At 36.2% G+C, this 72,089-nt stretch overlaps 1 protein-coding gene across 1 annotated transcript; it reads right to left on the bottom strand.

Annotated features, from left to right (window-relative positions):
- Window positions 1–20,361: 20,361 nt before the first annotated feature.
- CHIC1 (cysteine rich hydrophobic domain 1) lies at window positions 20,362–56,020 on the bottom strand. The gene is made up of 6 exons (XM_060002109.1): window positions 55,734–56,020; window positions 44,927–44,981; window positions 39,020–39,175; window positions 22,417–22,473; window positions 22,102–22,161; window positions 20,362–20,777 (listed from the first exon to the last, which is right to left on the bottom strand). The coding sequence occupies exons 1-6, from the start codon at window positions 56,018–56,020 to the stop codon at window positions 20,727–20,729; spliced, it is 666 nt and encodes a 221-aa protein (XP_059858092.1). The 3' UTR covers window positions 20,362–20,726.
- Window positions 56,021–72,089: the final 16,069 nt, after the last annotated feature.

Genomic DNA, 72,089 nt, shown 5'->3' on the forward strand with positions numbered 1-72,089 from the left:
TGTCCATTCTCCACCCCTATATTGCCCTTCCCCCTCCACTGGTAATGACTAGTTTGTTCTCTATATCTGTGAGTCTGCTTCGTTTTTGTTATATTCACTAGTTTGTTGTAGTTTGTAGATTCCACATATAAATATTACACCATATTTTTCTTTCTCTGTGTGACATTTCACTTAGCATAATGCCCTCCAAGTCCATCCATGTTGCTGCAAAAAAAGAAAATTACAGGCCAATATCGCTGATGAACATAGATGCAAAAATCCTCAACAAAATATTAGCAAATTGGATCCAACAATACATTACAAGGATCATACACCATGACCAAGTGGGATTTATCTCAGGGACACAAGGATTTTTCAATACCTGTAAATCAATGTGATAAAACACATTAACATATTGAAGAATAAAAACTATGTGATCATTTCAACAGATGCAGAAAAAACTTTTGACAAAATTCAACATCCATTTATGATAAAAACTCCAAACAAAGTGGGTACAGAAGACACATAACTCAACATAATAAAGGCCAAATATGACAAACCCACAGCTAACATCATACTCAATGGTGAAAAGCTTAAAGCTTTTCTTCTATGATCAAGAACAAGACAAGGATGCCCACTCTTGCCACTTTTATTCAATATGATATTGGAAGTCCTATCCATAGCAATCAGAGAAGAAAATGAAGTAAAGGTATCCAAATTGGAAAAGAAGAAGCAAAACTTTCACTGTTTGCAGGTGACATGACACTATGCATAGAAAATCCTAAAGATGCCACCAGAAAACTAGTAGAGCTCATTAATAAATTCAGTAAAGTTGCAGGATACAAAATATACAAAAATCTGTTGCATTTCTATACACTAACAATGAACTATCAGAAAGATAAAGTAAAGAAACAGTCTCATTTACCATTGCATCAAAAAGAATAAAACACTTAGGGATAAATCTACCTAAGGAGGTAAAATACCTGAACTCAGAAAACTATAAGAGGCTGATGAAATAAATTGAATATGACACAAACAAATGGAAAGATATAATGTGTTCTTGAACTGGAAGAACTAATATTGTTAAAATGACCATACTACCCAAGGCAATCTATAGATTCAATGCAATCCCTATCAAAGTACCAATGGTATTTTGAATGAAAATACCTAGAATGAAAAAAATTTAAATTTGTATGGAAACAGAAAAGACCCCAAATAGCCAAAACTATCTTGAGAAAAAAGAACAGAGTAGAAGGAATCATGCTCCCTGTTTTCAGACTATACTACAAAGCTACAGCCATCAAAACAGTATGGTACAGGCACAAAAACAGACACATAGATCATTGGAACAGAATGGAAAGCCCAGAAATAAACCCATGCACTTATGGTCAATTAATCTACAGCAAAGAAAGCAAGAATATACAATGGAGAAAAGACAGTCTCTTCAATAAGTGGTGCTGGGAAAAATGGACAGCTAGATGTAAAAGAATGAAATTAGAACATTCTCTAACACTCTACACAAAAATAGAGTCAAAATGGATTAAAGACCTAAATGTAAGACTGATACTATAAAACTCCTAGAGAAAAACATAGGCAGAATGCTCTTTGACATAAATCGCAGCAGTATTTTTTATTTTTGGATCTGTCTCCCAAAGTAAAGGAAATAAAAGCAAAAATATACAAATGGGACCTAATTAAAGTTTAAAGATTCTGCACAGTAAAGGAAACCACAAACAAAATGAGGATGACCTACTGAATGGGAGAAAATATTTGTAAATGATATGAATGATAAAGGATTACTATCCAACATATATAAAGAGCTCATACAACTCAACATCATAAAAAACATGAAACCCTATTAAAAAATGAGCAGAAGACCCAAATAGACATTTTTCCAAAGAGGACATGCAGAAGGCCAACAGACACATGAAAGGATGCTCAACATCTATAATCATCAGGGAAATGCAGATCAAAACCACAGTGAGATATCACCTCACACCTATCAGAATGGCTATCATCAAAACACAAATAACAAATGTTGGTGAGGATGTGGAGAAAATGGAACTGTTGTACACTGTTTGTGGGAATGTAAATTGGTGCAGCCATTATGGAAAACAGTATGGAGGTTTCTCAAAAAACTAAAAATAGAACTACCATATGACCCAGCAATTCCACTCCTGGGTACATATCTGAAAAAAACAAAAACACTAATTCAAAAAGATACATACACTTCAATGTTCACAGCTGCATTATTTACAATTGGCAAGAGATGAAAGAAACCTAAGCATACACCAACAGATGAATGGATAAAGAAGATTGGTATATATGGAATGGAATACCACTCAGCCATAAAAAAGAATAAAATTTTGCCTCCTTTTGTGTTTTTCATGTCACAATTTATCTCTTTTTCTATTGTGTATTTATTGACAAATAATTATAGGTGTAGCTATTTTTAATACTTCATCCCTTAATCTTATTAGTAATATTTAAGTGGTTAACACACTTCTATATTACAGTATTAAGATATTCTGAATTTGACTATATACTTACATTTACCAGTGCATTTTATATTTTTTATATGTTTTCATGTTACTAATTAGCATACTTTAATTTGAGCTAGAAGAACCCTTTTCAGCATTTCTTATAAAAAAGTTCTAGTGGTCATGAACTCCCTTAGCTTTTGTTTATCTGGAAATATCTTTATCTCTTCTTCATTTCTGAAGGACAACTTTGCCAGTTAAAGAATTTTTTTAGACATTTTTTTTCTTTTAGCACTTTGAATATAGCATCCTATTTTCTCCTGGTTTGAGAAATCTGATGATAGCTTTATGGGGGTTCCTGTGTAAGTGATAAGCTTCTTTTCCTTTGATGATTTTAAGATTCTCCTTGTGTTTGATTTTTTTTTTTTTTTTTTTGCGGTATGCGGGCTTCTCACCATTGTGGCCTCTCCCGTTGCAGAGCACAGGCTCCGGATGCGCAGGCTCAGCGGCCATGGCTCACGGACCCAGCCGCTCTGCAGCGTGTGGGATCTTCCCAGACCAGGGCATGAACCCGTGTCCCCTGCATCGGCAGGCAGACTCTCAACCACTTTGCCACCAGGGAAGCCCCTTGTGTTTGATTTTTGACAGTTTTATCGCCAAGTGTCTTGGAGAAGATCTTCTTGAGTTGTGTTTGTTTGGGGACCTATTAGCTTCTCAAACTTGGGTGTCCAAATTTCTCCCCAAATTTGGGATGTTTTCAGCCATTATTTCTTTAAATAAGCTGTCTGTTCCTTTTCCTTCTCTTTTCCTTCTGGGACTCCAATAATTTGCTCATTGCTTATTTTCATTATAGTGCATGGTTTACATAGGCTTTCTTTACTTTTTTTTTTCATTTCTTTTTTTTTCTTCTCTGGCTGGGTTATTTGAACAGTCTGTCTGCTACTTCACAGATTTTTTTTCTTCTTGATCCGTTCTGATGTTGATGCTCTCTATTGCATTTTTCATTTTATTCACCATATTTGTCAGCTCCAGAATTTCTGTTTGGTTCTTTCTTTTTTAAATGATTTCTATCTCTTTGTTATATTTCTTATTTTGTTTGTGTGTTATTTTCCTGATTTTGTTGAATTGTCTGTGCTTTCTTGTAGCTCATTGAGTTTCCTTAAAACAGCTATTTTGAATTCTTTATGAGGTAAATTGACTAACTCTATGTCTTTGGGGTTGATTACTGGAAAACTATTGTGATCCTTTAGTGGTGTCATGTTTCCTTGATTTTATGTGTTCCTTGAAGTCTTGCATTGCTATCTTTGCATTTAAAGTAGAAGCCACCTCCTCCAGTCTTTACTAACTGACTTCAGGAGAGAAATACCTTCTGTCGTCTTATTAGAGATTCTAAGGCTTTCTCAGACCTTCTATGAATACAGCTGCTTTGTGCCTCTTGCTCCCTCTTGTGGAAGAATTCTTAAGCTTGTATGCTTTCTCTCAATCCTGCAATGTACCAGTCCAAGTTCTGGCAGCCTCCCTTTTGCTTTCCCAAGGGTGGTACTAAATGCCCAGATTGTGGTCTCTCCCTGGCCTGCAGATTTGGACAGGATTTCTGTACATGCTCACTAGCCAGCTGCGAAAATTCACTCTTGCTGCCACTGGGAGCACTCAGAGGGGGTCAATCATGAGGCGGAGGGTGATGTGGGTGAGGTATATAAAACACTGGGATAACCTTCAGCTACCTGGGGAGATCTACACAGAAGAAGTCTCAGGGGCTCATTTGAGGGCCTCCCAGTGTAGTCCATGATGTCATTATTAGGATTCTGTTCCTTTGATACTTTCCAAACACTGGCTGCTGTTCTCCCAGCTGCTCACTGCCCCTTAGTTGTCCAGCTCACAACTCAGGACTCTAGATGGAATGAGAGAGAAATGGGTCTCTTTGGCAGTGTTCTGCACAACTGGAGAAGTCACGCACTCACACACTCTCACTTTTCCCTGCAGGAGAAATCATGAGCCAAGGACTCTCTTGGCATTGAACACTGGTAAAGTCAATGTGTTCCTCACCGTCTCCAATGCATATAATCTCTGATTTTTTTCTCCAAAAGTGTGCTGGGACTTCTCCACTGGACTTCCACAAAGGCTCTCTCATTTGTGGGTGATTATCTAAGTGTGTTTGTTCTCCAGGGGCTCTCAGACAATGGCCTAGAGGGGCTGGAGTTGGTTCATGGTGCATTTCAGGGTCCACAGCTGGGACCAAGTACTGTATGTCTATTATCGGACATATGGGTGGGCAATATTCCTCCTGGGCCCTTAGGCATCAGGTGCTGGATCCCACAGCTCCCACAAAGGTACTTTTGTCCATAGATGGATGCCAAATTGCTGTTGCTGAGGGAGGTATACAAGTGAAGGACATGTTTTCTCCTTCCAGTTTTATTGAGATATAATTGACATAAAGCATTGTATAAGGAGTACAGCATAATGATTTGACTTATATATATCATGAAATGATTAACACAATAACTTTAGTAAATATCTATCATCTGATATAGTTGCAAAGTTAAATAAATTTAAAAATTTTTTCTTGTGATGAGAACTCTTAGGATTTACTCTCTTAACAACTTTCATATATAACACACAGCAGTGTTAATTGTATTTATCATGTTGTGTATTACATCTGTAGTACTTATTTATCTTATAACTGGAAGTTTGTACCTTTTGAATGCCTTTATCCAATTCCCCCTCCCTCCACCCCCTCCTTTGGTAACCACAAAGCTGATCTCTTTTTCTATGAGTTAGTTTGTTTTTGAAGTACAATTGACCTACAACACTGTGTTAGTTCCTGTTACACAACATAGTGATTTGGTATTTCTATACATTTCAAAGTGATCACTATGATAAGTCTAGTTATGATATGTCACCATACAAAGATATTACATAGTTATTGACTATATTCCCCACACTGTACATTTCATAGCTGTGAATCATTTATTTTGCAACTGGAAATTTGTACCTCTTAATTTCCCTTACCTATTTCTTTCTTCTCCCCACGCTCCTCCCCTCTGTCTACTACCTGTTTGTTCTCTGTATCTATGGCTCTGTTCCTGTTTTGTTATGTTTTCTTTTGTTTTGTTTAAAGTCCACAAGTGAGATCATACAGTATTTGTCTTCCTCTGTCTGACTTATTTCACTTAGCATAATACCCTCTAGGTCCATCCATGTCATTGCAAATAGCAAGGTTTCATTCTTTTTTATGACAAGTAATAATCCATTGCATATATATATACCACATCTTATTCAGCCATCTCCCTGTCATCACTCCCACTTCTTTCCCTTTAAATTACTTTGATGGACTTTCTCTGGTCCTAGGTTTTTTCTTCATGTCTCTCTTCAAAGTATGACAGTTCCAACTGCTTGGGTTCTTACTAGGCCAAGGAGTTCTTGGTTGTTTTAACATTACCAGCCACAGTGTAAATAAGGAGTAATGAAAGCATTAGTTTATGCCATATCTACACTAGACATCAAGGCAATTGAACTGACCCACTATGGGAATCAAACATTTAGTGCCCATTAGGATCTATGATATCGTCTAATTTAATTTTCACATTTGACTTACAGGAAATAGAAGGGAAAAAGGGGTTCTCTCCCAGACCACTCTGGACTACTAATAGAACTCAGGTCTTCTGTCTCCCAACCCAGTGCTCTTTTAATTATATATTGCTTATAAATATATTTCTTAAATTTATCAAATATATGCATGGCAAGAATCTGACTGCCATTTTGAAAAAGGAAAATCTAGTCTTTGGCATTGCTGTACCCAGGGGCTCTCATTGGGAGATTATCCTATATTCTGGGCTTCCCCCCCATAATTTATTAATATATCTTTACCCTGAGCTCAGTTCTTCAGAGCTCTGTCTGCTGCTTTCCCAGGTGACAGCAGGTGTGTTAATAGCTCACCCTCTATTCCTTGCTATATAATTGACCTTCTGGCAAGACTGCCCTAACCTAGAAGAATGATTAATAGTGTAAACTTTAGACATTGTGGCAGGTAAGCTAGAGGGATGTTTAGGGATGAGGCGCCCTGCAATCGTTCTCAAATCATACTATGTGTAGTGATGTCAAGGTTTTTCACATTCAGGGTCAGAACTTATAATATTAGGGGTAAAGCAAAAGGATCTTTGCAGTTGATAGAGACATGTCATTCGCCAACCTTATCAGCCTTTCTCTTTATGGCTGGAGGCATATGAGGAATGAAAAATGATAGACTATTTAGCAGATTTTGGGACACCTCATAGAGGTGTGGAGAAAAGGGAAACTTGGTACACTATTGTGGGAATATAAATTGGTGTAGCCAGTATGGAGCTTCCTTAAAAAACTAAAAATAGAACTATCATATGACCCAGCAATCCCACTCCAGGCCATATACCCAGAGAAAACCATAATTCAAAAAGACACATGCACCCCAGTGTTTATTGCAGCACTATTTACAGTAGTCAGGACACAGAAGCAACCTAAATGTCCATCAACAGAAGGATGGATAAAGAAGATGTGGTATATATATACAATGGGATATTACTCAGCCATAAAAAGGAACGGAATTGGGTCATTTGTAGAGATGTGGATGGACCTAGAGACTGTCATGCAGAGTGAAGTAAGTCAGAAAGAGAAAACCAAATATCGTATATTAATGCATATATGTGGAATTTAGAAAAATGGTACAGATGACCTTATTTGCAAAGCAGAAATAGAGACAAAGATGTAGAGAACAAATGTATGGATACCAAGGGGGAAAGGGGGGTGGGAGGAATTGGGGGATTGGGATTGACATATATACACTATTGATAGTATGTATAAAATAGATAACTAAGGGAGGTACCAGGAGAATTCCCATTCTCCTTTGCTAGCACAGATTTATTTGTTGACTGTTTCTAGTACTTTGAGCAAAAAAAATGTTGAGACAGAGATGAATAAAAGTCAAAGTTGAGACAGAGATAAAAGCAAACAGGAAGATAAATAAAATTAAAGATTTTATAATACAATGTTATAATTTATTACTCATTAAGCTCTTTTACTGATATTAAAAATATCATGGAAATTGGGGCTCAGACTGTAGGTAGGTTTCCCTTCAAATATGGATGTTAAGAGAATCTAGTTGAAAGGTTCATATATTTGAATTTTCCCCTTCAGCCAGAAGAAAATGGGTCACTGAAAATTTCTCCAACACCCAAGATTAACAGCCCTTGTTTGTAATTCATCACTCTTGCTGTCTGGCCCCCATTGTGTACATCCTATCTTAGTTCATTGAAAATTCACTAATCATTGAAAGCATTTCAAGGTTTCCTTTGATCTCCCTCTGCCTATCATTCTGATCATCATCTATGCCACTCTGAACATCTGCATTCCTGCCCACTTTTCATCTGTGAAACCCCTCGCCAAACCATAAGCATTTCCCAGACAAGAGAAATAAAGACTGGATTCCCAGCTATCTCAGAGTTCTGCTTGTTGATTGGCTTCACTCCTGCCCTCTGCCTCCTACCAAGTGACTCAGTTCTAATCCAAACTGCTTAAAACATTAAAAAAAATCACAACAAAAGGAGAATGCAAAGTTGATCTCAGGAATAATGTTTTTGCTATTTAATCTACTTTATTGTGCATATATATAAAATATAGAAATGTGTACATGTGTATACTCATAAGCAGTACATGATGTCAGAATAACATGGTGATTAAGAACATAGGCTTAAACAAAACAGTGTAGGAAGAATGCTTAATGCTGAACCTGGCACATATTAAATGCTTACTAAATACCCACTGAATAAATGAAAGAATGAAATAACGAAGTGTGCCACCTTAGAAGTTAGCTCCCAGAAGGTAGAGATCACATGCTGTGTAGACATGGCAGGGGCCATGCACATGACAGGTGTACAAAGAATGGCAAAAGAACCTGAGGAGAACCCCTAAGTAAAAAGAACTAAGACCCACTACCTTGGTGGAGTTTTGAAGGGTCAACATGTTTAATATAAGCAGTGTAGACAATCCTGATGAAAGAATTGGATTAACATACCGATCAGAAGGCATAGATTGTGAAATTACTCTTCACTAGAAACAAAAATATTGTGATTTGGTATCTTCCCAGCTCTTTCGCATAATTGTTAGTCCTAACAATTATCTTAGGTGTAATTATTCCTGTCACACCAAGGCTAAAAGAGTTAAACTACTTTCCCAAGATTGTCTACATGGAAATGGCAGGCAGGAAGCATAAGGTCAGGTCTACAATAAATATAATATAAATCCAATGCTTCTTTCTCTGAATCATGACAGCCTTCCTACAATTGGTAAAGTGTTAAGAGACAGCAATTTCAAGGGAGTGAGAACGCTATAGGAACACAGAATATGGCGAATAATTTGTGACTAAAGTCTCTTTCATAAAGTCAAATTTAAAAAGCTGTCAAGGGAAGCAGTAGGCAAACATGGCGGTCGAAGCCTGTGGTCGATGTTTGAGAGGGAATTAGGCAGCTTGCTTTCCCATCTGACTGCTGAAAGAAGGGAGTGGAGATAATTCTAGACTGTCACAAATTGTATTTGCTGATGCTTTTCATTGAGCTATCAGAGGTCTGTAAATCATAGAATTTGAGAGCTGGTGACTTCCTTCAAGGGATAAGGCCACTAGCACCTACTTTTATGGACAGCTCTGCAGGGCTGAGGATGGTGTTCCACGTGCCCTCGATTGGAGGAGAAAGGATCCTCTGTTCTATTTGTAGCTGCTGGGGATGCCAGTTTGATCCTTCCAATTTTCGCCAGTACCCCATCTCAATTAGCACCTCTAAGTGTGTGTGTGTATTAATAAGTAGTGTGTCTATATTAATTCCTGCTCTTAATTCTCCCCATCTATCCAGAGGAAGACAGAAATACTCAGATTTCTGTGTGTCATATCTCTCATGCCTCTCCTAAAGCAATTTTGAAATATATACCAAGAGCTATAAAGACTTCAACCCTTTCACCCAATTATCAATTTGTAAAAATATATCCAAAGGAAATGATCAGATTCTGGTAAGGATTTATGTATAAAGATGCTGATGAAGTCATTATTTATAATAGCAAAACACTGAAAACAGACTAAATACCAAAGCAAAATGACTAAATTATGGCATATTCAAACATTGTTCTGCTGTTAGTTTCAAAGATTATGTACTGACATGGGAAAATATGAAAGTGTAAAAGCAGCATACAATATAATTAAAACTGTAAAAATTGCACTATACACACATATAAAAATGTTATGCAATTTAAAGATATTAAAATGGAAGCATATGGTAAAATTATGGGAGATTTTAATTTTATTCTTCATACTTCTATTTCATATATTTTCTAGTGGAAGCAAGTATTTTTATAATAAAGAAAAAGTTATCTTAATGGCCATACTTTCCATCCATCAGACCCTAATACAGATCCTTATTAAATCATAAACTGACAGTTCTGGTTGCATTATCTAAACATATTGAGCCTAAATTATGTTTGAAATGTCTTTTTCAAAAAAAATTAATATCATTTTGGTTCAACATAGTGTGAGAAAAAAACAATCAGGAGTCCTATCTAAATAACAACACATAGGACAGGTTTTATAGATTCCTACCTAGAGTTCTTAACATGGTGTTATCACCTTGGGCAATATTACTCTTGTGAGATAACAAGGCAGGTGCTGCTTTGGATGGATGACCAAATTTTGTTGAAAGTTATGAAGTAAAGGTCAGTTCTAAAATAACATGTTGGTCCTCCCTGCTTGTGGCTGTTTCACTAGATGGGGTCTTTGATGCCACTATTGTACTTGGAAGTGTGACCAGTTTTATTAACACCAGCAGCTCATCATCATATACAGACCTTAAAAGGCAAATAATTTGAAATATACCAATGTTACAAAATCACCTCATGGACACTCAGAATGTCAGAATTAAATGAGGCTTTACAGATTGTCTAGTTTATGGAATCATTAAATCAAGTGTCCATTATCACCAGGTAACATCAATGAATGCAGTAGGTGTCAATGGAAAAAAAATGCACAACCTAAAAGTTGAGAATTATGTTTTATTTGGTGGACAAAACTGAGGTCTTAAACCCAGAAGACAGCCTCTTAGAGAGCTCTGAGGGACTGATCTGAAGAGGTAAGGGAGGAGCCAGGATATATAGGAGTTTTGCAATAAAAACCAGGTAGTCAGAACATCAAAAGATTACAGTTAATTAAAGAAAGCTGGACATCTCAAGTTAATGAATTTAGCTTTTTTTCTATATGGGTAGACGCAAGAGTCTGGGCTCATTGAAATCATTCTTTTGATAAGCAGTATCCTGCTTTTCTCCATCTTGAATCCCCTCAGGGTGCACAGTTGGGGGTGGCTGCAGTGGTTGCTGGTTTGATGACTGCAACATCCTCTGTTTACTGTTATGGCAGGCAACAGTTTTCAACCGCATAGGTCATTTGTAAGAAAACACTTCCTTTCCACAAAAAAGGCACTCTCTCCATCCCCCATCCCACCAAATATTAAAAAATAATACACGTAGCTATCATAGTCTGTATTTTTCCCATAATTTTGAAAGAGGTATGGGTTCAGGAAATATATTGCTTCCTTTCTAACTATACCATAAGACAAACAAAATAACCTGAGTTTCAGGGAGACAAGAGGGAATAGTAATGATATTGGAAAAACAGAAAATAAATGCTCCAACCTCACACAAGTCAGAATGGCCATCATCAAAAAGAATAGATGCTGGGCTTCCCTGGTGGTGCAGTTGTTGAGAGTCTGCCTGCTGATGCAGGGGACACGGGTTTGTGCCCCGGTCTGGGAAGATCCCACTTGCCGCAGAGCGGCTGGGCCCGTTAGCCATGGCTGCTGAGCCTGCGCGTCCGGAGCCTGTGCTCCGCAATGGGAGAGGCCACAACAGTGAGAGGCCCACATACCGCCAAAAAAAAAAAAAAAAAAAAAAAAAAAGAACAGATGCTGGAGAGGGTGTGAAAAGGGAACCCTCCTACACTGTTGGCAGGAATGTAAATTGGTGCAGCCACTATGGAAAACAGTATGGAGGTTCCCTAAAAAACTAAAAATAGACTTACCATATGATCCATCAATCCCACTTCTGGGGATATATCCAGAGAAAACTCTAATTTGAAAAGAAACATGCACTCCAGTGTTCATTGCAGCACTATTTACAATAGACAAGACATGGAAGAAATTTAAGTGTCCATCAACAGATGAATGGATAAAGATGTGGTATATATATATATATATATATATATATATATATATAGGAATATTAGCCATAAAAAGAATGAAATAATGCCATTTGCAGCAACATGGATGGACCTAGAGATTATCACACTAAGTGAAGTCAAATATATCACTTATATGTGGAATCTAAAAAAAAACGATATAAATGAACTTACTTATAAAACAGAAAGACTCACAGACATAGAAAACAAACTTATGGTTACCGAAGGGGAAAGCGGGAAAGGGATAAATCAGGAGCTTGGGATTAACAGATACACACACAATATATATAAAATAGAAAAACACCAAGGTCCTACTGTATAGCACAGGGAACTATATTCAATATCTTGTAATAACCTATAATGGAAAAGAATCAGAAAAAGAATATATATATAATAAAATAAAAAGAATATATATATATATATATATATATATATATATATATATATATATATATAAAACGGACTCACTTTGCTTACACCAGAAACTAATACCACATTGTAAATCAACTATACTTTAATTTAAAAAAAAGAAAAAAATAAACCAAAACACAAATTGATAGCATTGCATTGTGTGAATGTACAGAAATTTACTTACCTGGTACCTCTTAATGGCTATATTTTCCAAATGTTCTGTTATTATAATGAGTAATGCTGATGTCAATATTCTTATTACACATGTATTTGCACAAATGTTCTCCACACTCATTTGTTGGCATTGTCTTTGTTGGTGGCATGTGTAAAGATCAATTTTGCTTCAACTCTACGTGGTCAAGTTTATCAATCATTTCCCCCGGCACCCCCCGCTACAAAAAAAGTAAGAAAATGAATGCTCCATCAAAAAGGGGCAGGTTGCTATTCAGCTCTTGCTGATTGTTCACATGTGGAATTTCTCAAGGGAAGCCAGAAATCTGGATTTCTTTTTTTTTTTTTGTGGTACACAGGCCTCTTACTGTTGTGGCCTCTCCCGTTGCGGAGCACAGGCTCCAGACGCGCAGGCTCAGCGGCCATGGCTCACGGGCCTAGCCGCTCTGCGGCATGTGGGATCTTCCTGGACCGGGGCACGAACCCCTGTCCCCTGCATCGGCAGGCGGACTCTCAACCACTGCGCCACCAGGGAAGCCCAGAAATCTTGATTTCTATGTGAAGTCTCTTAAATGCTGGCAACTAATTCAAAATGTGTGAAAAAAAATTCTGCAGGTCAAAAAGACACGTGTGTCTGAGGACTGGTTATAGCTTAGTTTGCAACCTTGATCTAACCCAACCTCTTACCTTGGAGATGATGGATAAAATCAGGCTCACTGAGTGTCCTGATTTTTGCTAGAGGTCACTCAGGTGATAGAACAGTGATTACAACTCAGATTTATGGTAATTACAACTGAAGAATTCTCTATCTCCCAGAGAATTTCCTACATTTAGGTAAGTGAAGCATCCCATAAAGTGGTAAATGTTATTTAATGACAGATTTAAAGGCATGTGGCTTCTGCCCTCAATACTATTAAATGCAATGTAAAAGTATTTCCTACATAGCATATCCTACTCCACATCCAAGAAGTTATCAACGAAAAGTATAGATTTTTATCCATCCACATAGTAAAGTTTCAAAAAAGAATTTTTTTTTTTTTTGCGGTACATGGGCCTCTCACTGTTGTGGCCTCTCCTGTTGCGGAGCACGGGCTCCGGACGCGCAGGCTCAGTGGCCATGGCTCACGGGCCCAGCCGTTCCGCGGCATGTGGGATCTTCCCGGACCGGGGCACGAACCCGTGTCCCCTGCATCAGCAGGCGGACTCTCAACCACTGCGCCACCAGGGAAGCCCCAAAAAAGAATTTTAAAACAAAACATGAAACCTCTCTGTAGGTTTAAGTGTGTCATCTCTGCTTTAACATTTTAAAATTTATAGTCTTTTTGAAATATTCAGTACAATTACCAAAGATACTGGGAAACTTCATACAGTTTTTCTTATTATGTTACATTTGCTGTTTTGCTAAATTTGCAAAAGTTTGGGATAAGTTTTTAAAAAATCTAATATTATTGCATGTTAATCACCTTGAGTAATAATAACTCAAGTAGAATGTTAACACTTGAGTGTCTTATATAGTCTGCTAACAAGAGTCAAAACTTTTGCCCCAAGTAGCTTCACATTTCAACATTTCTTGCACTAAAACATTATGCTTGGTAAGGTGGAACTCCACTTGTACTTTTATTATTATTATTTTTTGGCGGTACGCGGGCCTGTCAGTGTTGTGGCCTCTCCCGTTGCGGAGCACAGGCTACGGACGCGCAGGCTCAGCGGCCATGGCCCACGGGCCTAGCCGCTCCGTGGCATGTGGGATCTTCCCGGACCGGGTCACGAACCCGTGTGCCCTGCATCGGCAGGCGGACTCTCAACCACTGTGCCACCAGGGAAGCCCCGTACTTTTATTTTTATAGTTCACAAGTAGGCATGCAGGGTGAACGCAAAGTTGTTTAGAAACAAATTCCTACTTAGCCAAATGCCAAACGCCGGGCACAACAAAGGCCCCCAAAGCCAACAGATAGCATGAATTACTTACAGGGTTAGACATAACACTAGCAAATGTGGGAAGGGGCAATATGCAAAACAAACATTTTAAAAGGAATCCTTAATTACTTTATAATGATGAAAGCAGGAAATGGAAGGAAGAAAGGAAGATGCACCAAAGAACACACAATTCATTAATACAGATTTGCACTTTATTGTAATTTTGCATCCTGAGATAATAAAATTTAATATCTGACAAGTGAACAACGACAGAAGCAGCAGTGAAAGTTTCAGAGAGGCAGGTATCCTTCATTTTGGCACAGCTGTATATAGGTTGAGTTCTTCCAGGGGAGTCACTCCCGAACTCAAGGGAGAAAAATGATTCATTCCACAGGCTATATAACAATACAAGATGCATGAAAGTTCTCGGCTTAAATGGACATATTCATTTTTATCCTTTTCTGGTAAAACTGTCCCAACAGGAATCCTCTGCCAAAAAGTAGAAATCCTAGGCTTTTCAAACAAATATTTCTATCAATGCCCACCTTCTAGCTACCAGGATTTCCTGTTTTTGTAGCTGAGACTCATATTTGTACGTGGCTAGTTCAAGGATGGCAAACTAGCTTGTAGGTTATATAATTTCAAACATTTGTAACTTGTTTCAAAGTCCAGGTATTAAATCAATTTTACACTATTTGCTTACTATAAAAATTAAAAACTTAAGCAAAGACCAAAGCAAACAAAATAAGCAGGAATAAAAGGAACATTTGAGAAATTATTGCCTTGACTCATCATGTTGACTTTATAAACAGAACTACTTTGAGACTCAGATATTGATATTTACTCCAATGCTAGAACATGACATTATAACACTTTCCACATCTGCGATCCTATATGTGTGTGTATGTATGATTTACACATACACACCCAGATAAATTAGCTCAGTTATATCATCCTGAAACAGAAAAAAAATGAAGACAAATTCTAACCTGAAGTTATATAGCCCAAACTAGCCAAAACACACACATACACTCTAGCATTTCATTATTTAGGGACTAGGTAAGCAACCTGTAGAGGTCAAATAATCTTGGTTCCTTTATAAAAGTGGCTCTCAACATTTTTACCATAAGGATTCCTTTATTATTCCTTCCCCATATTTTCAAGTATTTTATTTATTAAATTGCATGTAACAATAGGCTTTCTCATTTAAAAAATTAATCAAAAGCATAACCACCATTCACAGTTTCTGATCAGTGTATGATAACCAGTGTTAGAATCAAAGAAATATAAGCAAATGTGTGTAATTCAATGTCTTAGTTGGCTTGTGCAGTAGGAATATTTTGGGTAAATGTATGGTTTCTAGTATAACTTTTTGAAATACTGAAAAAGGTTCAAGAACGACCCCACTGCTATTTTCATCTGCCCCAAGTTGAGAACCATTGGTTTATATCCACATGCTTTTCCTCCCTAAATCAAGTATTAATATAACACAGTTACCCATGTTAACATATAAGGGATTAATAACAAAAATTACAAAAAGAATAGATTAACTGCAATACTCATTCTGTAAGGTGTGACTGAGAAAGAAAACATAACAACATAGACTTAAAGGACTCTATTTAGAAATTACCAAATTATGATGTACAATATATCCTTCAGTCAATTTCAAAAGCACATTAATATATGAAAAAATCCTCAATTCCCCTGTGAGGTAGGTCCAGATTATTGTCCCCACTTCCACAATGAGGACATGAGGTACAGAGGAATTAAGCAGCAGAGCTACGAATTAAACCAGAAGTGACTTGGGTTTGACTTCTATACCACTTTCCTTTCCATCTAATATTACCAATTTGTTCCAACAGATGTTTTTGAGGATATGGAACTAAATAAGACACTGAAGCAGATATTGGATAGGATATGAAACTCTTTTTCACATTAATGTCAAAGTGGGTCCTATCATATCTCCATTGTTGTCACAGCCATAATTCTTGCCCAGATACCAACTGCATATAGTCAGATTCCATGTAGGTAAAGCCCATAGATCTCATTCCTCAGTTCCTAGGGAAACTGCAATCATTCATATCACTATGGAGGGGCTGAGGTCTAGAAGGCATCAGGTTGAGTCTGTGTGATATGAACACACATCAGCTAGGAGCCAGTTGGCAAATCAAACATTTACTGTGCGCAGGGCACTGAGAGTTTCCACCAAGGGTAGTAGATTTGTGAAAAATCATTCTGAGATCCTGTAAACATTCCCTAAGGATTCCTAGAATCACAGAATGTCAGGTGACCTCTAATTTTCTGTCCAGCTCTAGGTTCAATCCCATGATTTTACAGATGAAGAGACTGACATGTAATGTAAGTGACTTGCCTGGAGCCCATTAGATCATTTCCTCATATAGTATGAATCTGACAAAGTCCACAGAAAATGGAACATATTCTCAGGCTGCCATCATAAACATGAAAAGGCTGGCTCAGAATCAGGAAAGAGAAACTGGGGGCAAGATATGGAGATGTATACATATACATACATATATATGTATCTCCTTATATTCAGTCCACATATTACATCAACAGGTATTATTAATAAAATCTATTCATTTTTTTGTGGAAAATTTTTCAATAGTTCACCATTTAAAGTAACCCAAACAATTTGACAATTGTTGCAAAATGGATTAAAGCAGAATTTTATGGGCATAAGAGGACCTAATTTCAATGAATTTGAGCATCTTATCAAATTAGCAGAAAGTATTTCCACTATGTGAAATTGCTCCAATTAAATGGGTGTATACAATTTCTATATCTCCTCAGGTCAATATAGTCAATTCTAATAAAATACTAGTTAGAGGCTTTATGTTTAAGTAGTGGGGTTTGATTTTTTAAGTGGCAATTTATATGTAAACAAAATAAAATTCTAATGAGTTTTTTAAAGCTCTCTTACATTAAAAAAATCCCTATTTGTTTGAAGGCTTACAAATGTCATGGAATTTCACTCAAATTATGAAAAAACAAGAAAAAATTTCATTAAGATGGTAGAGTGCTAAACAGTAACACAGTTTGATTAGCTGATCAGACATTAGTGTTTACAGGTCATAATAATATGAATTGCAAGTGTGTTAAATACTTAAGTAGGTTTTGGTAGAGCTTCAAAGACATTGTTTTTCCTGAACCATGTTAAATTGCATGTTTACTAGCATTAGAATTATACTAGTTATGTAAGTGACTGACAGTCCTGTTCTGTAATATTTTCTCACTAATATATCTCATGATTGGGGGAATCCAAGGAAACAAGCTTTAAATAATAAATAGAAGAAATATAATGTACTACCAAAATATTCTTAACACTTAGCTGAAAAGGATGGCTTTAAATATAATGATTTACCAATTCATTCATTCTGCTTCCTTCAGCATAAAATGTTATCTTTATTCAAAGAAGACAAGGCACTTCTCCATCTACTTCTAACATTTAACTACAATGGTCTCTTTCCTAAATTAACATAGCAGGTAGAAGGGAACAAAAAGTAGCTGAAAAATGTTAAAGCTTATTTCATTTTATACACAATTTATGGAGGTGGAGATGCATAATGGAAAGTCAGAGAAGGAACAGTTTTAACTTGTAACCTCAAAGCTTTGTAAGGTACATGTTATTTTCTCTGGAAACATCTACGCAGGTTTCATAAAGAAATATTATGCAACAAAGAAATTCAAAATTAGCTTCTTCAATCTAAAAACAACGTCACAAAAATACTTTATTAACTTGACATGTTGTATCCTGAGGATGTAAGAAAAAAAGGTCAATGGGGGAGAAGTTAATGTCCACAGTGTACTCTGTCATTTTAGCATTCACTGCTGCCAATACCACTGAAACGAAAACAAATCCCTTAAAGGACTCCAAAATACTCAACTGCTAATCAGTCCCCTCCAAAGGAAAAGAGTTTGAAAAAGCAGTCATAGAAGAAAGAAAAAAAGAAAATTGCGTATTTTCTGAGTAGTTCAAGAAAATGAGTTGACCAGCATAATGAACAGTAAGATAATAAATTTAAGAGCTATTAGAGTAGGTTTTATTTTTTTTTAAAGATTTTTTTTGATGTGGACTATTTTTTAAAATCTTTATTGAATTTGTTACAATATTGCTTCTGTTTTATGTTTTAGTTTTTTGGCTGCGAGGCATGTGGGATCTTAGCTCTGCAACCAGGGATCGAACCCACACCCCCTATATTGAAAGGCGAACTCTTAACCACTGGACCACCAGGGAAGTACCCTACAGGAGGTTCTAAAATTAAGTTTACACATGCTGGTAAATGCTTTTTATGATAAATACTACTGTAACTTGAATTATATACTCTGTCACCTCCAGATGCACTCTATTTCTGTCTCATTATTTGTTTTATGGAAACAATTCACTACTTCCCGCTATTCTTTGAGCAAAACAAGTGTGATTTATACATGGCAGAAAAAGTTACTATGACCATCATATGGCCAAATTCTAAGTTTACAGGAAAAAATGAGATTATAAGGGTTGACACTTAAAAGTAATTATTCTATCAGTGATAATTAGAAATTCTGTACTATGCTAGAAATCAATTTTGGTATTAAACTGTCACAGTTTGAAGCATAAACCTGATGATACTAGCTGGAACATAAACCATAGATACAATTTTTCCCTGACCTTATCTAGAAAACAAGACATTTGGTATGCATTTTCAGAGGTTTCCACTTTGTCTATAAAAATACACCTTCAGTTTTGCAGCAGACAGACAAATGATTTTTGCAGGCACACACAATATATTAAAAGTTAGAGATTCTGGGTATGGGGGTAATAATGGGGTCCTACAGAGGGAGGTGGAAAAGTGTTTGCACAAAAAATTACAGTCACATATCAAAGAGTATCTTTTTCCCCCCCCCTCTTCTTTTACTGGTCTAGGACTGTGGATTTCAAATTAGGCACAAATTTTAAAAGTGGCTTTAAAAGGCTTGACCTTGTATGAAGAAATGATTGTTCTCTTTACTGGGATGAATGTTTGCCTTAAAAAGTTAACTAAAAGCAACTAAGATGATAAATAAAATATTCAGTCCCAGATACTTTATTTTTAGCACTAAGAATTACAAATAATGCCTATATACAGGCACAAATTTGAAGTTGAATTAATGCAATGTAAAGCTTTCATTATGTTAAAAATTCAAATCTAGAAGAATTGGAGGGTGGTGCTCTCATAATAATGTGAAGAGAAATAGAGAAATATGCACATACCAATGAAAAGGCAACGTGTGGCTAATTTATAAACTAAAATACTTTTGTCTAAATACTTATCTTTCCTCATTAATAATATCCAAATGTTTACAAAGGATCCTCAAAAAGAGGATTAAGAGTATTTAATCAATTATGAATCAGCCACTTTAGGTACAGCTTTTCAATTAGCTCTCTCTCTTTCTCAAAGTAGATTATCATAACTCCAGAAAGGGGTTAGCAGTGGCTTTCATGGGGGGCGGGTCTAGACACCTCCTAAGATGTCTGAAATCTTGAAACATTCCTTAAAGGTCATAATTGTGTGTATTTCCAAATGAAGGAAAGGATACATAAAGAGAAATAAATGAGGAGACTGAGGCTATGAAATGTGTCAGATGTCAAATGAATTCTTTTGGGGGTGGGAGTAGAGGACAAAATGGGATTTACTGAATTAAATGGAAAAAATAAGGTTCTTGGTTTCAGGTGCAATGCAGATCTCAGACAATGATTTCAATTTTAATCCACTCATTACAAAGGGCAACCCTGCCCACACCTGAAATTTTTAACATACTTATTATGGCTTTGCCATAAAACAGCATGTTAACAGTCTCTACATTCAAAAGGATGCTTGCAAACTTCATTCATATTAAAATCTACGCAGAATCGTTGGCAATACATTAAGAGTTACATTACATTCTGTAAACCATGGCATATCACATTTTACATTACGCAAAGAGACAATATTTACAAGTCTTAAGGAGTTTAAATATTTTATCCACTAACATAAGTGATAATTTAGCAAAGTGCAGGACAAAACCAGTGCTATTAATTACATGTCCTTTAAAAGCAGGTAAGAGTAAAACGATTTCTAGAAGCTACCAAAAGCTTATTTATGTATGTCCAGTAAGGGATTACAGAGCATTAAGTAGCCTAGAAAAATGATGCATATTTAGAAACAGTGAGTATGAAAATTATAAGGCAGCATGCTCAGAACATGTTTTTGTTTTTTAAACACCAGCACTGATGTTTATTTTTAGTGGCAATATATATATATATACATATATGTATGTGTGTGTGTGTATTTATTTAAAAATTGACAGTGCAAAACACAAGCCTCATTTAACAAAAAAGATGTGCAAAATTTCTTCTTAAACCAACACAAATGAAAGTGTGAGGAGAATATTCTACCATTATAAAGAATAAGTTGAACACAGCAAAGGAGACCATCTTCATTCCAAAATCATCTACAAGGCACTAAGGGTAGGAAATGACAGGTAATACAGAAGTGACTGAATAAAATCCCTCAGTCAGGTCGGAATATGGGATATTTTGGTAAGAATTCTATTAGTATTACCTGTAAAATAAAAATAAACAAGAATATATTGACAAAATAATTTTCATTTACTATAAATTATATATAACCCAGAGAGTATATAATCATTTTTCACAGGCCTATATTTTGATCCTGTACTATAAAGCAAGTGAAATATAGAAAACAGTTACAAAAGGAACTTACCACAAATTATCATTAGACTGGCAATTAAACTGGAAAACATAATTACTTACTGTAGCTAACAGCTTTTATCACCTGATTTACAGTAACTGTTTAGGTGCAGAAAAGCAAACCCTATTACATTTTAATGTCTTTCCCATCTTCCCTCAATCCCCCCCTTTCTTTTTTAGCAAAGTCGAAGGGATTAAAATTTTGTTACATGGATTAGAAGAAATACCTTTATATATATTACGTCCCTCTATTTTTTCAATTAAAGCAGCTAATATCGGTTGAGTATTACTATCTTTTAGAAGTTTTTTGTAAAAAATAATAAAGTGTTCAAGTGGATTAAAACATTTTAATTTAAAACAGGTTTGGAAATATAATAATAAAAACTTAAGATGTTTATAAATTTATATAAACTTACAATAGTTTATATAAGATTTTACCTATAGAGAATTTTAGATTTGTGGTCATTTGCACATTTTCCCCAAAACTATTCAAAGTAGAGAAAGATACATAATAATCCTTATTTATGAAATAGAAATGGAATGTTTATTATTAAATATATACTATATGTATATAAAAGCTTGTACATGTAAATACTACATGTATTTAAAGCTTGGATAAATTTCATATTCTTTTGAATGTTAATGATGCTGAATTTGTCACTTTGGTTATACGTGGATTTATGCTTTATGACTAAGATTGCATAGCTTTTAGCAAAAAAAAAAAAATTAGGATCTATAGTTTCTTCACTGAAAGTTAAATATCAGCTAAGAAAAAAAGCCAGGGAAAGGAATCCAGAATTCAGAAGTCAATTCCTATTTTATGTAAGTTTTGACAAGATTACATTTAGAAATATTTTGTTCAGCAGCAGCTGTGCCCATCACCATATGCGATGGTTTGCATGTATGTTAAAAAGAAGATTAAGGTTATGCAGTGTTTTCATCTGAGCATACTAGCTAAGATTTTTCTAAGATCTAAATAATTGTCAGCTTTCAAGATATTTTATGTTGGCTACAAATCTAAAAAAGGTGAAAGGAAACCTCTATGTTCCAAATGACAAAAGTCCAAGCTGAGGAGGAAAAAGGTAGAAAGAAGATTTGACAAATGATAAATATAGTACAACGTAACATTCAGGATGGAATCCAAAAAATATAATTAAAGGTAACTGCATACTTACATACTCCATCATATTGCTAGTTTCACATTTCCTTTTAGTCAACTTCCAGTGCAAAGCAAGCTAAGAAAGTAAAGTTTGTTAAGAATTTTGATAGCAATTTACACTAATTATTACCTACACATTTGAATAAATCGCCGAACAATAATCCAGGAATAAGATACAAAACATTGCATTTAAAAATACTTTGTAAAGGGTATATATTAAAAATTGAGTATTAGTTCTCTAATCCATGCTTTTGTGGCCTGAAAAATTCCCATTTTTTCAATTTATTAATGGAAGTATGAATGGGACACTTACTTGCTTAAACTTTCTTACCTTGTGATATAATCTGTTATTTTCCCACTCTAACAACTTCTGAATTGATCTTCTGGTCTAAGAGAAAGAATCAAGACTTTGTTACAAGATGAATTGAAGAGCTTTGTAAACTATGTGTATCTATATTCTTCTGCTTACTTGTAAGATCCCATTATTCTCTCCTCTTGTTTTTCTTTTCAAAATGAAATATGTACAAATTACTCTGTGTTGTGAGTCCATTCACTGGACTATTATAAAAACATTACCAGGGGCTTCCCTGGTGGCGCAGTGGTTGAGAGTCCACCTGCCGATCAGGGGACACGGGTTTGTACCCCGGTCTGGGAGGATCCCACATGCTACAGAGCGGCTAGGCCTGTGAGCCATGGCCGCTGAGCCTGTGCATCTGGAGCCTGGGCTCTGCAACGGGAGAGGCCGCGACGGTGAGAGGCCCGCGTACCACAAAAAAAACCCAAAAAACCAAAAAAAAAAACATTACCAGTACTCCTAGTAGTCCATTTATGAACCTAAATCTAGATTTTCATATACCTTTTCACAGGGTTACTTTTTTAATATACATGTAATATGCCAAGCTAATCTGATTACTCATAGAAAATTTTCCTATCAGAGCTCTAAGCACAACACCTGGCAAATAGCAGTCAGTCAATGTCTACAGGTTGAATAAAACAAGCCAACATATATCAGAATTTCCACTGAAAAGAAATATAAAAACAGCCAGTAGGAAAACTTGTATTTAGAGGAAAAACTATAAACAACAGAAGCAGCACTGTAGTAAACAGGAGGACAGAGGACAAGTTTCTCCATCTGGAGTGCATATATTTTGCAAGGAGTAAGAAAAGTTTGCAAAACCTTCAAAAACATTAAAATTAAGGATTGTTAGGCATTTTTGATTTTTAAGAAAGGGGTTATAAGGTTTCTGATAAAAAAGGCTAGTAGGCATTGTTAAATTTTAAAACTACTCGTTAAAATTAAATGATTTACAAACAGACTATATCTGACATGATTTCCAAAGCACCAACAGAAGAAACTATTCTAACTGTTCAACCACATAAGTTAACAATGACAATTGTATTCAGCTCATCTCCAGTGGGCCAGATCAGCAACAATGCCAGTTAAAGTATACTACTGGGCCACTGTACTTGATACAATCTCTCTAAACAAAATCAGATGGGTAACAAATAAGGAAATTGAATGAGTAGTTATAAATCTTTCCACAAAGAAAACCCCAGGCCCGATGGCTTCAATGATGAATTCTACCAAACAGTTAAAGAAGAAATAATACTATGAATATAAATGCAAAATTCTCAACAAAACACTAGCAATCATTATATCATGACCAAGTGGAATTTATCCTAGGAACACAAAAACAAAATGATGTAATACATTATATTAATAGAATAAAGAACAAAACCCACATGATCATCTTCATAAATTTAGAAAAGGCAATGGACAAAATACAGTACTCATTCATGATAAAAATCCTAAAAAAAACCTAGGAATAAAAGGGAACTTCCACAACCTAATAAAGGGCATCTATGAAAAACCTTCAGCTAACATCACACTAAATGGAGAGAGACTAAATATTTTCTTCCTAATATTAGGAACAAGATAAGGATATCTCCTCCCACTACTTTTATTCAACATTGTCCTAGATGTTATAGCCAGGGCAATTAGACAAAATAATAAATAAAAGGCATCCAAATTGGAAAAGGAAAAGTGAAACCATCTCCATTTGCAGACAACATGATCTTATATAGAGAAAATTCTAAGGAATCCACTAAAGCACTACTAGAACTAATAAATAAGTTCAGCAAATTTTCAAGAAACAAGATTGTGGTAGGTAGAATTCTGGCCTCCATGATCTTCACCTCCTGGAATTACACCTGTGAATGTTACATTACATTACAAAAGGGACATTGCTGATATAATTAAAGTTACTAGTCATTTGGCTTTAAAATAGGGAGATTATTTCAGATTATTTTGGCAGACCCAGTGTAATCTCATAAGCCCTTAAAAGCAGAGAATTTTTTTCTGGCTGATGGAAGAATAGTCAGAGGGGTTTGAAACACAAGAAGTACTCAAACCACCATTGTTGGCTTTAAGATGGAAAGGTCACATAGAAAGTCTAAGGAAGAAATGATTTCTGCCAAAACCTGAATGAGCTTGGGAGTAAATTATTTCCCAGAATCTCCAGAAAGGAATGCAGCCCTGCCAGCACCTTGATTTTGGCCTTGTGAGATCCTAATAAGAGAACACAATTGAGCCAGCCACACTGTACCGAGACTTCTGACTGTGAAATAAAAGGGTGTTGTTTTAAGCCATTAAGTTTGTGGAAATTTGTTACGCTAGATAGAAAAGTAATACAAGGTTCAACATATACAAATAAATTTTATTTCTATGTACAAGCAAGGAACAATCTGAAAATGAAAGTAAAAGATCAATTCCATTCACAATAGATTTTTTCTTTTTATATGTTAATCCCATTCTCCTAATTTATTCCTATTCACACAGATTTAAGAATAAAATATTTAAGAATAACTTTAACAAGAGAAGTATAAGATGTGTAGACTGAAAACTAAAAAACACTGCTAAAGGGAATTCTTGGTGGTCCAGTGGTTAGGACTCTGTGCTTCCACTGCCAGGGGTCCAGGCTTGATCCCTGGTCATTGTTAAAATAAATTAAAGAAGAGGTAAATAAATGGAAAATATCCCATATGTATTCATGAATTATAAGACTCATGTAATAGCATTTACAACATATGGTGATGGGAAAATTGGATATCCAAAAGAAAAATGATAAATTGGACTCCTATCTCACACCATACACAAAAACTAACTCAAAATGGATCAAAGACTGAATCATAAGAAACTAAACTTTAAAACAACTAGAAGAAAGCACAGGAGTACACCTCTGTAATCTTGAGTTAGGCAAAGCCCTCTTAGATATGATGTAAGAGGCACAAGCAAGAAAATTTTAAGAGATAAGTTTGACTTAATCAAATTAAAAGTTTTGTGTGTCAAAGATACCATCAAGATAGTAAGAACCCATCCAGAATGCCAATGTGAGGACCTTATGAAAGTCTCTTCCCTGGAGAGACAACTATTAAATTTGTCAGTATTAGTAAGTACAATCATTCAAATGTTCCAGAGATTGATCAAAGGGTTTACAACAGACTGAGAAGTATTCATTCAACAAAATCTATTGAAAATAAGTAAGAACAGTGGGAAGGCTTGGTATTAGAGCTAGGCACTATACTCATATCCACAGCTCTGCCTTGTGGAAGAACTGTTTAAGCAAGCTTGGGAGCTGAGTGTCAGGCAGTTCCCAAATCTCCCAGATACTTAGAGTGGAACGGCTCTTCTGGGTAGTTTTGGCAGATGGTGAAAATAGGCAGATCCCATTTTCCACAGCTCTGTGTTATAGAATGCCTATATCAAGTGGGTGGTGGCAGCAGGGCAGCACCCATTTCCCTACCTACAACTTCTGCAAAATAGGCAGCACAGTTGGTGAAGAATGCAGCCCCCCTTTTTGGCACACATCCATATCGTGGGAGAGCTGTTATTGTTGGTTTGACAACTGAGTGGCAGTTCTTACCTTTCCAGCTTCCTAGGGCAGATATATTCTCGGTTGATTTGACAGATGGGGAATATTAGCAGACCCCACTCTCCCTGGTTTTAGGTTAAAAAAATATCCACAACTAACATCATACTAAATGGTGAAACACTGTAAGCTTTTTCCTCTAAGACATGCCCATGCTTGCCACTTCTATTCAACATATTACTGGAAATTCTAGACAGAGCAATTAAGCAAGCAAAGAAATAAAAGGCATCCAAATAAAAAGGAAGAATTATCTCTCTTTGCAGGTGACATTATCTTATGTGCAGAAAACCTTAAAGAATCCACAAAAAATCCTGTTAGAGTTGATGAACAAATTCAGGAACATTTCAGGATATGAAATCAACATGCAAAATTCAGTTGCACTTCTATACAAGAACAGCAAACAATTCAAAAGAGAAATTAAGAAAACAATTACATTTCCAATAGTTTCAAAAAGAATAAAATACTTAATAAATTTAAGCAAGGAGGCAAAAGACTTGTACACATAAAGTTACAAAATGATGCTACAAGAAATTAAAGACCTAAATAAATGCAAAGAATCCTGTGTTCATGGACTGGAAGACTTAATATTGTTAAGATGACAATATCATCCAAAATGATCACAGATTCAATGCAATCCTTATCAGAATCCCAGTGACTTTTTCTATAGAAATAGAAAAATCCATCTTAAAATTCATATGGAATCCCAAGAGACTCCTATTAGCCAAAAAAATCTTGAAAATGAGAAACAAATATGAAGGACTCACATTTCCTGATTTCAAAACTTACTAAAAAGCAACAATAACCAAAAAGAATATGGTACTTGCATAAAGACATATAGACCAATGGAATAGCACAGAGAGCCCAGAAATAAACCCTCGAATATCCACAACAGATTTTTTTAAATAAAATATTCTTTTTAAAAAAAAATTTACTTTATTTATTTTTGGCTGGGTTGGGTCTTCGTTGCTGCACGCAGGCTTTCTCTAGTTGTGGAGAGCAGGGGCTACTCTTTGTTGCGGTGTGTGGGCTTCTCATTGCTGTGGCTTCTCTTGTTGCAGAGCACAGGCCCTAGGCACACAGGCTTCAGTAGTTGCAGCACGTGGTCTCAGTAGTTGTGGCTCAGGGGCTCTAGAGCACAGGCTCAGTAGTTGTGGCACACAGGCTTAGTTGCTCCGTGGCATGTGGGATCCTCCCAGACCAGGGCTCGAACCCAGGTCACCTGCATTGGCAGGCAGACTCCCAACCACTGCACCACCAGGGAAGTCCTCCACGACAGATTTTTGACCAGAGTACCAACCATTCAATGGGGAAAAAGGACTTTTCAATAAATATTGCAAGGAAAACTGGATATCCATATGCAAAAGAATTAAGTTGGATCCTAAATTTATGCCATATGCAAAAATTAACTCAAAATGGATCAAAGAACTAAACATAGGAGTGACGACCATAAAAGTCTTAGAAGAAAACATAGGAGACAGTCTTCATGACACTGGATTTTGCAGTTATTTCTTACATATGACAATGAAAGTCCAGGCAAAAAGGGGAGAATAGTTTAACTGAACTTCATCAAAATGAACATCTTTTATGCATCAAATGACACTGTCAATAGAGTGTGAAGAAAATCTAGAGGATGGCAGAAAATATTTGCAAATCACATATCTGATAAGGAATTAATAACGAGAATATATATAAAACACCCACAACTCAACAATAAATAAACAAACAAGCTAGTTACAAAATGGGCAAAGTAATATACAAATACCCTAACCTAATATACAAAGGGCCAATAAGCAAATGTAAAAATGCTCAACACCACTAGTCATTAGAGAAATACAAATCAAAACCACAATGAGATATCACTTCATACTCATTAGGGTGGTTATTATCAATAAAATGGAAAATAATGAATGTTGGTGAGGATCTAGAGAAACTGGAAACCTTGTGTACAATTTACCAGAGTAGAAATGCAGGAGAGGAAAACTTTGTGGGAACTAGGACTAGGATAGCAATACCTGAACTTAAACTGATGAACTGTTGGAAGCTCAGTGGGACAAGTTTGAGAGTTCAAAATTCCAAAGGGGCCCAGTCTTGGCAGAGACTCCCACACTTTTATGACTTTTATTACCAGAAGCCCTATCAGGTTCTCACAGTGATTTCAGAAAAATCCCCTCATCTTCTGGCAGGAGAAAGGGAAGAAGAGTCATGTTTAAATATGCCCAGAACATTCTGTTCTTCTTAACAAAGCCTGCTCTCAAGAGAAACTATTGTACCAGAGCCTAACCTACTGGGGTATTACCAGAGCCCAACCAATCTTGGAGAAGGGAAATACACAATTCTAGAACCCTCTAGCTTTCCTGTCCCATGTAAAGGGGAAAACAAAACAAAACAAAATTGAGAAGCACTTGTGTAGAGCACAGCCCAGGAACACAGGCTAAATAAAAACCTTAAGCCTAATCACAATACTATAGAACACTTCTAGTCCCCCAGCACCTTGCCACTACATCAATAAGGCTTCTGTATTATAATATGAGGAATACAACTGAAAGAACTGTGCATCTCAGATGATATCTAAGAAGTCTATAGGGAAATCCAAGGAAAATAGGCCAGACAAAATCAAGGACGCCAAGGAACGTTTAGCCTTCAATTTCCAACAGCTACAGCAAACAGTAAACACAGCCAAATGAAAATAAAACCTCACTTTAAAGGCCTATTTACCTCAGTTCCTTTCACTAGTGCATCATGTGTAGTTTTCAAACAAAAATTAGAAGTCATACTAAAAGACAAAAAAAGTTTGAAAAGGCAGAGCAAGAATCAGAACCAGACTCAGAAATGGCAGAGATGTAGAAATGATCAGACTGGGAATACAAATAAACTATGATAAATATACTACTTGCTCTTATGAAAAAAGTGGACAACATGAAAGAATAGATGGATAATGTTAGCAGAGAAATGGAAACTGTAAGAAAAATATCAAAAGGAAATGGTAGAAAGCCAAAATATCATAACAGAAATGAAGAATGCCTTTGATGGGCTCATCAATGACTGGACATGGCTGAGGAAACCATCAATGAAGATTGAAGAAATATCAGTAGAAACTTCCAAAACTAAAAGAAAAAAAAGAAAAAAGAACAGAATATCTAAGAACTATGGGACAATTACAAAAGGGGCAATAGACCCATAATAGAAATATCAGAAGGTAAAGAGAGAAAGGAGTCGAGGAAATATTTAAAGCAATAATGACAACAGAATCCCCCCAAATTAATGAAAGGCATCAAACTCATAGATTGAAAAAGCTCAGAGAATACAAAACTGGATAAATACCCACAAATCTACACTTAGTTATCTCATATTCAAACTGCAGAAGATCAAGGAAAAATCTTGAAAGAAGCCAGAGGGGAAAAATACCTTACATATAAAGGAGCAAGGATAAGAGTTGTATCAGACATCTCCTTAGAAACTATGCAAGCCAAGAAAAGAATGGAATGAAATATTTAAAATGTTAAAAGAAAAGTACTACCAACCCGGAATTCCATCCGTACCCAGCAAAATTGTCCTTCAAAGATGAAGGAGAAATAAAGACTTTCTTAGATGAAAAATTGAGGGAATTTGTCACCCATAGACCCACCTTGCAAGAAATGTTAAAATAAGTTCTTTAGAAAGAAGTAAAATGCTACAGATAAGAAACCTGGATCTATATAAAGGAAGAGTGTTAGAGAAGGAATAAATGAAGGCAAAATAAAATCTTTTATTTCTTCTATTCTCAACTGATCTAATGGGTAACAGTTTGTTAATAAAAATAATGTATTCCATGATTACGGTTTATGGATAAGTAATATGAATGGCAACAATGTTATAAGGAAGGGATGGGGGTAGGAATTATAAATATTCTGTAATAATGTAATTATTCTACCTGGGAAGTGGTATTGTGTTATTTGAAAGTGGACCTGGATTAGTTGTGTATGTATATATATTGCAAACTCTCTTTAGTGGGCAACTACTAAAAATATTAAAAAGTAGGATTATTGATATACTAAGGGAAGATAAAAAATGGTGTCATATAAAAATACTTAATTAGAACTAGAGAAGACAGAAAAAGACTGTAAGATAAAAATAGGAATAAAGAACAAGAGTAATGAATAGAAAACAGTAACAAACATGGTAAATATTAATAAAATTATATCAATAATTACTTTAAACATCAAAGGTATAAATACATCAATTAAAAAACAGATTGTCAGAATGGATCAAAAAATAAGACAACTACGTGCTGTCTACAAGAAACCTACTTTAAATATAAAGACTAAAAGTAAAAGAATGGAGAAAGATATACCATAGTAACATAGTAACAATAATCAAAGGAAATCACTTTAGTAATTTTATTTTTTTATTTTTTTTTGCAGTACGCGGGCCTCTCACTGTTGTGGCCTCTCCCATTGCAGAGCACAGGCTCCAGAAGTGCAGGCTCAGCAGCCATGGCTCACGGGCCCAGCCACTCTGCGGCATGTGGGATCTTCCCAGACCGGGGCACAAACCCATGTCCCCTGCATCGGCAGGTGGACTCTCAACCACTGCACCACCAGGGAAGCCCCACTTTAGTAATTTTAGACAAAGCAGACTTCAGAGTAAGGAAAATTATCAGACATAAAGAGAGGTATTACATAATGATAAAGGGTCAATTTTCCAAGACATAACGATTCTTAATGTATATATGCCTAACAAAAGAGCATCAAACTATGTGAGGCAAAAATTGACAGAACTTCAAGGAGAAATAGAGGAGTTGACTATATAGTTGGCGACCTCAATAGCCCTCTATCAGAAATAGATCAAGTAGGCAGAAAGTTGGTAAAGACACAGATGAACTCAACAGCACCATTGATCTACTGGATATAACTGACATCTACAGATGACTTCATCTTACAACAGCAAATGACAGATTATCCTCAAGTTGATGTGGAACATATACCAAGACAGACCACATTCTGGGTCATAAAACACATCTTAACAAATTTCAAAGAACAGAAATCATACAATGTATGCTCTCAGACCACAATGGAATTAAACCAGAAATCAACAACAGAAAGATAGCTGGAAAATCCCCAAAACACTTGGAGATTAAACAGCACACTTCTATAACACATGACTCAGGAAGAAATCTCAAGAGAAATTTAAAAATATTTTGAACTAAATGTAAATGAAAGCAAAACTTATCAAAATTTGTGGGATACAGTTAAAGCAGTAGCATTGAATGCATAGAGTAGGAAAGAAGAAATACCTTAAATCAATCATATATGCTTGCACTTTAGGTAAAAAAAGAGCAAATTAAATCTAAAGTAAGAAGAAAAGAAATAATAAAAATTAGAGTAGAAATCAATGAAACTGATAATGGGACTTCAATAGAGAAAATCAACAAAATAAATAACTGGTTCTTTGAAAAGTTCAGTAAAATTAATACACCTCTAGTCAGGTTAACTAAGAAAAAAAGAGAGGAGACAAAAATGTTACAAAGTTTCAGAAATGAAATAGGGGTTATCACTACTGATGCTATGGACATTAAAAGGATAATACAGGAATATTATTAACAACTCTATGCCCATGAATTTGATAAGCTAGATGAAAAGGACTGATTATGTGAAGGACACAGTCTACTAAAACCCACACAAGGAGAAATAGACAATCTGGATAGGCCTATATCTATTAAAGAAATTGAGTCAATAATTAATAACCTCCCCAAGTAGAAAGTACCATGACCAGATGGGTTCAAACATTTAAGGAAGATATTATACCAGTTCTCTACAATCTATTCCAGAAAACAGAAGCAGAGGGAGTATTTCCTAATTCATTCTATGAGGCCAGTATTACCCTAATACCAGAACCAGACATAGGTATTATATGAAAAGAAAACTGCAGATCAATATTTTTCGTGAACATAGATGCAAAAACCTGTATAAAACATTAGCAAAGAAATACAACAATGTATATACTACAATAAGTAGGGTTTATCTCAGGTATGCAAATCTGGTTCATCATTCAAAAATCAATTAATATGTAAGCCATCACATCAACAGGCTAAAAAAGAAAAATCACATAATCATATCAATAGATGCAGAAAAAACATCTGACAAAATCCAACACTCATTCATGATAAAAACTCTCGGCAAACTAGGATGGGGGAACTTCTTCAAGTTGATAAAGAACATCTTACAAAAAACCTACAGTTAACATCATACTTGATGGTGAGAAACTCAGTTTCCCACTAAGATCAGGAACAAGGCAAGGATATTCCCTCTCACCATTACTTTTCAACATCATTCTGAAAGTCCTAGATAATGCAATAAGACAAGAAAAAGAAAATAAAAGGTGTATATACCGAGAAAGAAGAAACAAAATTATCTTACTTCATAGATGACATGATTGTCTATGTAGAAAATCCTGAAAAATCAAAAGAACTCCTTGAATTAATAAGCAATTATAGAAAGGTTGCAGGATACAAAGTATATTGGTATATATGATGATAGATTGGTATACATGATGGATACATGTCATTATACATTTGCCAAAACCCATAGAATGTACAACATAAAGAGTGAACTCTAATGTAAACTAAGGACTTCAGTTAATAATAATGTGTCAATATTGGCTCATCAGTTTTAACAATTATACTTCGATAGAGCAAGATGTTAATAATAGGGAAAACTGGGGGTTGACTGAGGGAGATATATGGAACTCTTTTTTTCTCAATTTTTTTCTGTAAACCTAAAATTGTTCAAAAAATAGGCTATTAATTAAAATATTATAAATAAAAAGTAAAGATGAAATGAAGATACTCTTAGATAAAAACTGAGAGGATCCAGTCCCTGCAGACCTACCATATAAGAAATATTATGGGAAGTTCTTCAGGCTGAAACCAAGGTACGTCAGGTATTATTTTGAGTCCACACACAGGAAATGATACACTGAGAAGCTCAATGAACTCCAAGTAGGATAAACTGAAAGAGACCCATACTGAGAGAAACTATATTCAAACCTTTGAAAGCCAAAAACAAGAAGAAAACTCTTGAAAGCCGCAACAGAGAAGCAACTTGTTATGTACAAAGAGATACTCAATAGGATTAACAGCCAATTTCATATCAGCAACCATAAGGTTCAGAAGCAGTGGGATGACATATTTAAAGTGCTAAAAAGAAAAAAAACCCTGTCATCCAAGATTTCTATACTTGGCGAAACTATCCTTTCAAAAAAAGGAGAAATTAAGACATTCCCAGGTAAGCACTGAGGGAGTTCACTGCTATTAGGATTGCCTGTAAGAAATGCTGAAAAGAGTCCTTCAGGCTGAAATGAAAGAACACTGGACAATAACTCAAGCAACATGATAAAGTAAAGAACACTAGTAAAAGTAACTGCATAAATAAATATAAAAGCCAAAATTGTTCTCTTTTTGTTTTGGAACTTCTATTTTCTTCCTATATAATCTAAAAGACAAATGTATAAAATGATAATTATAAATCTATGTTAATGGACACACAATATATAAGATGTAATTTGTGATAAAACATATATGGGGAGGCATGTAGATGCACAGGAGCAGAATCTGTATATTACTGAAGTTAAAGTGGTATTATTAATTCAAACTAGTGTGTTACAAGTTTAAGATATTAATTATAATCCCAAGGGTAGCAACTAAGAAAATAGCTAAAAATATATACAAAAGAAATGAAAAGGCACATGGTGCACTACAAAAATCAATTAAATATAAAATAGGGAAGTAATGGAGTTGTTTTCCAGCTCCATTATCAGAAATGACAAAAGACAAAATGGCAAAAGTCCTCCCTTATCTGTTACAGACTGAATTATGTTCTCCCAAAATTCATATATTCAAGTGTCACAACCACCAGTACCTGAGAATGTGACCTTATTTGGAGATATGGTTGTTAAAGTGGTAATTAAGCTAAAATGAGATGATCAGAGTATGCCCTAATCCAGTATGACTGGTGTCCTAGTAAGAAGAGATTAGGACACAGACATATATAGAGGGAAGGCCAGGTGAAGACCCAGGGAGAAAAATGGCCATCTACAAGCCAATGGGAGAAACCTCAGAAAAAATACATCAACTTTCCCAACACCTTGACCTCAGACTTACAGCCTCTAGGACTGTGAGAAAATACATTTCTGTTGGCTAAACCACCTAGTCTGTAGTACTTAATTAAGGCAGCCCTGGCAAACTAATATATTATCATCAATCATTTTAAAGGCAAATAGATTAAACTCTCAATTAAAAGGGAGAGATTTGCAGAATGGATTTAAAAACACGATCCATTTAAAGACCTAAATGTTAAGACCCGGACACTATAAAACTCTTTAGAGGAAAACATAGGAAGAACACTCTGACATAAATCACAGCAAGACCTTTTCTGACTCACCTCCTACAGTAATGGAAATAAAAACAGAAATAAACAAATGGGACCTAATGAAACTTAAAAGCTTTTGCACAGCAAAGGAAACCATGAACAAGATGAAAAGACAACCCTCAGAATGGGAGAAAATAGTTGCAAACCAATCTATGGACAAAGGATTAATCTCCAAAATATACAAACAGCTCATGCAGTTCAATATCAAAAAACAAACAACCCAATCAAAAAATGGGCAGAAGACCTAAATAGACATTTCTCCAAAGAAGACATACAGATGGCCAAGAGGAATATGAAAAGATGCTCAACATCACTAATTATTAGAGACATGCAAATCAAAACTACAATGAGATATCACCTCACACCAGTCAGAATGGGCATCATCAGAAAATCTACAAACAACAAATGCTGGAGAGGGTGTGGAGAAAAGGGAACCCTCTTACACTCTTGACTGGAATGTAAATTGATACAGCCACTATGGAGAACAGTAGGGAGATCCTTAAAAAACTAAACATAGAATTACCATATGACCCAGCAATCCCACTACTGGGCATATACCCAGAGAAAACCATAATTCAAAAAGACACATGCACTGCAATGCTCACTGCAGCACTATTTACAATAGCCAGGTCATGGAAGCAACCTAAATGTCCATCAACAGAGGAATGGGTAAAGAAGATGTGGTACATGTATACAATGGAATATTACTCAGCCATAAAAAGGAATGAAATTGGGTCATTTGTAGAGATGTGGATGGACTTAGAGAGTGTCATACAGAGTGAAGTAAGTCAGAAAGAGAAAAATGAATACCGTATGCTAACACATATATGTGGAATCTAGAAAAATAGTACAGATGAACCAGTTTGCAAGGCAGAAATACAGACACAGATGTAGAGAACAAACGTATGGACACCAAGATGGGGAAGGGGGGATGGGATGAATTGGGAGATTGGGATTGACATATTTACACTAATATGTATAAAATAGATAACTAATGAGAACCTGCTGTATAGCACAGAGAACTCTATCTACTTCACTTTGCTATACAGTAGAAACTAACACAACGTTGTAAAACTACATCATCCCAATAAAAAAAGAAAAAATATCTTAACATAACATGGTAACACAAAAACAAACAAACAAAAAAATATGATCCATGAGTCTACATGAGACTCAGTTTAGATTCAAAGACACAAGTAGGTTGAAAGTGAGAGGACAGAAAAAGATTTTCCATGTAAATAGTAACCAGAAAAAGAGCTGGGATAGATGATATCAGACAAAATAGATTTTAAGTAAGAAAAAATGTTACAAGAGAAAAAGATGGACACTATATGTCTTAATATGCTCAGGCTACTATGACAAAAGACCATATTCTAGGTGGCTTCAACAACAGTTCCGGAGTATCGAAGTCTTAGATCAGTGTGTCAGCATGGTTTGTTGGGTTCTGGTGGAAGCCCTTTTCCTCATAGAAGAACAACTTATAGTTGTCTATAAGTTCCTTATAGACAACTTCCTTGTTGCTCACACAGTAGAGAGATAGAGAGCAAGCTCTCTATTTTTTTCTTATAAGGGCACTAATTCCACCATGAGGACCCCACCCTCATGACTTCATCTAAACCTAAGTACCTCCCAAAGGCCAAAATACCAACCACCCCCAAATACCATCATATTAGAGGGGAGGGCTGCAACATATGACTTTTGAGGGAACACAAACATTAATTCCCTAACAATATATATTGATGAAAATATAAATCTTTCAAGAAGAAATGACAATGATAAATATATACACAACTAGCAACAGACCTGCAAAATACATGAAGCAGAAACTGACAAATCTGAAGGGAGAAATAGATATTTCTACAATAATAGGACTTCAATACTCCACTTTCAATAATGGATAGAACAACTTTGCAGAGCAGTAAAGAAAGGCAGGACTTGAACAACACTGTCAACCAACTAGATCTAACAGACATATACAGAACCCTCCACCCCACAACAATATAATACAAATTTATTCTTAAGTATACATGGAGTATTCTCCAGGATAGGCCATATGTTATGCCACTAAACAAGCCTCAATAAATAAAAAAAGATTAAAACCATACAAAGTATCTTCTCCAATAACAATGGAATGAAATTAGAAATCATAAGGAAAACAACATTATGTTCATGTTGTAAGACTGAGATAACAGTCCCTTCCCTCTGAACATCCCTCTCAGTTTAGCAAATGTTATAGCAAAAAAGGTAAATGTTAAAAGTAATATCAAATTTAAGGATGGTGGCAGGATTAGGCCTGAAAATTGACTATAATAACACAGTGGTAAATGTAAGAATGGGTAAACAAAGACCTTCATTTCATATGTCATGTAAGCTTAGAATCCTACCAGAGCCAAGAGAGACTAAGAGCAGCTCAGGGCATTCTGGTCTGTATTTCTTTTCTTTCAACTAATTTGCTGGAAAAAAATGTCCATGACGTATACTGGCCAAAAAAAAAAAAAAAAAAAAAGTTCACAAGGCAGACTGTTTACAAAGAAGTTCTTTTCTTGGAAACATTTTACAATCATTCATTTATACAGCAACCTTGTGACACAGGGCAGATTAATCATATTATTTCCATTTTATTTTGTGGATAAACACAGACGTGACTTCTATGAAGCTAGATACCCTGTTAGAAATGGCTAGAGCCATTTTTAAATTGTTGTATTTTATTTTTTATTTCTCCATGTAGACCAAAAAAAGCAGTGATGGGCCTTAAATCTCTTCATCATCACAACCACCATAAAAGTAACTAATATTATCTGGATTTTATAGGTGAGGAAATTGAGGCTCCAGAAAGGACAGTGCTTGTACAAGGTTACCAGCATGTGCTTGGTGCTTCATTGTCTAGTGTGTTAACATAGTATGTACAAAATCAACGGCCATAACTATAAAGTGTACAGAGCAAGGCAGATAATGTAAATGCTGCATAGTTCTATGGTGAACCAGAGACCACGTGTCCTATTTAAAGGAAGGAGCCACCACTCAGCAAGGGCTAATTGCTGAAAGATAGGCATGTGGGTCCAATACTGTCAGAGCTTTAGATTTTACAAGAGACGCTGGCTGTTTCAAATTTTACTTTAAATATTCTAATTTTTAAATGCTGGCAACTGATTTAAATGTTTAAAAAACAGAGTGGGCTGGATTTAGCCCACAGGACAACTGTTTGCATATCTGTACTAAATAAACTTTTTAAAACTGACAGATTAGTGATCTAAGAATACACTGATGCCTCAATTTCAATATGAATTCCTAACCAAAGTAGTGGGAGATGGGAAGAAATCACAGCATCAGTATTAATTTCATATCAGTAGTGATCATAGTAAAATACATGACTGAATAAATTGTTTCTATTTCAGGCCTTGTGGCGGAGGTATTAATAAAGAGGCAAATACGTAAACAGGTCATCAGAAAAAAAGATCCTGGATAATATTAAAACCAAAAACTCTTCTTAAGTAATTGAAATTGGCTACATTTGTGTGATGAAAAAATCCCATAATTAATTCACATTGAGGCTTTAAAAATAATGAGGATGGGTAGGAGTTATTGATTTGTAACTTTTAAAAGATATGACAATTAAAGAAAGAAATTTATGCTGTCATTTTTTTTAACTTACAGAAAGCCATTTGAGAACATTGTTCAAGCTTTGACAAACAATAAACTAAGCTCTATTTAAAATAAAGCACTGATCTACTGGTAGTGACCAAGAGAATTAATAAAATGTCTAATTTTCCATTCAAAAAGTTATAGGGGTGACAGTATTTTATTATTTGTTTTTTTGAAGTAGACATTAAGGAGGGCAAGAGAAAGATGGAGGGGAAAATGTAATGAGTACTTGTTGGGAATCTTTTTGGTTTATGAAACAACTGCATCACTAATTATACCCCCACAAGGTGCTGTGATGTTGAATATGGTTCAGTAGGCTAATTATTATTTAGAAGTTTAAATGAAATCATCAATGTGGTACAGGGAAAACAACTGTAGGTAAAATGAATTAATTTTCCTCATTGGCTTCAATTAAAAAGTTTAAAAATATCTTCCCACTGGGGGAAAATCATTCTAAAGATCAAAATAAAATTTTAAAGAAGACGAGATAAATGTAGTAGTCTTAAATCCATGACATAACTGGTAATGTCATGTCAGAATGTTATTTTGACATGTTCAAAATTAACAAGGATTTCCCCTACCAACTTTGTAGATTACTCTCACTTCTGCCTTTCTTCAGATCAGAAGAAACTCTCCCATATACCTGTGGCTTGGAAATACTTTAAATCATAGCTTCAGGTTTTGTAAAAAGAATAAGTAGCCCAGTCACATTTATATTTACTTAAGTACTCCACTTACTTTGCACTTATTTAAAATAATGATTGAACCCATATTAAGTGATAAAGCGTTGATAAAGGTTGGACAAATGACTTAATCTCTCTGACCCCGAGTTTCTTTATATCTAGAATGAGGACAGCATTGTTATGAGAATTTAATAAATTCTGTAAAGTACTTGGCACACAGCAAGTGTTCAATAAACGTTAGCTCATTATTATTACACAATAAAATGGTTACTCACTCTTTTGTTGAGACAAATAACGGGCCACAGGCTGCAACCCAGTGTGCAACAGCAGCAGAGACAACCACACAGCAGCCATTTCACATTGACTGGGAGAGCCTTTTTCAAACATGCATTCACACGGCCAATGCTGGTCTTAAATTCTTCTGGGGCCACCTACAACAAGGGTGCAATCTTTAACAATCTGTGGGCAGCTTTCTACTATTTGTCTCTAAATCTAAAGAAAATGTTTGTCTTATTACAAGTACTTTAAGGAATTACACGTCTAAATATATTTCCTCCCTATCTTTCCCTCGGTGCTTTGTGACCGCCTGGAGGGGTGGGATAGGGAGGGTGGGAGGGAGGGAGACGCAAGAGGGAAGAGATATGGGAACATATGTATATGTATAACTGATTCACTTTGTTATAAAGCAGAAACTAACACACCACTGTAAAGCAATTATACTCCAATAAAGATGTTAAAAAAATAAAATACCAAAAAAATATGTATTACATACTCCTGGATGACATTAGAAAGCAAAACAATATAATTTCATGTTTACAGAACTTATTCTCATGTTCGAAAACAGTCTTTTGAAATTATCAACAATAAAATGACAACAGTAACATTGGTGGTAAAGGATACCTGTTAAGCAGTTTTCTTACAAATATTCTCATTATTAAAGCAATATTATTTATAGTCTCCAGTCACTCAGACTAAAGGTTGAGTAAGACTAGAAGCATAATACAACAATAAAACCTAAATACTACCAGAGTAAATAGAATTAAATTTAGACCTCAGCAATATTTCTGGATTATCTTTAAAAAGGCAACTCTCAAACCTTTTCTCCCTGGCAAATTTGCAAGATAACAATTTTAACACTTGCCATTGTTTGTAGGGAAAAGCTACACTAACAAAAGACAGTGAGGAGTGATCACATTCAAAACACAGTCTTAATATTAGTATAAAATGGACTCATAGCTGCTATAAATTTTAGAAGTTCAGAGATCCTTAAATATACAAATTTAATATTTTTAATTACTACCTCCATTCCTGGAAGTGGCTGCTTGTGCCTCTCTGTAAACAATGACAAAGTCAGTTCAAAGGCAAGAGCATGACAGGCATAATTAGATTTATACAAAAAACTCTGCTTGAAGGTTATACAATTCAAAGGTATACTAAAAATAGTTTGCTTTCAGTGAAATCACATTTCTGGATCACAAAAATGATTCCCTTTCATTTAGAAAGCTGTCACACTGTAAAATCTATGGGAAAAAAATTCTGCCATCTGGTTGTGCAAGCAAAAATTATGAAATTACTAGGAAAAATAAGCTGCTGTAAAATAAAAACCCCACTAGCATGTTTGGTATCAAAAATACAGAGCTTTATAACTCTTCCAAGTAAAAACTGTATTACAGGAATCAATTTATTACATTTTTGTCTTTTAATAAACATGTCTTAGAATCAATACTACAATACATACCTATTAGCAGACGTTAGAAAGATACATGACCACAGAATTCAGTACCATCATGATTTAAACATTAAATAATTATACTAGCTTTATTAGAATTGTTCATGCCACCCAATAATGTTAATCGCTTAACCTATAAATTAGATTTTCTTCCTAATATGTTAACAAGTTGTGAAATTGTAAGGCTCAAAACTGTATTTACAGGAGGAAACTAAACTGATTTCATTCTCCAATATGACCTAAAGACAATCACTGAGTGAAAAGAATTCCAAATAAATGACTAAATATCTGGAGTAAATATGAAAGTAAATTCAGAGAACCATGGCTTATAATTGAAAATAGAAAACACCAACAGGCTAAGCACATTAAGACAACAAGTCAAGATCTAGATTCTAGTCTCTTATTAGTTATAAAAAATCCTAGGTAAGTTCATTTAATTTTTGTGAGTTTTAGTCTCCCATCTATAAAATGAAATAAATAATTTTTCTATTACATACCTCACAGGGAATGGAAATTATACCTTAGAAAGGACCTCCTAACTAGAATGCTTTGAGAAAGGAAGTCAGCGAATCGTATTTGACTAGATGTGGAGAAAGAAAAGCAAAGCTCTTTTTTGCATCGAGTATCACCTGAAGTTTTGTATCAGGTAACTTAATACTCCACAGCTTTGCTACACAGTCTATTATAAACAAAAGGATAAACTGCTACATTTTGAATGCAAATTTAATGCTTTTCAATTCTTAAGAGAAAAGATGTTCTTTGTAAAATCAAGGTACTAAGTTGCTATCTTAAAATTTACCTCTCAAAGAGTGATATTCAACTTCTTTTTTCCTAGTGAGCCACTGAGCAAGCAAATGGAAGTTAAAATAAGGAAAATATATTTATATATTTAGCTGTAATCTGTAATATAACATTATTATCAATTTTCTTTAAACTGTGTATCCAGAAACACTAATACATTTTTTAAATATGGCAAATTTTGATATAAACTCATAAAATTATTAAATCTGTCCATTAACAAATTTAAGTGCTTGTAAGTAGAATTTAAATTTATGTTTAAAAAGTAAAATTTTTATTTAAAACTTTTATTTAAAAGCGTGTAAGCACAGACGAGAAAAAGTAAAGAATGAGGCTAAAGTCAGAAATGAATCAATCCAAAATGTAAAATTTGATTTTTGTTTAAAACACTGTGAATGAAGTAAATTATATGCCAAGGTATATAAAATTTGTTATAAGATTTATCTTTCATTACATGCTTCTGGAAATGAATTAACAAAAGCATTTCTAAAATGTGGCAATTTTCCTTCTTCTCCACCAATACTTTCCACTTTTAACATATAATATTCACAGTTTGTACTCTCTTACTATGGACAAATTAAAAACTAAAACATTCAAGTTACTAAAAGTGAGAATTCAAATTTTTTGAAGTAATAACAGAAACATATTGAAAAGAAAACTTTTACTAGAATTTCAAAGAATAAACTGAAATCTTCATTTTGACTTTAAAAGGAAGCCAGAATTGTCTTTGAAAAAAAAATCTGTATTTGAATAACAGTAAAAGTCATAAAACAGAGATAAAGGCATAGGAAATGAGAATTGGTTAACTCCCGATTTTAAACAATGTGAAAGAAATGTTTAGTTAACTGTGTGGAATCAGAGTTAATAACATTTTACTCATTTACTTCCATATAATTGAGTATTTCTAGTAATGAAGGTTAGATGGAAGCCCTTTACTTTGTAGCTGAATGGCAGGTTGTAAAGAAACATTTAATTCCTTTTGACTTTCTTAGAAAGAAAAAAGAAAGCCACATCATAAAGGTGGGGGAAAGGGTCATAATATTTTATAACAGGATGCAAGAGACTTTGCAAACAGACGAAAATCTAAGCAAAACCCAGCAGGACTGATTTGCCTCCTTCAATCATGGGGAACACAACCCAATCAATCACTTGTCATACTGGATCGCAATAGTAAAGGTGGATTTTATGGTTTATGGTTCCCAACACTGCACACTAATCTCCCTGTAACACCATTTAATTGTTTCAAGCTGAGGGCCGGAAGCTTTTATTTCTTTTCTGAAGTTTTGTGGTTCTTTCATTTTCTGGTCACCAGAATCTGTATGTATACACCTGTTTGATATGTCCTATCACGACAGGAGGACTTATCTTCAGTGAAAGGAGGAAACAATCTTTCCTTAACTTAATATAAAAGATTATCTTTTTATTTATATTAAAAGCATTAATACATAAGAAGCACAAAATTAATACTGAGTCACAGAGCTTAACAAAATGGCTTTTGAGGTTTTCAGAATTCACTCCACAATTTTGCTTAGTTTAGGCATAAATGCTATATAGAATTCCACTCATGCTGGAATACTGGTTTTGTAAAATGCAGATTTATTTTTCTATTTTACCTACTGCATTTATTCATTTTGAAATATACTTACACTGCTGCTAAGTCTGGAATTCAAACCTTTTTTTTCTTTTAGATTTTTTCTGAAACATGCAAATTCTTTTTTGCCTCTCAAGACCCCACAGTTATCAGAGATGCATTTTGATAATCCAAAATAACCTATACAAATGAAATAGTGCCTACCGGAGAAAAATAATCTCATTAAAGAGAAAATAAAGTTATCATGTGACTTTGAAAAAAAATCAGACTTTCAGAATTCCTTTTAGTTTTTTTCATCACCAAACACTAAACTAGGAAAAACATCACTGTATCATTTATGCCTCATTCAATTTATGAGAAATTTTGTGCATTTAAATAATGCACACTAGAATAAATATCCAATCATTATGTGTTACGAAAACGGTCACCTGAAAAGAATGGATATCTTTAAGAACAGTTCATATCCAGATCATTTAGGTTGTGTGAATGCATACCAAAGGCAGCTTAATATTCCTACTTCCCTAGTTTAAAAAATGACTATCTTTTATGCTGGTGGAATTTCTAGTTTTAGAAGGCTTGGAAAGAAATGAAGATGTGTGAAGAAATATTCTGAAGATTCCTCGAGCACATAAAAGTGGCCAATTTCAAAGATGGATAATTCTTACACCTGGGAACTCTATTCTCTGACATATTTTTTGATTATTCATTTTCTAGAGTTACTTGTATTTATAATTCAAACTTTTTTTAACTAAACCAATAATAAAGCTGGATGTAACTGCCCAGACAACACATGCAGCAGCATCAAGGGAAACATAAAGAACAAGTTTTCCACTGGAGATGCTTTAATTCACATTCTCTTTAATATTGAATTTGCCATCTTTCCACAGGCAAATTACTATTCAAGAGATTTTTTCCCATAGCTATTTTTTCCCTTGGAAAAAACATTTATGATTAATTCATATACACAAATCTAAATCTGAACTGCTGCTTAAACTGGTGAATAATTCTAAATGATCAGGATAGGAAGGTAGAACATACTAGAGAGTGAGGCCAAAATCTCAAACCAAAGGGCTCTTTGTATCCTAAAAAGATAAATGGCCACATATTTTCTAATGTTCACTTACCTAGGGACTATCACCACTTGTTTAGTACTATATGGAATGATTTGACATTATATATCAGGAGAGACAGAAAAGGTCAACAATCAAAGAGAACAAATTATCGATGGGACCAAGAACAAACAATTACTCAGATGAAGAAGGTTAAAGTAGCAAAAGCAATTAAAATTGAAAGCTGGTGAGTAGAGAAAAGTGGAAAAACAATCAGGGTGAAACTGGGATATACTGATGAAGAATTATCAATAACAACCACAAACTTACATTGTGAAGCTAATAAGTACCTGACAATACGCTAGGAGTTTTATATATTCTTTTTGCCTTAGTCAGAGCTTTTTCCTTTGGGTTTAGAAGTTAACATTACTGTTGTAAGAGGATTTTCCAAACAGTTTTGAATCCTAGGAAGTCTTTGAATATTGAGCCTCGATGCTAGAAGATACTACTGGGTGTAGAGGAACCAGGAAACAAAAAGGTAATAACAATTTATTGCAGTGAATCCAATTGTAGAAGCTCAAGCTATCTAAATGACAGAAAAATGTCCAACCAAAAATTTGATTTTTTGATGTATAACAAATCACATCACAGGACACTAAAATTCATAGAGTGATACAAATTTGAACACTGATAACTTCGTTAACTCTAAAATCATTGGAAATTACTGACCTAAATGAAAACAATTACAGCTACCAGTGCTGAGAAAAAAGGCAAAACTGGAAAAACTGAACAGATAAGTAAGTAATGGCTGGCATTAATGGACATGAACAAAATAACTGGTCATATGCTAGTAGTCATGGAGACAGCTTTCAGTCACTAACGACATAGCCTCCAATTACCCTGACCTCTTATTATCAGACTTCATTACAGTGAGTCAAAGCACTTGTCATAACACTAAATAAGTCATAAAACAATGCTTTTAGAATTGAAAAGTTCAATGCAAACTCTCACTTACCTTCCCTGTTAGAACTGAGGGAAATTCAGTATCAAACTTGTTGCTCAAGCCAAACCTTAAAAACAAAGACAGAACAAAATATATTCTACCCAGCATATTTAACTCTTGCCCTTAAAAAAAGTTACAAAGCCATGCATTTTTCTTTTGATGTTGTGACCTAAAAGCACGTCCTAAAAATAATTTGATATTTATAGAAAATACACCTTTGACTATTAATCCAAATTAACAGTAAAAGAAACTTAAGGAGCCAATGTTAAAGTAGGATTCTAACTAGAACCATGATATGAGATTAAAAAATAATAGAGAAACACTGACATACAGCTGGAAATATCACAACTTTTGATTGAAACATCTCTGTTAAAACCCATTTTAATTGATAACTGTTGGAACTGGCTGATGGGTTATATATGGGAGTGGATTATACTATTCTTTCTACTTCTGTGGATATATGAAAATTCCTAATAAAAACTAATGTAACCTTTGGAACTATAGAGCTTGACAACTTATGATCAGTTACTATTCAGATACTCAAAGGTTGATCCTTATGAATGGCTTTTATGTATATGTTCAACCAATTTTGAGAAAACAGATCCCAGCCTCAAAAGCTCTGACTTTTTTCAAGTACACTCACTGAAATCTGTACTAAGTCAAAATGATTTTTTATAAGCCTTCCTTCACCTACTTGGTGATTGATTTTGGTAGGAATAACAAAGGTCACTTCCTGCATGTTAGATGATATATCAGAGTGACTACAATTTTATGTTAGTGTAAGCAAAAAACACTAACATTTAATAAGAACTCCTTTTGAGGTAGACAATAATAGTAACAGTTACCAGTAACCATCTACTTACCATGGGTTAGACACTGTGTTAGGTAAATACATTACCTCTAAAATTCACAACCCTTCAAGAGGGGTATTGTTATCTCTGTTTTACAGAGAAGGAAGCTGACACTCAGAAAAAATTTTTTCAAAAAGTAATCAAATGACTTGCCCAAAGTCACATAGTAAGAGGAGGCAACCAAAATTCAAATGCTAATCCCTAAATTCTTTCTGTCCTATATTAAGCTCCTTGAGAACAGAAACTATGGCTTATTTACTTTGCTATCTTCCACTATGCTTCCACTAGCACAATGGAATCTAGTAGGTGCTTAATAAAAGTTTGTTGAATAATAAGCTACTGTATGTCCTGTTTGATTCTACTGATTTATTGCACTTTGGTCTTAGGGTCACTTTAAAGACATCTTAAGAATCCAACGTCCTATTAAAACTCTCTGTGAGAATCACAGTCTCCTTGTATCATTTATGTTAACAGCTCCTCTTCAAGGACACAAGCCAATCCTTGTGCTCTTTTTGTGCAAAAGACTATATTTAGCAGCTAGCAGCAAGGTACATATCTGTACATAAATATATTTTACCTTGCATGTTTAAAATGTATTTTAAAACAACAAATTCTATACTTTAAAAGAGTTGAGAAAATTAATTAGCAATTATAAAAAGAACTTCACTTCATTAAAAAACTTCATTACTTCTCTAGGTGTCAGTACAACACACAACGAGAGCATAACATTTTTATAATAACATTCTCATAACATTCCCCTTAAATCTATACATAGAGGAGTATAACCAAACTTAAAAATAAAATGGTACTCTTGTACATGAATTTTTATGGCAACTTTCATGTGCTGTTTGAGAAACTGATACTCTAGTATTAAATATATATTTGTAATTATGTACTAACTAAGCAATCAGTAACATGACAAATATTTAATAGAGCAAGAAACATATTTCATTCAAATCATATTTAGGTAAATAGTGACCTTATCACTAGTCAAGAAGATGTAATTGAATTCATTATTCCACAGTTAATTCTTATTGCGTAACAAAGAAATATATACAGGTTTCATTTATAGAAAGTAGACATGATACATTTGAAAGCAGAGCTCTATTTCCATTCGTACAGCTTGTCTTCTATTTTTTAAAATTAGGGCTTCCCTGGTGGCACAGTGGTTGGGAGTCCGCCTGCCGATGCAGGAGACACGGGTTCGTGCCCCGGTCTGGGAAGATCCCACATGCCGCAGAGCGGCGGGGCCCGTGAGCCATGGCCGCTGAGCCTGTGCGTCCAGAGCCTGTGCTCCGCAACGGGAGAGGCCACAACAGTGAGAAGCTCGCGTACCGCAAAAAAAAAAAAAAAAAAATCCAATTTATTTATTTATTTATTTTTGGCCGTGCAGTGCAGCATGTGGGGTTTTAGTTCCCTGACCAGGGATCAAACCTGTGTCCCCTTCAGTGGAAGCACTGAGTCCTAACCACTGGACCACCAAGGAATTCCCCTTTTGCCTTTTAGATACAACGTTAATAATATGTTCCTACCTCCATTAGAGACTGCTGCCATTATAGCTTTTCCCAGTTGCCATTCTTTTACTACATATCAAATACAGAGAGAATATAGACAGATGTATTCCTCAAAATGCATGGAATATTTCTATTATTTAAAAAATTTTTAGCTTTGCTATTCTCTTTGCATTTATCACCAGACAAATGAACTTTCGTTGCCACTGTTTCCATTTCCTTAATATTACCCCTTCCTTTCTTAACCTTTTGAATGAACATGCTGGCTTTTTTTTTTTTTGGCTGTGCCGTGTGGTATGTGGGATCTTAGTTCCCCCACCAGGGATGGAACCCGTGCCCCTGTGTTGGGAGCGTGGCATCTTAACCACTGGACCACGAGGGAAGTCCCTAACCTTCTGAAATTTCTCTTTTGATGCTGTTACTATACTGAAAATAATCCCTTATTTGGTAAATTTATTTAGAAAGACAAGTTCATCTTATTTAGTGCCAAATTCAATGTCCTCTTCTCAGAACTTTCCCCCCGACTTTGCAGCCTATGATGCTGTTCACCACTCCTTCCTAACGTTCTCCGATTCATTCACTCTCTCCTAACACTCTTGTCTTTTCCCAAAGTTTAGCTGTTAGTCATCTGCTCCTCTTTCTAAAGGAATTACAACAGTTCATCTATTTTTAATAGCCTTGACAATCACTTCTATGCCAAATCTATATCTCTAGTTCTATATTTCCCAACATGCTCTAGTCCCTCATCTCTAATTGCATACTAAAAATTTCCATTTGGAAATAATGCCATTTGTAGCAACATGGATGGCCCTAGAGATTATTATACAAAGTGAAGTAAGTCAGAAAGAGAAAGAGAAATGCCATATGATATCACTTATATGTGGAATCTAAAATATGACACAAATGAATTTATCTATGAAACAGAAACAGACTCACAGACATAGAGAACAGACTTGTGGCTGCCAAGGGGGAGGGTGGGTGAGGGAGGGATGGAGTGGGAGTTTGGGGTTAGCAGATGTAAACTAGCATATATAGAATGGATTAACAACAAGGTCTTACTGTATAGCACAGGGAATTATATTCAATATCCTGTGATAAACCATAATGGAAAAGAATATGGAAAAGAATATGGAAAAGAATATATACATATATATAAATGAATCACTTTGCTGTACAGCAGAAATTAACACAACATTGTAAATAACTATACTTCAATAAAATAAATTAAAAAAAACAACAAAAATAACTATTTCCATTTGGATATCGTGCTACAAAATAATACACCTCAAGTGAACACGTCTAAAATTAAAAGTTACCTTTTATTGGAAACTGGCTTCCCCCTTCCAAATTCCTCATCTCTATCAATGGCACATTGACTCTCTTTAACCTAGACCCTGGTATTTTTTGGACCTTCCCTCTCCTATTTTTTGCACCTTGCTTATATCCAGGTGGTCCCAAGTCCTGTTATTTGTTCCTTTGAAATCATTCTCATATCATTTCCTTCCTTTCCATTGCCACTGCTGTGTTGGCTCGTCTTTGCTCATGTGGTTTCTCTTGCTTCCTCTCCCTAGTTTCAATCCAATGCAGTCCTCAAAACTCAAGTCAACCCCTGCTGCAAGCCTTCATGGATTTCCCTTTCTCTGAACACTCATAGCCAACTTTAATCTGTACTACACAATTCAAAATTTAATAAAATATTTTCTTTTATTCTTCGCTGATCCACACCAATTCCTTAAAGGAGATTTTCCTGTTAGCTTTGTAAACCAAGACCTGTACTTTCTTTTTTCTGTATTCTTCATAGTGCTTAGCCCAGTGCTCAGGTTCTCAAAAACTGCTTGCTAAATTCACATTACAAATTTTCTTCTCTAATATAAAAATGGATTGTATTTTCTAAAATATAAAAAGTATATTAGAAATGGTAAGGAGGGAATACCCTGGCAGTCTAGTGGTTAGCACTCTCTGCTCTCACTGCCAAGGGCCCAAGTTCAATCCCTGGTCGGGGAATGAAGATCCCACAAGCTATGCAGTGTGGACAAAAATTAAAAAAAAAAAAAGAAATGCTAAGGAAAGTGTCATTTTACTTCTTAAAACACTCCATTATGGCCTACATTTATCTACTTCAAAAGGTATAAAGATAGGCAAACTAGGCCCAATATATTCTCATAATTTGGGCTAAAAGGTAGTAGCAATTCTGTTCTTGCCTACCAGGGATTTCTTTCTTTAACTTCTCCATTAGATATTCAGCACCTAAAATGAGTACTTAAATAATCTTAGGCACAACATTTTACTTAGTAGCTACTAGGAAAATGTTGAAATGGCTCCTGCTAAATGAACACCTCAGCTTTGTTTCATAAGTAAACCATTAAGTTAAGAACTATGAGTCCACAGAGGTTAGACAAGCTCATCTACCCATTACTGATCAGTGACAGACATGAGTCAAGATGTGGGGTTCTTCAGCATTAGACAAAGGCACTTGGGAACTGCTCACACTGTCATTTTATCGGCTTCATTAAATATAGAGCCTATTATGTGTTTGAAGCTGACACAGCTGGTGGTTCTTAATGATTGTATTTTATTTGTTAAGTGTCTCCAATGCCCCAAATTTTAATTTCTTGGACAATTCTTTGGAGTAAAGGAAACTGAGGTAAAGAAGGATGGGTCCTCTAGTTGCTCTTCCCTCTTTTCTCCCTCCCTATACCCCTTACTGTTTTTAATTCTTTTGAAAATGACTATACATCAGCCTTTGAAAACCTTGCTCAAATTTAAGTTTATGTGTTCAGGTTATTTAAGAAAACACATCAAAGTGTAGTAAAATTCTGCCAACAAAAACCATTTCACTAGAAAACTATGCACTTATAGTAACACTGATTCTGAAGAACCTGCACTGATCTCTATTTACTATAACAAGAAAAAGGAAAGTCTATGCCCTTCAATTAAAAGAGATTTTAAAAAATTAAATTTCTTTTATCTTCCATATGGAAATAATCATGTCTTGCTGCCCTGTAAAATGACAAGTTACCATAGCTTCAGTATTCTCAAAGCCTAAAATCTTATAAAATACTTACCTTATACAAACACAAATTAACAATGCTTCACTGTAATTCCTCAAAGACAGCTGTTTACAGAAAAGGCATTCCATTCACTGATTAGAGAAGTATCAATATTTGTAGTGCTCTCTAACTTTCTGCAGAAATGCACTGTTTGGCAAATTTGGGCATCTTTTTTCAATTCTGTATATAATCACTTCAGCTCTTTTAGATTAATTTTAATGAGAATTTTATATATTTCTGAGAATTGGTAACCTCTTATCTCTACTAACTTCTGTATTATCAAGGGTAAATATCTATATATTTTAAGTAATATAAAGAGTGTGGTAATACCTCTAAATAAGAAAAAAAATCTCATGAGATGTAAGATCCAAATATTCATCCTAAAAATATCAAGATGAAAAATGATAGACACTAAGCTACATCACTCAAATGTATAGTATTTCTGAAACAATACTTACAAGAGACATTTCATTATTTCTGTTTCTAAAACCTCAAATCTGTGGGAGTTAATTTAGCCATTTATATATATATTAAAGGCATTCTTGTATCTTTTAATAAAATATTTTAGGTGTGTTATACAATATTTAAATGGTAGTGCCCATCATACTGGCATACTGACACACAGAAGATGGCAGTTACTGTTCTTTGTGCTGGGTATATATACAGCAATGAGTAACACATCAAATATATCTGCCTTAATGACACTTTAAAAAATTTTTAATTTGAAAAAAGATACCCAAATATCCATTTATGATCATCATCATCTCAGATTTGGAATTACAATTATTCTGGTTAGGTCATTCGACTTCTCAAAAAATTATAATTGATTGATAAGACATTAAATGATATCTTGATAAGTAACGAGAAAACCAATGTGTAAAGATGATATAAGCACACAGGGGTATTCTGACACATAAAATCTTGCTCAACAAACCTTTCAGAGGTAAGGACATGCCATAACCCCCACCCCAAATCTGGTAGTATTGTATCTATGCTCAGAAACACAAATACTCTCCAGAGGATGATTCAACTAACTAGCATTTGTTGAGGGCCTATAATACAGCACACACTATGGTGGGCATATTTTTACTAAAGTGAACCAGTATTTATTCAACTCACTTTTACTGAGTGTCTACTTCAGGGCAGGCACTGTGTTAAGCACTGAGAATTCAGAGGGAACCAGTGATTGTCCTGCCATTTCTGCTTCCAATTTATTCAGGGCAGAGAAGACTTGCAGGAGGTGGTGACTTATGAGGTAAGGGTGGTAGGTACTGGGATTCTAGATGAAGGCCCCAGCTTGAGCAGAGGCAAAGAGATAAACAGCATGCTGTGAATAAGAAAATACAAGCAGTAAAGGGAAATGTCAAAAGATTAGGCTGATAGATAGGCAGGGTCCAGTTCTATATTCCATGTTATAGAGCTTAGACTCGATCCTATGGATGAAGGGGAAACCACAGAAGTCTTAAACAGGAAAGTGGTGTCTCCATTGAGCAGCAGGTTGAGGAATAGATTTGGAGGTGACAAGGATGAAGGCAAGATAACTAGTAGGGTGGTGAAAGGGGCTTGAATCAGGGAAGTGGTGGTAGGGAGGAAAAGAAGAAATTTTTAGGTCATACATTACTAATACCCACTGATTGCTTAGCTGTGAGAAAACTGAGTGGGAAAGAGGAACCACTGATGAATAATGGGATAGGAGGAGGTCCATTTAACTGAGTTGGAGAACTCAGAAATAGGAGGAATTTTTTGAGGGGTTGGGATGGGGGTGTGAGGGGATGCGAGAGGGGGAGGATGAGTTTTGTTTTGAGTACGTTGAATTTAAGATGTCAGTGAGCCATTAGGTGAGGAAGTCCAGATAAGAGTCAGAACAGAGTCTGGTATAGAGATACTGATACATATTTGGGAGACATCAGATAATTGAAACCATGAGAGTCAAGATGAGACCATCTAGATAGAGCAGGGAATGAGAATAGTGGGCTGAGAACAAAACCCTGGAGATCACTAGTATTTAAGGAGCAAGAAAGGAAAAGAAACCCATGAATGAGGCAGTTAAGGAATAACCAGAAAAATATAAGGAGAACCAGGAAGAGTGAAATGGCCAAGGAATTCCTAGATTTGTTTGGCTGGCAAAATGTTTTTTTTTAAATCAGAATTTGAATACCTTTAGGCAAAACATATACCTTCCAGTTCAACTAAGGCCCCATCATTACTCATGCTGCACTATTTTCTGTAACCTGTCTCGCCTCTGAAGGCCAGTGTGTTTATGACCCCTGGAGTAAAAGCCTCTGAGAAAGAGGGAGTCATTATATGCAGCAGAGAGGACCAGAAAGATAGGAAATTGAAGATGCCCACTAATTTAGCAACAGGAGGGTCATGGTGATCTTAATGATACCAGTTTGTCTGTGGTCATGGTGGCAGAATCCAGATTACAGAAGGGTGAAGAGGAAATAGATATGGTGAATGTAGCTACTCTTAAGAAATTTGGAGAAAGAAGGAAGAGAGATTAGACAATAGCTAATGGGGAATGTAGGTCTAGGAAGGCTTTTATTTTTAAAGAATTAGAGAGACTGAATATGTTTACAGGCTGAGCCAACAGAGAGGCTGAGTGAGGTAATATATAGAGAGGTGCTGCCTGGGAGGAGGCTGGAAGAGAAGGATATGGAAAGCATAAATGGAGGGGTGAGTTTTGAACAAGCAGAGGGACTCCATGATCTCTGAGGGTGGAGGAAGAGAGCACAGGAGTTCAAACCTAATTAAGATACAGTGCAGGTGTTTCAGCAGGAAAGTGACATGATTAAACCGTGTTTTACGAAAATTAGTTTGGCACAAGCATGCAGATGGATTGGGGTGAGGAGAGGTGGCAGACTGTGGCCGCAATTCAAGCAGGAGATGATGGCAACCCAAACTAGAGAGGTGCCAGTAGAAATGGAGAAAATGAATGATCTAATAGACCTTTTAAAAGGCATGATGACATAATTCTGGGACAGACTGGCAAAGGGCAATTCAAGGAGAAGGAAGAGTTAAAAATGACTCAAGGACTTGAAATATTACCCTGGAAGATTGGAATGGCAGTATCAGGGTCAGAAATGGGGAAACTGGAATGCACAGACAATCTGGGGAGGGAAAATAAATTGGGTTTAAGATATACTGAATTTGAGGTGATGGTTCTCAAATTTTAAACTTTGAAAAGAAACAACATCCTCTAAAGAACAGATGACTGCACGAAGAATGAAAAAAATAAGAATGGGAGAGAATAAGAAATATTTCATTCAGATAGGGCAACTAACACTCCCATGCCAGAAAAAAATTAAAGAGGCTGATATTTTAGACGTCTCAGAATTAGATTAACTATTTCCTAAGGATCTTACTTTACCTGTTGTAAGGAAGGTTTTCCTATCATAGAAAGACCAGTTTCTCATTTAACATCAAACACGCTTTCTAGGTCAGAGAATGTGTACAATACAACTAAGTAATTTTCCAAACTATGTACGCTGGTTAGCAATTCAAGTACTGGTTTGCTGCTTTTCAGGTTTTGGCTTCAATTAATACCAGCAGTTACTATGAGCACCATTATTTCACACTCCTTATTCCAGAATTTTTAAGCTGAGAAGGTCATTACACCTATCATAAGGGCCTGGGCATGGCAAGTGTCAGTGCTTTGCTTTTAATTGAAAATAGGTTGTTAAGTACTTCACCATGGTTGTGTGAGGAGTAGAATGGAACCACAAATAAGTTTCAGGGAACCTAAACTCTGTTTTCTTCCCTGTTCCTTGTTTTCTGAATTTTAGGAAAAAAATGAAGGGGAGGAATGCTGGAATATAAAATTATAGACTGGAATAAAAAGCCTTTTTCTGTTTGATCATATGAAATAATCTGCATGAAAGTAACCTTTGGTACCAGAATCATAATTAATTTGAGTAATAAATTGTTTCCCTAGTGATGAAAGGAATGGAAATAAAACAGCGCAGTAAGCTGGCATCTGAACATTGTAGGCTATCTGCAAAATTCTTGGACCAAGAAAAATTGTGTTAAAATTGCCTAACCAAAAGGCAGGTCTAAAAATCTCCCCACACTCTTCCACAATTTCGAAATCTTCCTTAATACTTTTCATGCAAAGATCACAAAAGTATATTACAATTAAAATACTCAGCATGTTAAAATTAAAAGCTAACATGACGGGGGGAGGTGGTGCATAATATATGATTTCAGATAATATGAACTCAACTGAAAGAGGGGTAGGTGAGCCATTATCAAAATTACAGGCAGCATGACTTGATAGGAAAAAATAGTCCTATTTTGAAAACTCAGTAAATGATAGCATAATTAAGAGGATGAACATGACACAATATTCAAACTTCCAAGTATTTACTGTCCAAGCACATAAAAACGAGAAAGCACTCTTCAAAGACCAGAGAACCATTAAATTTTTCTTGTGCTTTGACAACTACTACTCTATGAGGTCCCTCCCCCTTTTTATTTTCTCAAATATGATCCAAGATGTCAATTTAAAAAAAAAACTCCGTATGAGTTTTCAAAAAATCATTCTCAGCTCCTAGGGGACTAATTTCCATATATATTTAATGTTTGCATATTTAATACTTGGGAATACAAACTCTCCTGCAGGTATGTTAAATTATTTCAGAGCTGAAAGGCTTTAAAAACCATCTACTCCAAACCCCTCATTTTACCAATGGAGAAATCAAGGCCCAGAAATGGGAAGTAACCTGACCAAGGTCACAGGGCCAGTAAGAAGCAGGGCTGGGACTAACATACAAGAGCCCTCACTCTCAATCCATTGCTCTTTCTACGTTTCATAGCTACTTCTCAACCTGAACCTCTAATTGTGTGATATTTAAGAAACGTCAGAATGAGGAGTGATCAAGACACGGAAAGGATTATTGAATTCATTTACAAAGGGATTAGATAGGAAGAAAGGATGGATGAATACATGGATGGGTGGATATTCTATAATGTTATTCACAAAATATATTATGTTTCTGTTTTGAAGAGTCCAAGCCTAGGTCTCGTCACTTGTTACAGCTGTCACCGTGTTCCACCAGACATCAATCTTGGCGGCAAAGAGTCCGCTGGTACATCCTGCAGTTTAAAGACTGTTCATCGCCAGCATACACAGAAGCAAGGAGACTCACCCCTACTCCAATCCCTCTGGCTCCCAACCCCCTAACTTCCCTGTCCTATACTCACTTTTTACCCGGTGTTGGTGCATCACATTTGCTTTCTCCTCACTTCCTTTACACTTGTCTCCCTCAGTTTCCCCATTTAGACCAGGTGTCCTTTCCTAACTATATGCCTCAGTCAGCCCTCCCCCACTCCACAGGCCCCTCGATTGCCTTATTCCTCTGTCGCCAAATCTCAGCCTTTTCAAACCCCATGGCTCCCTCTCGCTTACACAGTGATGTGGCCGGCGCCCCGCACCAATACAGGGTCGGGGGCATATCTCCGCAGATGCTCTTCGCTCACTACCCGAGGCGGGGGCGGCGTATCCTCCACCTGCTCCTCTTCTTCTTCCTCCTCCTCCTCTTCTTCCTCCTCCTCCTCATCTTCCTCGTCATCGTCGGGCCCCGATACCGACGACGACGACGACGGCGACGACGACGACGTTGCCGCTTCTTCTTCCTCCTCCTCCAGTTCCGAGATCGTGTCGAACTCCGCCATGTTGGGCAGCAGGATGCTCATCACGTGACCTTTCGATCACCGCCACCCTCACGCAGAAGAGTTTGAACCTGCTGAGGTGCTGGAAGAGGAGGGGGAACGAAATGCAGAGAAAGATGAGGGGGGTAGGGACAGGATTTAAGGAGATGCGCCTGCGTGGTGGGGTAGACCGGGGGGTGGGGGGGGGCGGAGGGTGTTGGAGGCGGGGGCATGAGGGAGAGAGGAGCAAAATCAGTGTACGCTTGCGCGGCTCCAAGGGAAGGGGGGCGTTAGAGGTGAACTACTGGGAATTGTCGAGGTACGGTATGCGGGTGCTGCTCTTAATACTGCTGTTTGGGCTTCTGCTGCTTGTTTCCCGCGGACGTATCTTCTGGTTTTATTTCCTATTAATTAATAATGGGTATTATTACCCCCTTCCCTCCAGTGCAGGGAAGGGATATTCTATAAAAGTGAGGTTAGAACTTTGCCCCATATATCTTAAGGTATACACCAATCCCTTACGTTTGTTCAGCATTACAGTTTAAAAGACTTTTACAGCAGAACTTTGCCACACCCTGGGAGGCATTTTTATTAACATTTTACTGAAGAGGAAACTTTCTACTACTTCTACTATGCAATACTTATGGAGGACTTACTAAGTGTCAGGGACTGTGCTAAGTGCTCTATGTGCATATCTCATTTAATACTTCACAACCCTATGAGATATGTACCATGATGATCTCATTTTACCGGTGGGAAACCTAGATGCAGAAAGGGTAAATAACTTGCCCAAGGTCATGGAGTTACTAAATGGCAGACCTGGTTTTAAACTTGGGTGGTCTTTTCTAATTCCAGAAGCCCAGCACTCTTAACCAAAGGGCTATACTGCCTGAAGTTGTTTGGAAGGGCTTCGTAGAGTGGTGCCTTTTGGGCATCTTGAAAGATGTTTGAATTTTGGAGTTTTCGGGGGCGGGGGAGGAGGGAAGTGGAGGGAGGACTCCAACCCTAGGAAACATTAATTAACATCATCCATTTTCCAGACACTGGGCTAGACTCTTTCACATACAATATCTCAGTTAACCCTTAAACAATCCTGTGAGGTAAGCATCATCATTATCTATTTTATAGATAGAAAAGCAGTCTCGGGAAGTTTAAGTAATTTATTAAGGTCTCTGGTGACCTTTTGTCCAAGATTTTCTATTTCAAATATTCTATCTTCCCCACACCCACTAAAATGTTACAGAGATCACATATTTTGAGTTTCCAATCCATGTCTCAAACTATTTCATACTTGGCAGCAGCACAAAAATCCATGCCATAATTCAGGGATCATTAAGACAATAAATTCACACAGCTGCTAAGTAATAAAACAAATACTGTAATCCAGGTATTCTAATGTTAGCTTCACTGCTCTTTCTGCTACACTAGCTGCATCACAGTTAGTTGATGAGACAGGAAACAGATATAGCCACACTTGAATTTAGGGTGAGCATTTTATTAACAGTATAGCAGTAAAAACAAAGCATTTAGGATGTATGAGGGAGGAAGAAATTAGATCTGTGAAAGGCACTGATCAAACCATCATCATTATCAAGGAGGTTGCATTATTAAAATGGAAAAAAATTTGTTGTACTCAAAAGCTTGATTATTTAGGAACTTTAAAAGTAAGTTGCAGCACTATCAGTGAGCAACAAAATCTAGTATTTTATAGCAGAGAGAACTTTATCTACTAGCCAGAAATTATAATTAAAGATAGAACCTTAAAGTATTTTATAATAGCCTTCTTGTATGTCTTTTCTTGGGCATTAATAAATAATGTCATGTCATTTATCAGAGCAAAATACCTTAGACTTAAGATCAAATCAATATTCTGCATCAGTTCTTCTCTTTCAAAAAGCAAAAAAGCCATAGGCAATACTAAAAATGTTTCAAATATCTTATATTATCTGTAAAGTTCCACTAAGTCAATCTCTAGAGGGAAGTATTGTGCTATTACTGCTTAAGTGGTAGTTCACTACTCAGGATTAGCCTAGGTAGGGATATTTGAAGGGAGAGTATAAGGAGTGGACTTGTGTTAAGTGTAAATGAGATATTGGTACTATGGTAAAAGTGAAGAAATGATGGTTGTAGGAGATGGGAGGGAAGGAGAGGGAGGGTGAAATTCCATAATCAAAATGGAAAGAGACCCCTGACACTTAGATATCAAAAGGATGAAAGAGTTAAGAGAAGTGCTATGCTTGGAGAAACTCACGAGTATAGTCAAATCTGCTTATCTGTTCTCCTGCATATACAGTGGACTAAAAAGGTATATATGATTCCAAAGGTAATTTGTTTTGCTAAACTATAGGAGAATTTGGAATTGGAAAAGCTGAGAAAAACATGATTTGTCAGCAACGCAAGAGACAACATGATTTTTAAATGATACTTTAGCAACCATCAAGGATAGTAAAGCTAGGAGTGAATGAAACAGAAAGCACACCATGTAACTTTCCGTCTGATGTGCTAAGCAGGGAATGGAGGTAATTCTCCCATATGAGGCAAAAGGTCACAGGTTTAACCATTTGAGGCGGGAAATTTCAACATAAAACAGTCGAAAAGAATTGCAACTTTTTTATTGGAGTATAATAGCTTTACAATGGTGTGTTAGTTTCTGCTTCATAACAAAGTGAATCAGTTATACATATACATATGTTCCCATATCTCTTCCTTCTTGCGTCTCCCTCCCTCCCACCCTCCCTATGCCACCCCTCTAGGTGGTCACAAAGCACCGAGCTGATCTCCCTGTGCTATGCGGCTGCTTCCCACTAGCTATCTATTTTACGTTTGGTAGTGTATATATGTCCATGCCACTCTCTCACTTTGTCACAGCTTACCCTTCCCCCTCCCCATATCCTCAAGTCCATTCTCTAGTAGGTCTGCGTCTTTATTCCCGTCTTACCCCTAGGTTCTTCATGACATTTTTTTCTTAGATTCCGTATACATGTGTTAGCATATGGTATTTGTCTTTCTCTTCCTGACTGACTTCACTCTGTATGACAGACTCTAGGTCCATCCACCTCACTACAAATAACTCAATTTCGTTTCTTTTTTGGCTGAGTAATATTCCATTGTATATATGTGCCATATCTTCTTTATCCATTCATCTGATGATGGACACTTAGGTTGCTTCCATCTCCTGGCTATTGTAAATAGAGCTGCAATGAACATTTTGGTAAACGACTCTTTTTGAATTATGGTTTTCTCAGGGTATATGCCCAGTAGTGGGATTGCTGGATCATATGGTAGTTCTATTTGTAGTCTTTTAAGGAACCTCCATACTGTCCTCCATAGTGGCTGTACCAATTCACATTCCCACAAGCAGTGCAAGAGTGTTCCCTTTTCTCCACACCCTTTCCAGCATTTACTGTTTCTAGATTTTTTGATGATGGCCATTCTGACTGGTGTGAGATGATATCTCATTGTAGCTTTGATTTGCATTTCTCTAATGATTAATGATGTTGAGCATTCTTTCATGTGTTTGTTGGCAATCTGTATATCTTCTTTGGAGAAATGTCTACTTAGGTCTTCTGCCCATTTTTGGATTGGGTTGTTTGTTTATTTGTTACTGAGCTGCATGAAATTTTGGAAATTAATCCTTTGTCAGTTGCTTCATTTGCAAATATTTTATCCCATTCTGAGGGTTGTCTTTTGGTCTTGTTCATGGTTTCCTTTGCTTTGCAAAAGCTTTGAAGTTTCATTAGGACCCATTTGTTTGTTTTTATTTCCATTTCTTGAGGAGGTGGGTCAAAAAGGATCTTGCTGTGATTTATGTCATAGAGTGTTCTGCCTATGCTTTCCTCTAAGAGTTTGATAGTTTCTGGCCTTACAATCAGGTCTTTAATCCATTTTGAGCTTATTTTTGTGTATGGTGTTAGGGAGTGTTCTAATCTCATACTTTTACATGTACCTGTCCAGTTTTTCCAGCACCACATATTGAAGAGGCTGTCCTGTCTCCACTGTACATTCCTGCCACCTTTATCAAAGATAAGGTGACCTTATGTGGGTGGGTTTATCTCTGGGCTTTCTATCCTGTTCCATTGATCTATCTTTCTGTTTTTGTGCCAGTACCATACTGTCTTGATTACTGTAGCTTTGTAGTATAGTCTGAAGTCAGGGAGCCTGATTCCTCCAGCTCCGTTTTTCGTTCTCAAGATTGCTTTGGCTATTCGGGGTCTTTTGTGTTTCCATACAAATTGCAAAATTTTTTGTTCTAGTTCTGTGAAAAATGCCAGTGGTAGTTTGATAGGGATTGCATTGAATCTGTAGATTGCTTTGGGTAGTAGAGTCATTTTCACAATGTTGATTCTTCCAATCCAAGAAAATGGTATATTTCTCCATCTATTTGTATCATCTTTAATTTCTTTCATCAGTGTCTTATAATTTTCTGCATACAGGTCTTTTGTCTCCTTAGGTAGGTTTATTCCTAGATATTTTATTCTTTTTGTTGCAATGGTAAATGGGAGTGTTTTCTTGATTTCACTTTCAGATTTTTCATCATTAGTATATAGGAATGCCAGAGATTTCTGTGCATTAATTTTGTATCCTGCTACTTTACCAAATACATTGATTAGCTCTAGTAGTTTTCTGGTAGCATCTTTAGTATTCTCTACGTATAGTATCATGTCATCTGCAAACAGTGACAGCTTTACTTCTTCTTTTCCGATTTGGATTCCTTTTATTTCCTTTTCTTCTCTGTTTGCTGTGGCTAAAACTTCCAAAACTATGTTGAATAAGAGTGGTGAGAGTGGGCAACCTTGTCTTGTTCCTGATTTAGTGGAAATGCTTTCAGTTTTTCACAACTGAGGGTGATGTTGGCTGTGGGTTTGTCATATATGGCCTTTATTATGTTGAGGAAAGTTGCCTCTATGCCTACTTTCTGTAGGGTTTTTAACATAAATGTGTGTTGCATTTTGTCGAAGGCTTTCTCTGCATCTATTGAGATGATCATATGGTTTCTCTCCTTCAGTTTGTTAATATGGTGTATCATGTTGATTGATTTGCGTATATTGAAGAATCCTTGCATTCCTGGAATAGACCCCACTTGATCATGGTGTATGATCCTTTTATTGTGCTGTTGGACTCTGTTTGCTAGTATTTTGTTGAGGATTTCTGCATCTATGTTCATCAGTGATGTTGACCTGTAGTTTTCTTTCTTTGTGACGTCCTTGTCTGGTTTTGGTATCAGGGCGATGGTGGCCTCGTAGAATGAGTTTGGGAGTGTTCCTCCCCCTGCTATAATTTGGAAGAGTTTGAGAAGGATAGGTGTTAGCTCTTGTCTAAATGTTTGATAGAATTTGCCTGTGAAGCTATCTGGTCCTGGGCTTTTGTTTGTTGGAGGATTTTTAATTAGAGTTTCAATTTCAGTGCTTGTGATTGGTCTGTTCATATTATCTCTTTCTTCCTGGTTCAGTCTTGGCAGGTTGTGCATTTCTAAGAAATTGTCCATTTCTTCCAGGTTGTCCATTTTATTGGCATAGTGTTGCTTGTAGTAATCTCTCATGATCTTTTTATTTCTGCAGTGTCAGGTGTTACTTCTCCTTTTTCATTTCTAATTATATTGATTTGAGTCTTATCCCTTCTTTTCTTGATGAGTTTGGCTAATGGTTTATCAATTTTGGGTCCTTCTTTGTCTCTTCTAATAGTCTTTATATTAACGTCTATTTTGTCTGATATGGGAATTGCCACTCCAGCTTTCTTTTGTTTTCCATTTTCATGGAATATCTTTTTCCATCCCCTTACTCTCGGTCTGTATGTGTCCCTAGGTCTGAAGTGGGTCTCTTGTAGACAGCATATATAAGGGTCTTGTTTTTTTGTCCATTCAGCCAGTCTGTGTCTTTTGGTGGGAGCATTCAATCCATTTACATTTAAGGTAATTATCGATATGTATGTTCGTATTCCCATTTTCTTAATTGTTTTGGGTTTGTTATTCTAGGTCTTTTCCTTCTCTTGTGTTTCTTGTCTAGAGAAGATTATTTAGCATTTGTTGTAAAACTGGTTTGGTGGTGCTGAACTCTCTCAGCTTTTGCTTGTCTGTAAAGGTTTTAATTTCTCCATCAAATCTGAATGCGATCCTTGCTGGGTAGAGTAATCTTGGTTGCAGGTTTTTCTCCTTCATCACTTTAAATATGTCCTGCCAGTCCCTTCTGGCTTGCAGAGTTCTGCTGAAAGTTCAGCTGTTAACCTTATGGGGATTCCCTTGTGTGTTATTTGTTGTTTTTCCCTTGCTGCTTTTAATATGTTTTCTTTGTTTTTAATTTTTGACAGTTCGATTAATATGTGTCTTGGCGTGTTTCTCCTTGGATTTATCCTGTATGCGACTCTCTGTGCTTCCTGGACTTGGTTATCTATTTCCTTTCCCATATTAGGGATGTTTTCACCTGTAATCTCTTCAAATATTTTCTTAGTCCCTTTCTTTTTCTCTTCTTCTTCTGGGACTCCTAAGAATTACAATTTTTAAAAGACAGCTTCCTTCCTCCCTCCTCCCTTCCTCCCTCCTTCCTTCTTTTCTCCCTCCCTTCCTTCCTTCCTTCCTTCCTTCCTTCCTTGCTTGCTTGCTTGCTTTCTCTCTATTTAGATATCTATTTATTTAAACATATGATTCAGTGATTATAGTGAATTTACAGTGTTGTGCAGCTATCACCACAAACTAATTTTGGAACATTTCTGTCACATTCAGAAGAAATCACGCTCCCATTTTCAGTTATTCACCACTCTTTACCCATAGCCCTAGGAAATAATTAATCTACTTTCTGCCTCTAAGTTTTCTTTTCCGGACCTTTCAAATAAATTAGATTGTACAACATGTGTGCTTTTGTGTCTAGCTTCTTTCGCTTACCATAGTGTTTTTGAGGTTCAGCCAGGTTGTGTCTTGTATGAGTACTTCGTTCCTTTTAATTGATGAATAGCATGCCATTGTAAGGATATATCATATTTTGTTTATCCATTCACCAAATGATGACATTTTGGTTGTTTCTACTTTTTAGATATTATGAAAATGCTGCTATGAAAATTCACATACAAGTCCTTGTGTGAACATATATTTTAATTTCTCTAGGTTAGGTACCTATTAGTGGGATTGCTGAGACATGTGGTAAGACTGTGCTGAATTTAAGAGAACTGCCAAACTGTTTTCCAAAGTTTCTCAATCAGTTTACATTCCCACCAGCAATGTATGAGGAGTCCATTTTCTCCACATCCTCTCCAGCATTTGTTATTGTCTATCTTTTTGATTATAGCTATTCTTGTGGGTATGAAGTGCTATTACATTGTAGTTTTACTTTGCATTTCCCTAATGACTAATGATGTTGAGCATCTTTTCATGTGCTTGTTGTCCATGTGCTTGTATACCTTCTTTGATAAAATGTCTGTTCAAATCTTTTGCTCCATTTAAAAAATTAAGCTTTATTTTAAGATAATTGGAGATTCATATATAGTTGTAAAAAATAATACAGAGAAGTCCCATTTAGCCCTTTACTCGTTATCCCTGAATGATAACATCTTCCATAACTATAGTACACTATCACAACCATGAAACTGACATTGATACAATCCACCCATCTTAGGTTTCCAGTCATACATGTACTCATTTGTGTATGTGTATTTATTTCTATACAGTTTTATCACAGATGTAGGTTGGTAATAACCACCATAGTCAAGATGGAGAAGAGTTACATCACCACAAGGATCCCTCTTGTTATCCTTTCATTACCACCACCCCCTCCTCACAACCATTAAATTTTCTACCAGCTATAATTGTGATAATTTCAAGAATATTATGTAAATTTTATCATACAGTATGTAACCTTTGGGGTTTGGCCTTTTTCACTCAGTATACTTCCGAGAATCATCTAGGTTATTGGTTGTATCAATGGTTCATTCCTTTTTATCGCTGTATAATATTCCACAGTACAGATGTACCACAGTTTGTTTAGCTATTCACCTACTGAAAGACATCTGGATTTTGCCCCAGATTTTAACTGTTATAAGTAAAATTGCTATGAACGTTTGTGTATGGCTTTTTGCCCTTTTAAGAATTTGGTTATTTGTTTACTTATTATTGAGTTATAAGTTACCTTTTCTATATTCCAGATAAAAGTTATTTATCAGATATATGGTGTACACATATTTTCTCCCAGTCTGTGGCTTGCCTTTTCATGTTGTTAATGGTGTCTTCTGTTAGTTTTATTTTTAACATCTTTATTGGGGTATAATTGCTTTACAATGGTGTGTTAGTTTCTGCTTTATAACAAAGTGAATCAGTTATACATATACATATGTTCCCATATGTCTTGCGTCTCCCTCCCTCCCACCCTCCCTATCCCACCCCTCCAGGCTGTCACAAAGCACCAAGCCAATATCCCTGTGCTATGCGGCTGCTTCCCACTAGCTATCTACCTTACTACGTTTGTAAGTGTGTATATGTCCATGACTCTCTCTCACCCTGTCAGAGCTCACCCTTCCCCCTCCCCATATCCTCAAGTCCGTTCTCCAGTAGGTCTGCGTCTTTATTCCTGTCTTACCCCTAGGTTCTTCATGACATTTTTTTTCTTAAATTCCATATATATGTGTTAGCATACGGTATTTGTCTTTTTCTTTCTGACTTACTTCACTCTGTATGACAGACTCTAAGTCTATCCATCTCATTACAAATAGCTCAATTTCGTTTCTTTTTAAGGCTGAGTAATATTCCATTGTATATATGTGCCACGTCTTCTTTATCCATTCATCCGATGATGGGCACTTAGGTTGTTTCCATCTCCGGGCTATTGTAAATAGAGCTGCAATGAACATTTTGGCACATGACTCTTTTTGAATTTTGGTTTTCTCAGGGTATATGCCCAGTAGTGGGATTGCTGGGTCATATGGTAATTCTATTTGTAGTTTTTTAAGGAACCTCCATACTGTTCTCCATAGTGGCTGAACGAATTCACATTCCCACCAGCAGTGCAAGAGTGTTCCCTTTTCTCCACACCCTCTCCAGCATTTATTGTTTCTAGATTTTTTGATGATGGCCATTCTGACTGGTGTGAGATGATATCTCATTGTAGTTTTGATTTGCATTTCTCTAATGATTAATGATGTTGAGCATTCTTCCTTGTGTTTGTTGGCAGTCTGTATATCTTCTTTGGAGAAACGTCTATTTAGGTCTTCTGCCCATTTTTGGATTGGGTTGTTTGTTTTTTTGTTATTGAGCTGCATGAGCTGCTTATAAATTTTGGAAATTAATCCTTTGTCAGTTGCTTCATTTGCAAATATTTTCTCCCATTCTGAGGGTTGTCTTTTGGTCTTGTTTATGGTTTCCTTTGCTGTGCAAAGGCTTTGAAGTTTCATTAGGTCCCATTTGTTTATTTTTGTTTTTATTTCCATTACTCTAGGAGGTGGGTCAGAAAGGATCTTGCTGTGATTTATGTCATAGAGTGTTCTACCTATGTTTTCCTCGAAGAGTTTGATAGTTTCTGGCCTTACAATCAGGTCTTTAATCCATTTTGAGCTTATTTTTGTGTATGGTGTTAGGGAGTGATCTAATCTCATACTTTTACATGTACCTGTCCAGTTTTCCCAGCACCATTTATTGAAGAGGCTGTCCTTTCTCCACTGTACATTCCTGCCACCTTTATCAAAGATAAGGTGTCCATATGTGCGTGGGTTTATCTCTGGGCTTTCTATCCTGTTCCTTTGATCTATCTTTCTGTTTTTGTGCCAGTACAATACTCTCTTGATTACTGTAGCTTTGTAGTATAGTCTGAAGTCAGGGAGCCTGATTCCTCCAGCTCCGTTTTTCGTTCTCAAGATTGCTTTGGCTATTCGGGGTCTTTTGTGTTTCCATACAAATTGCAAAATTTTTTGTTCTAGTTCTGTGAAAAATGCCAGTGGTAGTTTGATAGGGATTGCATTGAATCTGTAGATTGCTTTGGGTAGTAGAGTCATTTTCACAATGTTGATTCTTCCAAATCCAAGAACATGGTATATTTCTCCATCTATTTGTATCATCTTTAATTTCTTTCATCAGTTTCTTATAATTTTCTGCATACAGGTCTTTTGTCTCCTTAGGTAGGTTTATTCCTAGATATTTTATTCTTTTTGTTGCAATGGTAAATGGGAGTGTTTTCTTGATTTCACTTTCAGATTTTTCATCATTAGTATATAGGAATGCCAGAGATTTCTGTGCATTAATTTTGTATCCTGCTACTTTACCAAATACATTGATTAGCTCTAGTAGTTTTCTGGTAGCATCTTTAGTATTCTCTATGTATAGTATCATGTCATCTGCAAACAGTGACAGCTTTACTTCTTCTTTTCTGATTTGGATTCTTTTTATTTCCTTTTCTTCTCTGTTTGCTGTGGCTAAAACTTCCAAAACTATGTTGAATAAGAGTGGTGAGAGTGGGCAACCTTGTCTTGTTCCTGATCTTAGTGGAAATGCTTTCAGTTTTTCAACATTGAGGATGATGTTTGCTGTGGGCTTGTCATATATGGCCTTTATTATGTTGAGGAAAGTTCCCTCTATGCCTACTTTCTGCAGGGTTTTTATCATAAATGGGTGTTGAATTTTGTCGAAGGCTTTCTCTGCATCTATTGAGATGATCATGTGGTTTTTCTCCTTCAATTTGTTAATATGGTTTTTCACATTGATAGATTTGTGTATATTGAAGAATCCTTGCATTCCTGGAATGAACCCCACTTGATCATGGTGTATGATCCGTTTAATGTGCTGTTGGATTCTGTTTGCTAGTATTTTGTTGAGGATTGTTGCATCTATGTTCATCAGTGATATTGGCCTGTAGTTTTCTTTCTTTGTGACATCCTTGTCTGGTTTTGGTATCAAGGTGATGGTGGCCTCATAGAAGGAATTTGGGAGTGTTCCTCCCTCTGCTATATTTTGGAAGAGTTTGAGCAGGATAGGTGTTAGCTCTTCTCTAAATGTTTGATAGAATTCGCCTGTGAAGCCATCTGGTCCTGGGCTTTTGTTTGTTGGAAGATTTTTAATCAGAGTTTCAATTTCAGTGCTTGTGATTGGTCTGTTCATATTATCTCTTTCTTCCTGGTTCAGTCTTGGCAGGTTGTGCATTTCTAAGAATTTGTCCATTTCTTCCAGATTGTCCATTTTATTGGCATAGAGTTGCTCGTAGTAATCTCTCCTGATCTTCTGTATTTCTGCAGTGTCAGTTGTTACTTCTCCTTTTTCATTCCTAATTCTATTGATTTTAGTCTTCTGCCTTTTTTTCTTGATGAGTCTGGCTAGTGGTTTATCAATTTTGTTTATCTTCTCAAAGAACCAACTTTTAGTTTTATTGATCTTTGCTATCGTTTCCTTCATTTCTTTTTCATTTATTTCTGATCTGATTTTTATGATTTCTTTCCTTCTGCTAGCTTTGGGTTTTTTTTGTTCTTCTTTCTCTGATTGCTTGAGGTGCAAGGTTAGGTTGTTTATTTGAGACGTTTCCTGCTTCTTAAGGTGGGCTTGTATTGCTATAAACTTCGCCTTTAGAATTGCTTTTGCTGCATCCCATAGGTTTTGGGTCGTTGTGTCTCCATTGTCATTTGTTTCTAGGTATTTTTTAATTTTCTCTTTGATTTATTCAGTGATCACTTCATTATTAAGTAGTGTATTGTTTAGCCTCCATGTGTTTGTATTTTTTACAGATCTTTTCCTGTAATTGATATCTAGTCTCATGGCGTTGTGGTCAGAAAAGATACTTGATACAATTTGAATTTTCTTAAATTTACTAAGGCTTGATTTGTGACCCAAGATATGATCTATCCTGGAGAGTGTTCCATTAGCACTTGAGAAAAATGTGTATTCTGTTGTTTTTGGATGGAGTGTCCTATAAATATCAATTAAGTCCTTCTTGTTTAATGTATCATTTAAAGCTTGTGTTTCCTTATTTATTTTCATTTTGGATGATCTCTCCACGGGTGAAAGTGGGGTGTTAAAGTCCCCTACTATGAATGTGTTACTGTCAATTTCCCCTTTTATGGCTGTTAGTATTTGCCTTATGTATTGAGGTGCTTCTATGTTGGGTGCATAAATATTTACAATTGTTATATCTTCTTCTTGGATCAATCCCTTGATCATTATGTAGTGTCCTTCTTTGTCTCTTTTAATAGTCCTTATTTTAAAGTCTATTTTGTCTGATATGAGAATTGCTACTCCAGGTTTCTTTTGGTTTCGATTTGCATGGAATATCTTTTTCCTTTCCCTTACTTTCAGTCTGTATGTGTCTCTAGGTCTGTAGTGGGTCACTTGTAGACAGCATATATAAGGGTCTTGTTTTTGTATCCATTCAGCCAATCTGTGTGTTTTGGTGGGAGCATTCAATCCATTTACATTTAAGGTAATTATCAATATGTATGTTGCTATTCCCATTTTCTACATTGTTTTGGGTTCGTTATTATAGGTCTTTTCCTTTTCTTGTGTTTCTTGTCTAGAGGAGTTCCTTTAGCATTTGTTGTAAAACTGGTTTGGTGGTGCTGAACTCTCTAAGCTTTTGCTTGTCTGTAAAGGTTTTAATTTCTCCATCAAATCTGAATGAGATCCTTGCTGAGTAGAGTAGTCTTGGCTGCAGGTTTTTCTCCTTCATCACTTTCAGTATGTCCTGCCACTCCCTTCTGGCTTGTAGGGTTTCTGCTGAGAGATCAGTTGTTAACCTTATGGGGATTCCCTTGTGTTTTATTTGTTGTTTTTCCCTTGCTGCTTTTAATATGCTTTCTTAGTATTTAATTTTTGACAGTTTGATTAATATGTGTCTTGGCATATTTCTCCTTGTATTTATCCTGTATGGGACTCTCTGTGCTTCCTGGACTTGATTAACTACTTCCTTTCCCATATTAGGGAAGTTTTCAACTATAATCTCTTCAAATATTTTCTCAGTCCCTTTCTTTTTCTCTTCTTCTTCTGGAACCCCTATAATTCGAATGTTGGTGCATTTAATGTTTTCCCAGAGGTCTCTGAGACTGTCCTCAGTTCTTTTCATTCTTTTTTCTTTATTCTGCTCTGCAGTAGTTATTTCCACTATTTTATCTTCCAGGTCACTTATCCGTTCTTCTGCCTCAGTTATTCTGCTATTGATCCCTCCTAGAGTACTTTTAATTTCATTTATTGTGTTTTTCATCATTGCTTGTTTCATCTTCATTTCTTCTAGGTCCTTGTTAACTGTTTCTTGCATTTTGTCCATTCTATTTCCAAGATTTCGGATCATCCTTACTATCATTTTTCTGAATTCTTTTTCAGGTAGACTGCCTATTTCCTCTTCATTTGTTAGGTCTGATGCATTTTTATCTTGCTCCTTCATCTGCTGTGTGTTTTTCTGTCTTCTCATTTTGTTTATCTTACTATGTTTGGGGTCTCCTTTTTGCAGGCTGCAGGTTCATAGTTCCCGCTGTTTTTGATGTCTGTCTCCAGTGGCTAAGGTTGGTTCAGTGGGTTGTGTAGGCTTCCTGGTGGAGGGGACTAGTGCCTGTGTTGTGGTGGATGAGGATGGATCTTGTCTCTCTAGTGGGCAGGTTCACGTGTGGTGGTGTGTTTTGGGGTGTCTGTGGCCTTATTATGATTTTAGGCAGCCTCTCTGCTAATGGGTGGGGTTGTGTTCCTGTTTTGCTAGTTGTTTGGCATAGGTTGTCCAGCACTGTGGCTTGCTGGTCGTTGAATGAAGCTGGGTGCTGGTGTTAAGATGGAGGTCTCTGGGAGATTTTCGCCATTCAATATTATGTGGAGCTGGGAGGTCTCTTGTTGACCAGTGTCCTGAAGTTGGCTCTCCTACCTCAGGGGCAGAGCCCTGACTCCTGGTTGGAGCAGCAAGAGCCTTTCATCCACACGGCTGAGAATAAAAGGGAGAAAAAGTAGAGAGAATTAGTAGAAATATGAGGAAAGAAAGAAGGAAAGGAGCGAAGGAAGGAAGGAAGAAAGAAGCAAAGAAAGAAAGAAGGCAAGAAGGAAAGAAAGGAGGGAGGGAGGGAGGGAGGGAGGAAGGAAGGAAGAAAGGAGGGAAAGAAGGAAAAAAGGCAGAAAGAAAGAAGATACAGTAAAAATAAAATAAAGTATAATAAAGTTATTGAATTAAAAAATACTTATTTAGAAAAAAAAAAAGGGACGGATAGAACCTTAGGACAAATGTTGGAAGTGAAGCTATACAGAGAAAATCTTACACAGAACCATACACATACACCCTCACAAAAAGAGGTAAAGGGGGAAAAATCATAAATCTTGCTCTCAGAGACCACCTCCTCAATTTGGGGTGATTCATTGTCTAAAGGAGGGAAGGAAGGAAAGAAAGAAAGAAAGAAAGAAAGAAAGAAAGAAAGAAAGAAAGAAAGAAAGAAAGAAAGAAAAAGAAAGAACGAAGGTAAAGTATAATAAAGTTATTACAATTAAAATTATTAAGAAAATAATTTTTTAAAAAAATCATGGACGGATAGAACCCTAGGACAAATGGTGGAAGCAGGACTATACAGACAAGATCTCACACAGAAGCATACACATACACATTCACAAAAAGAGGAAAAGGGAAAAAAATCATAGATCTTGCTCCTAAAGTCCACCTCCTCAATTTGGGATCATTCCTTGTCTATTCAGGTATTCCACAGATGCAGGGTATATCAAGTTGATTGTGGAGCTTTAATCCGCTGCTTCTGAGGCTGCTGGGAGAGATTTCCGTTTCTCTTCTTTGTTCTCACAGCTCACAGGAGCTCAGCTTTGGATTTGGCCCTGCCTCTGCGTGTAGGTCGCTGGAGGGCGTCTGTTTTTTGCTCAGACAGGACGGGGTTAAAGGAACCGCTGATTCGGGGGCTCTGGCGCACTCAGGCCGGGGCGGGGGGCATGGAGTGCGGGGCGGGCCTGCGGCGGCAGAGGCCGGCGTGACGTTGCTCCAGCCTGAGGCCCACCGTGCGTTCTCCCGGGGAAGTTGTCCCTGGATCCCGGGAACCTGGCAGTGGCGGGCTGCACAGGCTCCGCAGAACAGGGGTGTGGAGAGTGACCTGTGCTCGCACACAGGCCCCTTGGTGGCGGCAGCAGCCGCCTTAGCGTCTCCCGCCCGTCTCTGGGGTCCGTGCTTTTAGCTGCGGCTCGCGCCCGTCTCTGGGGTCCGCGCTTTTAGCCACGGCTCGCGCCCGTCTCTGGAGTTCCTTTAAGCAGCGCTCTTAAACCCCTCTCCTCGCGCACCAGGAAACAAAGAGGGAAGAAAAAGTCTCTTGCCTCTTCGGCAGGTGCAGACTTTTCCCTCCGGACTCCCTCCCGGCTAGCCGTGGTGCACTAACCCCTTCAGGCTATGTTCAAGCCACCAACCCCAGTCCTCTCCCTGCGCTCCGTCTGAAACCGAAACCCGAGCCTCAGCTCGCAGCCCCGCCCGCCCCGGCGGGTGAGCAGACACGCGTCTCGGGCTGGTGAGTGCTGGTCGGCACCGATCCTCTGTGCGGGAATCTCCCCGCTTTGCCCTCCGCCGTTAATGGTGTCTTTTGAACTGAAAAAGTTTTCAATCTGGATGAACTACAGTTAATCAATTTTTCTTTTGTCACTTGTGCCTTTGATGATATATCTAAGAAATTTTTGTCTAACTTAATGTCAAAAATTGCTTTTTGTTTACTTCTAAAAGTTTTTTTTAATGTCTGTTATCCATTTTGAGTTCATTTTTGTGTATGGTATGTAGTAAGGGTTTAAATTCATATTTTTGCATGTGGCTATTGAATTGTCCCAGAACCATTTGCTGAAGACTATCTTTTTTCTGTTGAATTACCTTGGTACCTTTGTTGAAAATGAATTAGCCATAAATGTATGGGTTTATTCCTGGACCCTTAATTCTATTCAGTTGATCTGTATGTCTGTCTTTATGCCAGTACCACACCATCTTGAATACTATAGTTTTGTAGTAAGTTTTAAAATTGGAGCATGTAAGTCCACCAAATTTGCTCTTTTTCAATACTATTTTGCCCCCCCACCCCCGGAGTCGTTCACATTTCCAGAAAAATTTTAGGATCGTCTCATCAATTTCTTCTAGAAAAACCAGCTGGAATTTTGATAGGAGTCACATTGAATCTGTATATGAATTTGGGAATATTGCCAACTTAACAATATTGACTCTTT

The sequence above is a fragment of the Delphinus delphis genome, chromosome X, assembly GCF_949987515.2.
Source record: "Delphinus delphis chromosome X, mDelDel1.2, whole genome shotgun sequence".
In the NCBI taxonomy this organism is placed as follows: domain Eukaryota; kingdom Metazoa; phylum Chordata; class Mammalia; order Artiodactyla; family Delphinidae; genus Delphinus; species Delphinus delphis.

Bases quoted from the DNA above. Each gene is read 5' to 3' on its own strand.
- CHIC1 (XM_060002109.1), bottom strand. From the start codon at position 56,020: ATGAGCATCCTGCTGCCCAACATGGCGGAGTTCGACACGATCTCGGAA. The intron at 22,474-39,019 runs GTGAGTAACCAT...TCTTTCTCTTAG, and splicing joins TTATTTGTCTCAACAAAAGA to ACCAGAAGATCAATTCAGAA. The intron at 20,778-22,101 runs GTAAGTATGCAG...TTTATTTTACAG, and splicing joins CTAGCAATATGATGGAGTAT to GTAATACTAATAGAATTCTT.